This window comes from Ursus americanus, chromosome 26 (genome assembly GCF_024610735.1).
Source record: "Ursus americanus isolate L20-20 chromosome 26, mUrsAme1.1.p, whole genome shotgun sequence".
Classification (NCBI taxonomy): Eukaryota; Metazoa; Chordata; class Mammalia; order Carnivora; family Ursidae; genus Ursus; species Ursus americanus.
In genome coordinates this window covers 7,943,283-8,015,371 of record NC_142152.1, presented here as the reverse complement: position 1 = coordinate 8,015,371, position 72,089 = coordinate 7,943,283, and the positions used below count along the sequence as shown (strand labels likewise).

The following is a 72,089-nucleotide window of genomic DNA, read 5'->3' as shown; positions in this document are numbered from 1 at the left end:
TAGCCGAGACACCAAGAAGTGGTTAAAACAGTGCTGGAACATGGAGATAGTGGATTCCAAGCCAAAACTAGACAATGTAGCAAAGATAGTATCCATGGAAAATAACCCAAAAGACAAACAAACAGAAAAACACAGAAAAGCAAGCAAACAAGCAATGGAGTAATGTTTTAAAATGGCTAGAGAAAAAATATATTGAATATAGAATTCTATACCCAACCATACCATCAATCATGAAAATGAAATGAAGACATTTCTCAGATATGGCAGGGGTGTTGGAATTATCAAGCTGAGTATTTTATTTATTTTTAGGTTTTTTTTTTAATTCAATTAGCCAACATATAGGACATCATTAGTTTCAGATGTAGTTTTCAGTAATTCATCAGTTGCATGTAACACCCAGTGCTCATCACATCACATGAAGCTGAGCATTTTAAATAGCTATGATTAATATGCTAAGAACTGTAATGGGTAAAACAGACAGCATGAAAGAACAGATAGGTAGAAGAGAGATGGAAATTCTAAAAAAAAAAAAAAAGAAGAATCAAAAAGAAAGCTAGAGATCAAAAACACTGTGACAGAAATGAAGAGTTTGATGATTTCTGATGGGTTTCGAGAGGCACGCCAGTGGACTGGACATGCCTGAGGAAAGAAGCCTGAGGATATACCAATAAAAACCTCCAAAACTGACAGCAAAGAGAAAAAAGACTGAAAAAAAGAACAAGAATACCCAAGATCCGTGGGCCAACATAAGGTATAGCATAGGCCAACATAAGGTGTAGCATAGGCATAATGGGAATACCAGAAGGAGAATTATCTGAAATTAATGTAACATTCCAAACCACAGATCCAGGAAGCTCAAAGAACAATAAGCTGGATAAATGCTCCCCAAATTACACATAGGGATATCATATTCAAATTGCAGAAAATCAAAGATAAATAAAAAAATTTTTGAAAGAGGCTAGAGGGGTAAAAATACCTATAAGGAACAAAGATAAGAATTACATCTGATTCCTCTTCAGAAACCACGCAGGCAAGAGAGTGGAGTGAAATATTTAAAGTGTTATGAGACAAAAACACCAACCTAGAAATCTGTATCCTGAGAAACTATCCTTCAAAAGTAAAGGGAAACAAATACTCTCAGACAGGGGCACTTGGCTGGCTCAGTCAAAAGAGTGCGTGACTCTGAATCTTGGGCTGGTGAGTTGGGCCCCAGATTGATGTAGAGATTACCTAAATAAATATAACTAAAAAAAAAAAAATACTCTCAGACAAACAAAACTTGAGGGAATTTGCTGCCAGTAGACTTGCTTTGTAAGAAATGTTAAAAGGAGTTCTTCTGGGGCGCCTGGGTGGCTCAGTCAGTTAAGCATCTGCCTTCAGCTCAGGTCATGATTCCAGGGTCCTGGGATCGAGTCCTGAATCCGGCTCCCTGCTCAGCGGGAGTCTGCTTCTCCTGCTCCTTCCTGCTTGTGTTCTTTCTCGTTATCTCTGTCTCTCTCAAATAAATAAATCAAATATTGTTTAAAAAAGAAGTTCTTCAGAGGGAAGGAAAATGATGTAAGTCAAATGCAAATCTATGTAAAGAAAAGAAGAGCATTTGAAAAGGAATAAGTGAAGGTAAATTAAAGACTTTTTCTTAATCTTAGTTGATATAGTTTTACTAAATAGTTGATGGATGAAGAAAAAAGAGGTTTAAGTATATTATTGTAAGTTCTATAGTAATTTATAAAATGACCAAAGTTGCATAAAAGGGTAGGGAATTGAGGGGGGTGTTAAATGGTCTACACTCCATAATTCTTTTTTTTTTTTCAGATTTATTTATTTATTTGTTCATTTTTTAAAAAGACTGATTTTATTTAGTTAGTTATCTGAGAGAGAGAGACAGACATTGAGAGAAAGAGAGCATGAATGGTGGACAAGCAGTGGGAGAGGGACCAGCAGACTACACTCTGAGCCCAGAGCCCCAAGCGGGGCTCAATCCCAAGACCCTGAGATCATGACCTGAGCCGAAATCAAGAGTCAGTCACTTAACCGACCGAGACATCTAAGTGCCCCTTTATTTATTTTTAGAGAGAGTGGGAGAGAGAGAGCATGTGCGTGAGTAGGGGAGAGGCAGAGAGAGAGGGAGAGAATTCTAAGCAGGCTCCATACACAGCATGGAGCCCTATGAAGGGCTCAATCCCATGACCCTGAGACCTCGACCTGAGCTGAAACCAAGAGTTGGACACCCACCCAACTGAGCCACCCAGGTGCCTCCTCTTTTTAAAGTAGGATCCAGGGCCCATGCAGAGCCCATGTGGGCTAATGTGGGACTTGAACTCATGATCCTGAGGTCAAGACCCCAGCCAAGATAAAGAGTCAGTTGTGTAACAGACTGAGTCACCCAGGCACCCCTGCACTCCATATCTTTCATTGAAAGGAGTCAAGAGTACTCCTGACAGTTGATAAACCAAATAATAGAAACATAACATATTCTTTAGAGTTCTAGGTAGATACCTAAGAAGGATCAAACCCAGAAATGGTCCAAAGTGGTTAACTCCAAGGCACAGAACTAATGGTTGTAGGCTGGAAGGAGGAGAGCAGGAGAGACTTAAACTTGTCAATTTATACACTCCTAAATCTGGAGGTTGAGTTTTTATTTCCATGACCATGGTTTTATTTATTTATTTATTTATTTATTCATTTATTTATTTACAAGAAGTAGAATTATGTAGGAAAACCTACAGGACAAAATTTCAGAGGAAAATCCATGGCAATAATTATATCATTATTACACAAGAAAGATTGATAATAGGTGGCCAAGATTTCAAATCAAGAAGCCAGAAAAAGAACAACAAAGTAAGTCCAAAGAAAGTAGGCAGAATTAATAAAGATGAGAGTAAAAACTAATAAGGGAGAAAAAAACCAGAGTAACAATAGAAATGATAAATAAATAAAGGATAAAGCAATAGCCAATAGCTGGTTTTTCCAGACAGAGACATTTTAAGACATTAAGAGAGAGATTTGTAACTTGGATCAAAGACAAATTTTCTAGTTTCAAAAGTGAAAGAAAAGTACATTCCTCCCCCTTCTGAATACATGAGACTCCACACACCCTTAGGACTATGAGTAAAACTTTTTTTTTAAGATTTTATTTATTTATTAGACACACAGAGAGAGAGCACGCACGAGCAGGGGGAGAAGCAGGCAGAAGGAAAGCAGGCTCCCCACTGAGCAAGGAGCCCCATGTGGATCATGGGATCCCGGGATCACGACCTGAGCTGAAGGCAGATGCTTAACTGGCTGAGCCACCCAAGTGTCTCAACAAAAGCAGTCTTTAATGCTACTTCTTATTCTCCTCAGCTATGATGGAAAACAAAGAGGAGGATCCTTAGCTAGAGAGCGGTTAAAAGTCTCCTTTTCTCCCCCATTTCGTTCAGGATTTGGGTCCATCAGAAAGAAGTTGAGCACTATTCGAGCAGAAATTCCTGAGGAAGATGAGTCTGTCCTCATCCAGTTCACAGGAAATTGTTCCTTCACAGTCGAAATGCCCTGGGAACTCTGGGTCCCGTTGCTTCAAACTACCCTGGCGTGACAGTCATCAAACTATCTCTATTGGTCACCCAGACATTCAGGTCCAGTCTACACAGGCCTAAGAAATCACAATAGATGAATGGATGGGTAGTAGATGATAGATAAAAAGTCAACAGCACTGCTCTATTTAAGCCTAAGTCTTTTTTTTTAAAGATCTTATTTTTTTTCCGAGAGAGAGAGAGAGAGAGAGAGAGAGCATGAGAGGTGGGGGACGGGCAGAGAGAGAAGCAGACTAATTTAGGAGACAGTGAGATTACTTTTTAAAAATCTCAGTATAGGAGCGCCTGGGTAGCACCATGGGATAAAGCACCCAGCTCTTGGTTCTGGCTCTGGGTCATGATCTCAGTGTCATGAAACGGAACCCGAGCAGAGCCCCGCCTTGGGTTCTGTGGTCAGCACGACGTCTGCTTGAGTTTCTTTCTCCCTTTCCCTCTGACCCTCTGTCCCCCTCTAAAATAAATAAATAAATAATTTAAAATAATTAATTAATTAAAAGTCTCATTACAAAGTGCATTGATTTAAAAAAAAAAACTAAGTGCACTGATTTAAAGACCCATATGCCAAAGGGAATTGTATAGATTTAATAACCCATATAGATACAAGAAATTAAAGTTAATATCCTAGGTAAAATAGACATTTTCTAGGAAAACAAATGACTAAAAAAGTGACTAAAATGATTTAAAAAGGAAGAGCCTGCACAGCGTAATAACAATTTAAAAAATGAAAGATTGTCAAAGGCCCGGAGGACTTTAGACACAAATTCTTTCAGATCTTCCAGGAAATGAGAGGAAAGGGGCGCCTGGGTGGCTCAGTCGGTTAAGCGTCTGCCTTGGGCTCAGGTCATGATCTGGAGTCCTGCGATCAGCCCCGACTCAGGCTTTGTGCTCAGCAGGGAGTCTGCATCTCCTTCCTTTCCCTCTGTGCTTTCTCTCCCTCTCTCCCTCTCTCTCAAGTAAACAAATAAAATCTTTAAAAAATAAAAAGAAAATTTAAAAGGAGTAAATGAAAGGAAAGAAAGGCAAAGGAGAAAAAGAAACAAATAAAGAAACGAGAGCTTCCGATTTCATCACAATTCTTATACCAGAACCTGGCAAAGCAGGCGTTGAAAAAGAAAATCAGACCATAGTTCCCAACCTGGAGTCTCTAGACACTGGAATATTCATGATGGAACTTCAAGAAGGTCCGTAAATCCCTGAAATGAATGTAACACAAATGCACACACATGCACACACGTATATACAGTTCTGAAGAAAGGCTACAAGGTTTTCATCAGATTTTCAAACATGTCCATGACCTACACAAAGAATCATGACAAGAGAGCAATTTCACCAATGAGAATAAATACATTGTAAATAAACTACTAATGAAATGAATCCAGTAACGTATTAAAAACCATTACATCATGACCTAGGAAGTTTTACACAGGAATTTGAGATAGTCAGCACAAAGAAATCTACTTAGGTTAACACTGGTGATCTCTGGGTAGTAGGAATATAACATTTTATTTTCTTATAATTGCCTTTGTTAATTTTCTAATATTACTGCATGAATATGCACTGCTTCTGTAATAATAAAAGGTTTTAAAGTAAATCTGGAGGCACATTTTTAAAACTATTATAAAGAAAGTTTTAGGGGCGCCTGGGTGGCTCAGTCGTTAAGCGTCTGCCTTCGGCTCAGGGCGTGGTCCCCGTGTTCTGGGATCAAGCCCCACATCAGGCTCCACCGCTGGGAGCTCCTCTCCCACTCCCTCTGCTTGTGTTCCCCCTCTCTCTGGCTGTCTCTCTCTATCAAATAAATAAATAAAAATCTTAAAAAAAAAAAAAGAGAGAGGAAGAAGCAGGCTCCCAGTGGAGGAACCTGATGCGGGGCTCAATCCCAGAACATGGGGATCACACCCTGAGCTGAAGGCAGATGCTTAACAACTGAGCCACCCAGGCGCCCGTAAAAATCTTTAATTAAAAAAAAAAAGTTTTAAAAAAGTCCCCTACAAGGACACCTGGGTAGCTCAGTCGATTGAGTCCATTTGGCTCAGGTCATGATCCCAGGGTCCTGGTATTGAATCCTGTATCAGGCTCCTTGCTCAGGGGGAGACTGTTACTCCTTCTCCCTCTGCTGCTCTCCCTGCTTGTGCCCTCTCATTCTCTTTCTGTCAAATAAATAAATAAATAAATAAATAAATAAATAAATAAATAATCTTTTTTAAAAAGCCACATATGGCTTGTTGCCCCTCTCCTTTTTTTTTCTTTTCCGCATTCCCATATGTTCATCTGTGTTTTTTTTTTCTTAAATTCCACATATGAGTGAGATCATATGGTATTTTTCTTTCTCTGACTGACTTATTTCACTTAACATAATACATTCTAGCTTCCTCCATGCTGTTGCAAATGACAAGATTACATTCTTTTCTGATGGCTGAATAATATTCCATTGTGTATGTATACCACATCTTCTTCATCCATTCATCAGTGGATGGACATTTGGGCTTTCTCCATAGTTTGGCTGTTGTTGATAATGCTTCTATAAACTTTGGGGGGCATGGACCCCTTTGAATCTGTATTTTTGTATCCTTTGGGTAAATACCTAGTAGTGTAACTGCTGGACCATAGGGTAGTTCAATTTTTAACTTTTTGAGGAACCTCTAAACTGTTCTCCAGAGTGATGCATCAGTTTGCATTCCCACCAACAAGAAGCACGTGATTCTTAATGTCAGGGTTGTGAGTTCAAGCCGCAAGTTGGGTGTAGAGATTACTTAATTTAAAAAGTTGGTTATTTTTTTTTTAAGATTTTATTTCTTTGACAGAGAGAGACACAGCGAGAGAGGGAACACAAGCAGGGGGAGCGGGAGAGGGAGAAGCAGGCTTCCCGCTGAGCAGGGAGCCCGATGCGGGGATTAATCCCAGGACTCTGGGATCATGACCTGAGCTGAAGGCAGACGCTTAAAGACTGAGCCACCCAGGCGCCCCTCAATAAAGTTTTTTTTAATGGCCCCTGGGTGGCTCAGTCAGTTAAGCGTCTACCTCTGGCTCAGGTCATGATCTCAGGGTCCTGGGATCGAGTCTCGAGTCAGGCTTCCTGCTCAGTGGGGAGTCTGTTTCTCCCTCTCCCTCTGTGCACTTGTGCTCTCTCTCTCTCTCTCTCTTTCTCTCAAATAAATAAATAAAATCTTAAAAACATATTTATATTAAAAAACATATAAATATTTCAAAACATAAAATTTAAAAATTTTATAAGTAACATAAAATAAGAAATGTTTAATATAAATATATATAGAATCCAATAGCCTAGGAATGGATGTATGAAGAATTTTACAATCTTTACCTTAATAAACTCTAAAACCTTCTTGAAGAGCTTCGTATTCATTTCCTGGGCTGCTGTGAGAGATCACCACAAACTGGACGGCTTACAACAACAGAAATGCATTCTCTCACAGTTCAGAAGGCTAGGAGTCCTAAGTGATGGTGTCAACAGTGTTGGTTCCTCTTGGAGGCTCTGAGGGAGATACTGTCCCATCCCTTCTTCCTAGCTTCTAGTGGTTGCGTGGCAATTTTTATCATCCTTTGGTTTGAAAATGTATCATTACAATCTCTACCTCCATCTTGACATAGTTTTCTTTGTATCTGTGCAGTCCTTTTCTGTCTCTTATGAGGACTCTCATTGGATTTAGGGAACATCCTAATCCAATGTGATCTCATCTTAATCTTTACCTTAATTACATCTGCAAAGACCCTATTTCCAAATAAGGTGACATTTTGCGGTTTTGAGTAAAGAGGAATTTTAAGGGGACATTATTCAACTTGTTACAAGCTTAACAACCTAAATAAATGTATATATTATGTTCTTACATAGGATAATTTGATACTTTAAATTTATCATTTGGTGAAACATTAAAAAAATTAAATAAGGGGTGCCTGGGTGGCTCAGTTGGTTAAGTGTCAGACTCCTGATTTTAGCTCAGGTCATGATCCCGGGGTCATGTGATCCAACCTCGCATCATGCTCCACACTCAGCAGGGAGTCTACCTGAGATTCTCTCTCTCCCTCTGCCCCTCCCACCCTGCTCATGCACATGTGCTCTCTCGCTCTCTCTCTCAAAAAAAATAAATTAAAAAAATATATACCATTTGGTATATATACTAAAAAAGAGGATACTAAATAAAAATTAAATGGAGATAAAATAAAATAGAAACTGGGGCACCTGGGTGGCTCAGTTGGTTAAGCGTCTGCCTTTGGCTCAGGTCATGATCCAAGAGTCCCAGGACTTAGTCCAAAGTCAGGCTCCCTGCTCAGCAGAGAGTCTGCTTCTCCCTCTCCCTCGTCCTTCCCCCTGCTCCTTCCCTCTCCCTCTCTCTCTCTCTTTTGCTCACTCTCTCTCTCAAATAAATGAATAAAACCTTAAAAAAAAAGAGACTTACTACAAAAGGAAACAGGAAGGAAGAATAAAGACAATAAAACCACTGGAAAGCAAATAGAAGATGGTAGATTTCAACCCCATTATATCAGTAACTTCATTAAAAGTAAGGGGATGTCAGTTTTCAGAAAAAAAATAAATTATATGCTGTTCATTAGAAACACATTTAAACATAAAGACACTGATAACTTGAAAATGTAAGGATGGAAAAAAGACATAGCAGGACAATACTAATCAAAAGAAAGCTGGTATGACTGTATTTATGAGACAAAATGTACTTTCAGGCAAGAAGTGTTACTAGAGATAAGAAAGAACATTTCATAAAAACCCACAATCCTGTTTGTGTGCACGTAAAAACATAGCTCTAACATCTATGAAGCAAACATTGGGGCACTGGGCTGGCTCAGTCAGTGGGGAATGCAACTCTTGACCTTGGAGTTGTGCTGGGTGTAGAGATTACCTAAAAATAACATCTTTTTAAAAAATCAGTAAAAGAGAGAGAAAACACAAATGACCAAATGAGTTTCAAAATCTGATGTAGCACACATTCTACAGCTATTAAGAGAACACAATGAACAACTTTATGTCAATAAACTTGACAATGTAGACAAATTTTTTTAAAAATACAATTTACCAAAACAGATATAAAAAGAAGTAAATGATGGGACGCCTGAGTGGCTTAGTCCATTAAGCATCTGCCCTCGGCTCAGGTCATGATCCCAAGGTCCTGGGACTGAGTCCTGCATCAGGCTCCCTGCTCAGTTGGGAGCCTGCTTCTCCCTCTCTCTGCCTGCTGCTCCCCCTGCTTGTGCTCTCTCTTGCTCTAAATAATAACAAATAGTAATAATTAATAAATAATCTAAATAAAATCTTTTTAAATTTTTAAAAAAATAAAATTTCATAAAGATAATTCAGGCCCAGGTGCCTTTCAAGATAAATTGTGCCAGATATTTAAATGGAAATAATGATAATCTCTCTCAAACCCTTTCAGAGTTTAGACAAAAAGGAAAACCCATTTACTTGTTTTATGAGGCTAACATAAATCTGATGTCAAAACCAAAATCCCTTCTGCATATGGATGCAAAAATTCTAAATAAAAATATCAGCAAATTGAAGACAGAGATTTAAAAAATGCAATAACCTAATATGTTCATCCTAGGAACGCAAGGTTGGTTTAACATTATAAAATAATTAATGTAATTCACCACTTAACAGAAGAAAAGAGAAAAGCCATATAATTATCTCAATGGATACAGATAAACACACTGATAAAATAAACATGCCCTCAGGGGAAAAATTCTCAGCAAATTAAGAATGGAAGTGAACTTTATTAATCTGACAAAAGCTATCTACAAAAAATCCAAAGAACCACATCTTACATATGTAATGGTAAAACACTGAATATTTTCCCTCTAAGGTGTTAATGTAATTCTGCTGAGGAAAATTGTTTGCTTGTTTGTTTTAACATGTGATGCTGGAACTGTTACATATCCATATGAGGATTAAAAAAACCTCACAGACTTAACTCTTTCCTTAGACCATAAACAAAAATTAAAGATGGCTCATAAGTATAAAAATGTCAAAATTAAAAGTCCCAAAGTGTCAGATTAAAATATTCAAACTTTTACAAGAAAACACAGGAGAATATCCTTCTGACCTTGGGGTAGCCAAAGATTTTTTTAAAAGATTTTATGTATTTATTTATTTATTTATTTATTTGAGAGACAGAGTGAGAGAGATTGAGAGTATGAGCAGGGGGAAGGGCAGAGGGACAGGGAGAAGGAGAAGCAGGCTCCCCACTTAGCAGGGACCCCGACGTGGGGCTTGATCCCAGGACTTCATGATCATGACCGGAGCTGAAGGCAGATGCTTAACCAACTGAGCCACCCAGGGGTCCCCAAGATTTTTTTTTTTTTAAGTAAACTCTACCCTCCACATGGGGCTCGAACTCATGACCCTGAGATCAAGAATTGTAGACTCTCACAACTGAGCCAGCCAGGCACCCCAAAGATTTCTTATATAAGATACAAAAGATAATAACCATAAAAGAATAAAAACATAATTGGACTTAATTGAAATTAAGAACTTTTGTTTGTTAGAATTATTAGTGTGAAAGTAAAGGGGCAAGTCACAAACTAAAATAATAATTTATCTAGCTAGCTAGCTAGCTATCCATCTGTCTGACAAAAGGGTTATTTCCAGAATGTATAAAGAACTCATACAAATAAAAAAAGAAGGAAAACAAAAACACCCACAAACAGTTAAAAGAATGGGCAAAGATTTGAACAGATGCCACACAAAAGAGAATATCCAATTAGTGAATAAGCATATGAAAATATGGCCAACATCATTATTCACCAAAAGAATGCAAATTAAAAACACAAGTTACTATTATACATCCATCATGAAGTCTAAGATATAAAAGCATAAAAACACTGAGAACTGAGAAGGATATGGAGAAGGTAGAACTCTCATACAACTGCTGGTGGGAGTGGAACTTTAGAACTATTAAGCAGTTATCTATTAAAGCTACACTCTATGACTCAGCAATTCTACATCAGGTATATGACCAAGAGAAATGAGTATACATATATCTAATGAAGATCATATTCAAGAATGTTCATAGCAGCTTTATTTATTGCAGTAAAAAACTAGAAACAACTCATACATCCATCAGCAGGAGAATGGATTACTAATCTATAGTATATTCATATAATGAAATACAAAACAATAACAAAAGGAGTGGCTGGGTGGCTCAGTCGGTTGATTGTCTGACTCTTGGTTCCAGCTCAGGTCATGATCTCAGGGTGGTGAGATAGAGCCCTAAGTTGGTCTCAGAGCTCAGCAGGGAGTCTGCATGTCCCTCTCCCTCCCCCTTTATCCCCCCTCAACTGTGTGCACGTGCACACGTCCACTCTCTCTCTCTCCCAAATAAATACTTTAATTAAACAATAAAACAATAACAAAAAAGAATGAACTACTGATATATACAACAAGGATAAGTCTCACAGATATATTGAGCAAAGGAAGACATCATGAAACTGTTTGGTTTAATTTATATTCAATTCAAGAACAGGCAGAGAAAATGAATTGATGTTGATGGAAGTCAGAAGAGTCATTATCCCTGGGATGGGTAGGTGAAGTGGTGAGAAAGAACTTTCTGAGGTAATGGAAATGTTTTATATCTTGATCTGGATAGTGGTTGCTCAAATGTATACCTATGTAAAAAGTTATTGAGCTATACGCTTCAGATTTGTACACTTTCCTATCTAATTATATGTATATTAGACATAATTTAAAATATCCTATACTTCAATAACAAGAAGATGAAAATTTAAAAATTAGTCACATTTTCTCAATCAGATTGGCAAAGATTAAATAGTATTGATAGGCATCTGAGGGAAAATAGTCTATTGTATCCTGTCAAAGGGAGTGCAAAATGGTATACATTTTGAAGGACAATTTTGAAATATACATCTAAATTTTAAAATTCATACCCTTGGGATGCCTGGGTGGCTCAGTCAGTTAAGTTTCTGCCTTCAGCTCAGGTCGTGATCCTGGGGTTCCGGGATAGAGTTCTACATCGGGCTCCTTGCTTGGCGGGGAGCCTGCTTCTCCCTCTGCCTGCTGTTCCCCCTGCTTGTGCTCTCTCTGTCTCTCTCTGACAAAGAAATAAATAAAACCTTTAAAAAAATAATAAATTAAATAAAATCTGTACCCTTTAACTCAGCAATTTCACTTTTAGCCATTTACCCTAATGAAATATTCACACAAAAACTCAAAGGTATATGTGTGAAGATAGTCAGTCATTATTTATGAAAGAAAAAGGTTGAAGAAAAAAAAACGACATGTCCAGTCATAAAAGAAAACTTAAAGAACTTTTTTAAGTTCATGAAATGTCTTATATCCATTAAAAAGTTTGGGGAATATCTACATATTTTGACCTGTTAGAAATGAGACTACAAAGTGGGTAAATAAAACGGGAAAACTCAGGTATCTACCCTCTATTCTAGCACATACCCAGTCACTTTTACACTCATTATCTGAGTTTCTTTATTTGTAAAATGGAGTTAACAATATCACTCTTCCTTGTCCATCTCACAAGTGAAGATCAGTTGTCAGAAGCTCTTTGAAAAACAGAAAGCATTATAAATGTGTGAGGTATTTTTCCTGAAAAACATTTTTTTTATTAACCCAAACTTTGTGCTTATCTTAAATCACCACTCAGTCCACGTTTCTTTTCTCTACCATACTCTTAAACCAGTGTTTCTCAAAATGTGAGCAACAGACAAATCTCCATCAAAGTGGATATGGAGAAGTTATCAAAAAAAAAATGAGCTCAGACCCAAATCTACCAAAATTTTGGAACTACGGAGTTAGATGGAAACAGGCATTAAGTCGACCTTTCCCTGTTCCTTAAGAAGAGTCTGGGCTCAATCTCATTAATAGTAGCAGGCCATCAGGTTTAGCTTTGATCTGTCTTGGCTTATGGTTTGCTCTCACTGCAGGCATCAAATGGGCTGGCAAACCAGTACAAATGGTGCCCCCATTTATTCAATTCCAACAGGAGCCGAAGAACATTCAATGACAAGAACAATGTGATTGCCACTTTGTAGACAAACATGAACCCAGTTTAGCTTGAAGGACTGTTGGAAAACACCAGCTCCTGGGCAGCTGCTTTGGCTACTGTCCCCAATTAACTTAGCAGAGTCTCAAAAATAGAAGGCAGCTTCTGTTCTGTTATATAATAAACAGTTCTTTATTTGAAATGACAATATTTACTTTTCCTATAGTGAACTCCGGCAGACTACTAGGCAGTGGGCAAACAGCAGAAACGCCTAAAATGGAAACTGGAGAAAGCAGTTTAGCTGGTACAGTTTACTCTTTCTACTTGGCCAACAAGTAATTAGAAGATCCCCTTCATATTTCTCTCACATTTTATCTACTTTGCACAGGACCATGGATTCCAAGTGACTTTGTTACCACCATTCATATCTTTCTTGTTTTGGCGACTCTTGAAACACCCAAAACAGATGTGAGGTTGTGAGTTCTCCATTACTGAAGTGTTTAAGCTGAGTTGGGGTTGTCCCCTCAAAAATGTTTTTTGGAGGGATTCTGCTTCATGTGTCAGGTTCAACTAACAACCTCTTGGCCTCTTTCAATGGCATAGAGTCTGGTGTCTATGTTTCCATGATCTCATTTTCAAATGATCTTTAAAGGAGAAAAATAATAAATTATGATTGTTAACCTTTTCCGATATTTAGTCTCCCTCTTACTAGCAAGAAGCTGTGATTTATGTAGTTGTGTTATTTATTATAAAACTCTTCCATACCTTCATAAGCAACAAAAAACCACTACTTCCAGTGTAGACAACCACTTTTCATTTCCTCCCAAATTATATTTTCCATTCCTAAGATCATGTTGTGCCAACTCCTCAGAGCATCTTCATTTCTCGTAGATCTTAAGGGATTAGAGCCCATTTGGGTTACACTATCCTAAAGGGGTCATGCACACTGAGAGATGTTTAAAAAAGCCTTTTGGTTTTTCAGGTGGTGCTCGGGAGGCAATAGTGGCTCCTTGTTTTCTGTCACATTCCTAGGCACTGTTCTTTGGCCAATGAGGTTTGCTTTATTTTTGTGACTGGAGCTTATTTTCCTCAAAGATTTTTCCTTCCTGTCTCATTCTCCTGGTCTGGTGTCACTTCTCTGCTAGCACGTTTAGCAGAAGCAATCTCTTAAAAAGGACAATTTCTATCTAATTACTAGGTAGATTTTATTTTTTAATTTTTTCATTTCCAAACATTCTTTTTTTAAAAAAGATTTTACTTATTTATTTGGCAGAGACAGATAGAGGGAGCACAAGCAGGGGGAGTGGCAGGCAGAGGGAGAGGGAGAAGCAGGCTCCCCACTGAGCAGGGAGTCCCATATGGGGCTGAATCCCAAGACCCTGAGATCATGACCTGAGCCAAAGGAGGACGCTTAACTGACTGAGCCACCCAGGCACCCCAAACATTTTAGTGGTGACAAAATTCTTCAGAAACCCAAAGATCCTCCCCACCAGCAGAAACCTAATGTAAAGGTCCTCTTTTGAAATTATACAGAGAAGAGTAAATTCTGGTTAGATCAAAATTAGGAGTTTAAACTTTATTTCTGTTGATAAAACCTTCCTTTTTTTAAGACTCCTACCTCAGGCCAAGGGAATGTTTATCCTCAAAGAATAGCCCATTAATCAGTTGCATTAAAATCACTCAGGGTGCTTGTTAAAATGCAGATTCCAGGGTTTCACTTTATTTATTTATTTATTTTTTTTTTTTTAAAGATTTTATTTATTTATTTGACACAGAGAGAGAGACAGCCAGCGAGAGAGGGAACACAAGCAGGGGGAGTGGGAGAGGAAGAAGCAGGCTCCCAGCAGAGGAGCCTGATGTGGGGCTCGATCCAAAAACAATGGGAACCAGCCCTGAGCTCAAGGCAGATGCTTAACGACTGAGCCACCCAGGCACCCCAGGGCTTCATTTTAACCTAAGGAATCAGAAACTCTAGGGGTAGGGTCTAGTAAGCTGCGTTTTTACAAGTGCATCAGGTAATTTGCCCACTAACTTTGTGAAGCACTGCCCTTAAGACTAACTAAATCCTTAATTTTCTGGAATTTCTAATATTCTCCTAAATAAGCCAAAGAAAAAAATTATAAGCATTGAAAGTATAGGCCAATCTTGTCATAGAATATGTATTCTATTGTAACCCTGTTTATGAACACTTAATAGTTTCTCTGTGGGACAGTTAAGCTGTAGTAATTACCTCATGGTTCTGTAATCTGTATGCCTCCTCCCACATGACATTTGTACTAACCAAGACTTGCTTATTTCCAGACAGGATGGAAGAACTACCAGGCCTATGTGGACTGATGCCACTTCATGCTGCATTTTCTTTTTATTGATAACTTAAAACACATTTGTGAAATTTCTCTCAAGTCTGGAACCTGAATTTTAGAGTCTAACTTAAGGAGAATAATATTTTACAGGGACTCACTAAATCTAAATCACTTCAATCATTGAGCTCTTTTTGGAAAATTGCTTTTTAAATAAACTGGGAAAGAACTGAGATTCATAGCTCTTATCCTCACACTGCCTCTGAATTATAATTCCATGGGCAAATTATACAACCTGTCTGCCATATTTTTGTAGTAGAGATAATTGCTCTTGGCAATAAGGATAATATCTCCCAAAGTTCTGAGAACATGAGTGAGATCAGGCTTGTAAAACGTTAACATTTCTTGAGTGAGGGATCCCATAAAAAGTGTAAATTATTAGTATTCCTTTTATAGGCCGTTAATTTGTTATCGACCTGTCAATGATGAAACTGCCTCTTGAAATATTTCATTTCTTGTTTTTCACACTTATTGGGTGACGTAATGAGCTCTTACATTTTCCTGGAGTACTTTTAGAAGCTTTAAAATTTAGTCAGAAAAACCCCAAACAAACAGAAAAGCAACATTACCTCCCTCCCAAACACATATGCATTCCCTAAGACTATAGTGTTTACATCTGTATCTTGACTTTCTATCGACTAGATTGATTGAACTTAATAAACCATTTGGGCCATCAAAGTCTCAAGTGCTTTCGGTTAGCTGAAGTACTACAAAGTCCACTAGCTTATTAGCAGTAAACCCTAATGTAGGAAAGTGATTAGAAATAAATTATTTACTTGATGTCATTCTTGGTTGTGAAATCATTCTACACATCTATAGTTTCAGTTGCTAGTTTGCGGATTGTTCTTTTAAATTTTTGCTCATCCAAAATTAAGGATTTTTGAGAATCTAACTAGAAACAAAGCAAAACTAACGCTTACCTGCATATCACAGTCATTAAATTCTTTAGCAATGAGGAATCCTTATTTGGATCAAGAGGACGTTTGAAAATTGTTCTGATGTTTTCGATTTGCAGAGTGGGAGAAGAAATTTCTAACAATTGCATCTATTATTTGATCCTGATTATCACACATCGTTGTCTTATATTTTAAAGTTTATTTTATAAGGACAAGGGGTGCCGGGAAGGCTGGCTCAGTCAAGAGCACACAACTCTTGATCCCAAGGGTCCTGAGTTTGAGCCCCACCTTGGTTGTAGAGCTTACTTTTTTTAAAAAAAAGATTTTATTTATTTATTTGATAGAGATAGAGACAGCCAGCGAGAGAGGGAACACAAGAAGGGGGAGTGGGAGAGGAAGAAGCAGGCTCATAGCGGAGGAGCCTGATGTGGGGCTTGATCCCATAACGCCGGGATCATGCCCTGAGCCGAAGGCAGACGCTTAACGACTGAGCCACCCAGGTGCCCCAGAGCTTACTTTTTAAAAAAAAAAAAGTTCATTTTAAAAGGATAAAATATATAAGTTTTATGCAAAGGGAGAAAAAAAACTGAAAAACAACCCAAATCTGGGATCTATGATAAACAGACTAAACGGATTGACAGAAATAAAGAAAATTAAGCGAGGAATGCATGTGATGGTATGGTAAGGCTGCCCCTCTGGGACAGTGGGCCCCTATGGAGTAAAAATTTCTGGAACTGAGTCACTATTGAGAAGTTCCTTGCGGAGTTACATGGAAGAAAGATATTTATATCCATCTTGACAGTGGCACAAAGAGATCTCGGTATAGTTCAGTGGCTTGGGTTTGGTTGACTTCACTTCTTGAACAAATTTGAGGATTAAAGATTCACAAATGTTCCTAATATTTTCTGAACAAGGAAGTGAGATATTAGCACTCTTTTGTCAGTGCTGTATCTACCATTATAGCATCTGTCAGTTAGCCTTAACTTTAAGCCTTATGGAAGAATCGATACATTCTGATTTGAGAGTTTCCCCCACATGGTAAAAATAAAATGTGAAATTTCAGTAACTGGCATGAAAAATATTGGTAGTACCTAGGAAGTTTTCAGAAACTAGAGCTTTTACATAATATGGAAGTTTTAATGTTTTGAAGGTTCAGTAAATTATGTAGTGTATAAGAGTGAAGTCTAAATTACCCACTCGGAAGGGTAACCCTATAGCACACATGTCTGGATCCATGTATGCAGATGGACAGACACACTTCATTTCTCCTGGGAAGTTGAGTTCTAAAAGCTATCACTCAGAACAGATGGTTTTATGGTTACATAAAAAGAAAAGGAAAGATGACAGAGTTGCTATAAAAATGAAAGTCCTTTTGGAGTATTAACAGCTGAAAACATGACTTAAATGAAGATATGAAACAAAAATCAGCTTAAAACTACAAATTAAAAAAAAAAAAAAGAAAACTTGTGCAGAAGGTTTGAAGCATATGGACACCCACCCAGTTTGTGAGGAGGGCGATGGGAGCCCCAGACTTTAGCTTATTAAAGATGACCTTTCCCCTCTCTAAAATTTCAAAGCTGACGTTTCAAGTGCAGAGCAGACTGTGTGCCATATGTAACATGACCTCAGCTCCACTCTGCCCGAGCACTGATGCCATCACTAATGAGAGGTGAAAGGTCCTTTTCTTGCAGCTTTTTCAGAAACCCACCAACTCTTGCCTGTGAAGTAAGACTCCTCCCTCTCTCCCTCACCATCCCCTTGATTTCAAGGGAGCTGCATTTAATACACAGCCTCAAAACACTTTTATTACCGGTCGATTTGCTTATAGCCACAGCCAAATGGCAGGATGTACAATCATATGCAGAAGAAAATATTTATTTTGACTCAGAAGGCAAAGGGATTAAGAGAACATTGTATTAACCTTGCCTTTCATCTATGTTTTAAAGGGAAATTCTCCAGAGGCGTCTACTGAAGCTTTATTTTTTTTTATAAAGACTATCAAAGACTTTTAGGAGGCCAGGTGTGTGTTTATCTGAGGGGAGGAGAGAAAGGGAAGAGAAACTATATTGAGGAAAAAGGCAGCTTCACAAAGCTGTTTCAGACTGCAAAGATGTGTGTGCAGAAATCTGTTACAGGCATTCCTAACCAGCCAGCTCCTCCCCCCAGCCCCCTTTTTCCCTGCTGCTTGGAAACAAAATAGCTTTTTTTCCCCAAGCAGGTTGTTATCATATTCATGGCATGGTCAATTTCCGTTTGCCAAGAAAATATTTAAGCTGATCAAAGAAATTAGAAAATCGGATGAATAGAAACAGACGTTCCCACAAGAGGAGCGTTTCTCAATGTGAAGAGGCAGGCGGACTGCAGCCAGCCCACCCAGTTACTCCTAGGAAATTGCTCTCTTGCCAAAGGCGGAACTACAGGGCCACCTAAATTTTGCAGGAAAGGCTATAGAAGAGTAGCTACTCCCCAAGAAATTCACAGGGAGACTGGAGCTTGAGACTCTGGTGGCGGATGTGTAAGGAGAGGTTCTGTTCTGGTCATCTATGTAAAAACCAGGACGGCCTTCTAACTACTACATCTGTTAATACAGAGGGACCTCTCAAGACAGAAGATGAGGGAATTTGGGATTCTTTTGGTTTGCTTTGCCTTCTTTTACTACGAGCACGGAAAGACAAGAACACATTATCCTTTGTAGATGACAGAGGAGAAGTATGTACTTTGGGAATGGAGGGATAGCAGTTTCTCCTGATTTCATATACATTCAGTTTTTAGATTTGTGGGTTTGGGTGGGGAAGGGTTGATAGCAGTTGTCTTCGGAACCCTCTGGTCTGAGTGTGCGCCGCGGCTAATTGGTGACAGTAAATAAGAGGGTCTTCTCTTCGTTGTTCTTGGGCAAGGCGCGGCCAAACCAGGTGAGGCCACTCGCTGCGGCGCTTCCTTACGAAGATTGGTTGGCGTCCGGGCTTCCTTCTGCAGAACTCACGAAACCAAAGAGCCGGCCCCGATCCGGGCAGGGATCTCACGAAACCGAACAGCAGGCCCCGCTCCGGGCAAGGGGATCCGGATACGCTCTGCTCCCTGCTCGCCTCAGGGAAACCTCAATCGTCAAAGAAGCGTGACCGACCCTACCCAACACCTCCAGTTCTCCGAGGAAAAAAGCGAGGGAAGGATGGCCCTGAAGTAAGGCAACTGTGGGGAAAGCTAAAGGAACCCAAGAAAGATCCCTTTCCTGCGAGTCCGGCTCGGGGCTACTCGGCGCTGGCAAGGCCACTTCAGGCCGGGCGGTTCCCGGGCGGTGGGCCGAGAATTCGCCCTGCCAACCTAGCCTCTCCCCGCCGCGCGCCCCTCACCCCGGGGACTCAGCCCGCAGATTTTCTTTTCTTTTTTGTTTCAGTTCCTGCCGGCCAGCCCGGGGATCCTTTGCCAGGAAGACAGCGCCCTCTCTCTCCTGCGGCCGCGCCCGCCGCCCGCCCGCACCTCCTCCCCGCTCCTCTGACCTCCCCGCGCCTGCATTTTGCCCCTGCCCTCCTCAGCTCGGTCCCCTCCTTCACGCCCCTGCGCCTCTCTGTCCCAATAATCGCCTCGGGGAACAACCCAAGACAGCGGCGCGGTCCGAGGCCTGTGCTTGGCGGGGCAGGAACGCCAGACCTCTGGCTGCAGGACTGGGCGGAGCTGTCCCCGGCGCAGACGCGGCGTCCGAGAGCTCTCGCGTGGCCCTGGCCGGGGTGGAGGGGGCGGGGGGTTCTGGCGCAGGCTGCGGGACCTGAGGGAGGCCTGGCTACCCAGCCTAGGCACTGCCCGCTGGCGGGCGGGGCTGCGAGCTCTCCTCCGCGCGCGCGAGCGGCGACTTGGGCGCGCGCGCGCACCTGGCAGAGCGGCTTGTCTGGGTCCGCAAGATGGGCCAGCCAAAGGTGGACCAGGGCCTGCAAGCCGGGTGACGGGAAGGCGGCGAGTGAACTTGAGTGGAGGCAAGCAAAGTTCTTACAGCCTTGTTCCAAAGCCCTAAACACGTCCCTCGCTGTCTGCCGGCTCTGGAAGCCTCACTCTGCGGGCTTGCAGAAGGGCACAGCCCCAGTGTTAGAAAAGTTGTTGGAAAATCCAAACCCAGGCAGGTGGGCGAGACGCGCGGAGGGGCATGAGTGAGTAAGCACCTTTCCAGCACCCTCCACCCAGTATTTCCACACGGCTCAGAGGACTAATGCTTCATATAAATGCCGCTCGGCCCATTCGGGAGCAGAGGCAGTCAAGCTTCTGTCCGTAAAAATCTGGATCCTTCAGAACCCAAACAACGTACTCGCGTGGGACTGCAAAAACATTTCCTATGGCGTGGATTTGCACCGACACACGTACAGGCCTGAAGTACTTTCACCGCCCCAAATTCTCCCTGCGCCCGGGAGCCACAGGGGTAGTTCCCCTCGAGCTGACCCGCCTCCAGAGCGCAAGCAGCTCTCAGAAATGCACTAATTGAGTCGCAAACCACCGGCCGCCCTAACAAAGCGATCCATCTCGGCAGCTCAGCGCCCAATTTGTCCACAGCACTTTCTTCCGCAATTCAGAAGCATTATCTTGTTTTTAGAAGTATCGCGGCAGAAACGTGGCAATTATCCTGGGCTCGGGTTACGCTAAATGGCTTTAGGCTGAGAAATGGAAGAATACAAATGCCGCGAACGTGCTGATCTCCTCGCTGCGGGACCTGTACCAGGGTAGGGGAAGCTAGCTCGATTCCGTAGGGGGAGATGAAGGTCCGGCGCAAGTTCCAACTCTTGGTTGTCTCTCCCAATGGCATCAGCCACAAAGAAGTGTCGGGCCTTTGTCCCTAGAGGTTAAAGATTCTGAGCGATGGACCCTCAGAGGTTGAGAGAGAAGAGGGTCATATCCTGGCATGACCGGGCCTCGGCTGTGGGTCAGCAACCAGTTGAGAGTTTCAGGCACTGCTGGAGCAAGGAAGGGAAGAGACGTCGAGGGTCAGCGAGAAAGATGGGTAAGACTCCTGTTCCTCTCAGAGACAAGTACACTAAAATTGGGGAGGAGGGAATTGCCCTGGGAGAAAATTACTACGAGAAAAGAGAGTCGGCTCTGAAGAAAGGGGAGAGGCTTTCACTCCTGAGCGAGGGTCAGGCCTGGGCTGGGAGCCCAGACAGACGCTGCATTTTGGGAACCCCGCGGGAACTGTAGAGGCCCAGAGACCACGAAGCATCGTCATATCAGGAGAAGGGGGAAAAAAGAAAAAAAAATTTTTTTAAGAATCTTCGTCTTTGTCTGCCAGGGTGAGTTTGGGCCTGGAAAATGGGGAGAAAAGAAAAAAGAAAGTAGCAAAACGCGTTCGGGTGCCGGCGCCGGGTGTGCAGACGCCCTTGCTCGCCCCAGCCGCCCAGCCCACAGTGGTAGCCACGCTGTGCGCGTGTCTCTTTCTCGTTCTGCTCAAACCAGCCCCCACATCTTGAAGTAATCAGCAGCCGAGAAGGGACTCGTCCCCCTGGCATCTCAGGTTAAAGGAGGAGGTCCAGGAAAATGTGGTAGAGCCATTACAAGAAACCCGAGCCGCAGTCATCAGGGACTCCAATTGCCATCGCATTAGGATTGATTAGAGACCAGCAGTACCGTAATGACCCGGAAAGAGGGGCAGCCGGGGATTATTAATATCAGAATGTGCCGGGGGAGGTGGGAGGAGGACTGAGGGGAGGGAGGGGAGAGTAAAGTGGGGAGGGAGAAGTTTTAAGTTACTAGGATTTATATATAAGTGCAGGCTTACCTGAAGAAACCAGATAGTCAGTGAATCACATAAACAATAAATCTAATTGCATCTTAAATTTCACCAAGCCTGATTTTTTTGGGGGAGGGGGAGGAGTAAAACCATCGTGAAAACCAGGCCAACATCTTAGTTTTTATAAACATGTGGTTATATAAAATTGTGAGAATCTAAGTGAAGAGATGGGGGGGTGCTGGATGTCCACTTTCCTTACCAGCGGGTCTAAGAAAGAAAGAAAGGATTTGGGGAGTGCAATTTTGGGTCACTTTGGGTCTTCTCTCCAGGGCTAGGGGCTAGTGGAGTGGACATTTTCTGCAGTCTTCTCTGCAGAGTTTCTGCAAATTTTAACTGAAATAGTGATACCTAAGTAGTGGCTTTTGTTTTTTGTTTTGTTTGAGACACCAGCGATCAGGACCCCTAAGAGATGTAGAGAAGAGAGTGGTTTGTCTCCTTCCTCGGACTATGAGCCAAAACAAATCAGCCCCTGATGGTCTGGGCTGAAACGCAGCTCACTGGATAATTAACTCCATCTTTCCAGTCCACCCTAACTGTTTATTTAGTGTCACCCTGCATTACCGTCACTAGCACTTTCCTCTGAACAGGAGGAGCTGCAGGCTTTCACCCCCCGAAAGGAAATTCTTCTTAGCTTAGACAGATGGGGTATTCAGGATGTACATCAGTTTAGAAAAAAGTTGATTGGAAATTCAATGGAAGGTAAGGACTCTTGAGTATTTCTTGTAAACTTGCCTAAGACGATATTAATAGAGAGGTGACAAGAGTGTCTTAAATTCTTAAGAATGGATTCTTAGAACACTCCCCTTTATTTTCTAGAAAGGTGCTTGGCATCTGATGTTGAGTGGCATCTTCTGGCTCAAATATGGTCATTGGCGAGTCCCTGAGCCACACAGCCTTCTCAGAACGCAGCTAAAGGCGGCCCTTTTCCTCCAGGTGGCCAGCCCACCTTCTTCCGCCCTACCCACGGGCTCCCCCACGTTTTGACGACGCCACCGCTCAGCCTAGCTCGTCTCCAGGCTGAGCCCGACGGTCCTGCCGGGACTTCAGAGTTTACTTGCCCCGCGCCAGCACCCTCTGTCTGTGAAACCTCAGGTCGGCCGCAGAAAGAAGCAGGCGCAGGCGCCCAGAGCCTTGCTGAAGGGAGGGGACCGGGAAAGAGAGAAATACAGAGATCCGGAGGGGGGTGTGTGTGCATGAGAGAGAGAGAGAGAGAGAGAGAGAGAGAGAGAGAGAGAGACCGAACAATGAGATTGAGACAGTGAGGGAAATGTGGAGAGAGGGTGAGAGAGATAAGGGAGTATGAACGAGAAATGAGAAATGAGGTTCGCACACAAAATAAACGAGTTTCCTCTTTCAGAATGAAAAGAAAGAAGTTAGAGGGACACATAAAGACCAGACGTGGGAGGGCACACACACGGGAGGATACGCTCTCCACACACACACCCCAGCCCTGCCCTCCAATCTGAGTTCCCTCGGAAGCGTCGTCTCTCAGGACGGCTCTTCCTCTCCCTTCCCCGTCCCTGGGATAATGTGGAGCCCGTATTTTCAGGAGCCGCGCGGGGCGGCAGGGTTTTTAGCAGCAAGCAGGGCTAGTAGCCCGCTGTTTGTCCAGGTGTGGGCGGGGGGCGGCGTCTCCTGGCGTCTTGGGCTGGCGCTGGATTTTCTCACCAAGGAAGCGGGAGGCAATACTCGCAGCTTCCCGCTTCCAGGAGAAAACGCCCTCCTTCCATACATATATAAATATATTAGGGGAACAGACAAATCGTCATTGTTCAGAAATAAGCCGAGAAGGCCGGCCGGCTCCCCTTGGCCCTGCCGAACGAGGCTGGAAAGGAGGGAGGGAGAGAGGCGGGGGCCGCGCGGATCCGGTGTCACGTTGCAGATTCCCACTAAAGATAACGAAACGTGATCTATTTTTCAGAACAGCAAGTGGATGGGAAAGAACCTTGACAACACAAAACTCATTTACTAATGGACTGGTTTTAAGTTTCTCTTCTCGGGGTCCGCAAATCTCCCTGCCTGAGTCCTCGGCCTTTTCAAACCTCGCGGGGAGCACTGTCCCCCAGGAGGCAGGTGGGCGGCTGCTCCGGCGCCGCGCTGGCCGTCGGAGCCCGGGATCCCAAGGGTCGAGGGCACCCGGAGTTTCCAACCAAGCAGAGGAAAAAGGTGAATGTTGTCACTGCAGCCAAGACTTGGGGAGTCTCCGCACTGCCCTAGAGCGACGACGCTAATTTATTGAAGAATCACCTTCCGATGCTCTTCCTTTCCAAATATCTGTAGGTAGAGTAGGATCTCCGCTGTAGTTCTTGATGGCGAAGGAATGCCAAGAAAGCGGGCCGGGAGCCCCAAAGCATCTCTCTCCAAGCCAGAAGGGAAGCAAGTGGGTTCCACACAGAGGTTTTTAAACTAAGGCCTTATATCGACCCAGCCGAGAAACCCCACCAGCAACTAGTTCATTGGTCTTTTCCATGAACAGTTGTGCGCACCCGGAGGTTACCTGCGCAGAGGAGGCACCGAAGAGCCGAAACCTGGCGTCGGGCGCCAGTCGCCCGCCGCGTTACCCTCGGGAACCGCCGAGAAGCAGCAAGCACAGCAGCTTTAGTTGCTCGTTCCCTTTAAATCTCCGACGCATCTCTGTTTTTCGTGTGATTTGCATTGACAGCAAAGGTTTTAAGTTACTAGAACAACTCAAACCTTTCTGTGTGCGATTTAAAATGGATCATTTGGTTTATGTGGTTTGTAAATTCATGTCATTTTACCTCTTTTAGTGGTTTTCACTGAAAGGCTCCATTTTGGGAAACCTTATATATCCGAGCCAACAATTAACATTTATAACAATTGGTTTCCCTAACCAAGGGATCGAAATAGTAGGTAGGCTCATTGGTACAAAGCGAATAGCACTTCTACTTTCTAGTTCCGTGATCTACTGGATTAAACGCAAGGAGAAAGGCCGGCGGGCCCCGGCACGGCCTCTGAGGACTAGGACCACATCTCATCAACGCAATGCCCGCAGTCCCGGCACCCACGCAGTCATCTCCCCAGTTGTCGCCAACGTCTCTCAGGTCCTTGTTCCTTTTGAAGAAAGATGAAAAGAAGTGGGCAGAGAGGTCCAGAGGAAGCAGAAAAAAGGTGGTCATATTGGTGTCTAATTGCCATCTTTCTGCTCCTTGTCATCTCCTGTAAATTTATACCTGCCCTTATTTGTCCAAGCTACGCCTCATTTCCTCATACAAAATTGTTAATTATAAAGTACACCCCATACTCAACTTACCGTTTGTCTTTTAAGAGACGTGGCTATACTTACAGACCCTCTACCCCTACACACACATTTTAATTCTGCTCACTTGCTCCAGACTTGAGGGTATTAACTGATTTTTAGAGCGGAGTGTAAGCCTCCGTTCCGGTCTTCACACAGCTGCCATGTCAATAAGGACTATTCCAAGCAGAGACGTTCCTTCTGGCAGGACACTGCAGCTCCTTAAGACTTCATCTGAAACATCATGAGCACTAAAATAAGACGGCGAGGGAAAATTACCGGACACATGGGCTTCAGCTCAGCGGTGCCAGGCTTCCAGTTTAGAAAGTAAGTCATTGGGCACACCATATGGTAGGGGCTCTTTTGAAATAATGTGCACACACAAAAAAAGAAAGAGAAAGAAAGAAAGAAAGAAAGAAAGAAAGAAAGAAAGAAAGAAAGAAAGAAAGAAAGAAAAGAAAAAGAGAAGAAAAAGAAGAAAGAAAAGAAATTCTATGCACCCATTAAATGCATTTTAAAAATAACTCTAAAGGTAATGAAATATCAGCATTTATCTCCAAGGTCTAATTGCATGGGATACTGCAGAATTTTAAGGATGCAAAAATGCATTGTGTGGGAGTTCAGGGGAGAAGCAGCACTCTCTACTTGGAATCTCTGGAGAGACAGCCAGGGGGGTGAAACTCTTCATGAGTTTAAAATGTACATTGCAGTGTGCACTGAACTAGGCACATTATTTTGAAACCATATAAATAATACAAGAGGAAATTTACCCAGTGCTCCTCCACTTATGTATTAATATATAAATGGTTCTGTGGAGCTGGGCTCTGGCTCATGTAATCAAAACATATTTGAAGAAGACAAGCAAGTTTAAAGAGCCAAGAGTTTGTTCTTCGCATTCACTAAGAGGGTGCATTTAAATCAAAAGCATTTTTGAAGTGTACTTAAAATTCTGTTTTGAACTTATCTAATCAGAGATAAGTATAGTTATAAAGTCACTCTCCTTCTACCATTCTGCTCCCCTTATCTTCCCGCATTGTTCTTATCTGCTGCCAGTCTCAGCTACTGACAATAGATTATCTTTGTTTAGAGATGCTAATTGTTTTCAAAATCTTTTTAATAATTGCTTTGGAACAAGGTGTGCAAATGAGGCTTAAGATAATTACAGCTACATTTGTTTGTACAGTTTTACTAAACATTCTCCACATATACACAAAATAACAGATGATGGGACTGAAATCTCAGGACATCTCTCATTCCCTGGCAGTAAAATAGGCCAGCATTGCAACCTACACACACACACACACACACACACACACACACACCCACACACACACACCCCTCTTAATTTAATCTTCTTGGAGCCGCTGTCGTCCTGGCTTTGAGCGCAGTGTCCCTCTCAGAGCAGGGCAAGGATTAGGTTACAATCAGATGGCTATTGGAGCCGGACACAGTTTTATTTAATTTACACCCCATCCAGCGCCTTTCGTACGAGGTTCCCGAAGCATTTTTGCTAATAGCAAGTAAAGCTTCTCGGCATTCCTCAGTAGCAGAGGTGGCCTTGGAAAACGCAAACGCGCAGATGGGGAAACTGAGTCCAAAAGGCTGCCCGCTTTTGGGCAGAACGTTAAGATACCAAATCACAAATGAACCCTCAGAATCTTTATTTGCTCAGCAACAATGCTCTAAACAGCTCTTCGCTGGGTCCCAAATAGTCGTGGCCTCTTGAAAATGAGAGAAGCCCTATCCAGCTGGGAATACTTGTGCCCTTTGGAGGGCGGTGGGGGCGAAGGGAGAAAGGCAGAGGAAATTAGGCTCCTGAAGCTGAAGTCAGCCTGGGAGAAGCCACTCTTCCAGAGGCTGCAGCCCGGAGCCCAGCTCTGATCTTGTATTATTTATCGCGTTCCCTAAGCTATTCATCAATCCATTATTTATTCATTCCAACATTAAGGTAATTAAATATGAGCTCACCGGGAAAGGGCAAGTCTGCAAGGGACAGGGACAGGGGTACGGAGGGAGAAGAGAGGAATTATAAGGTCTGGAGTCATTGATTTGTGCAGAGATGTGCACGGCTGCCCTTAGATGACACTGGAGAGGGGGCTCACGTTGCAGGGTCCTGACGCGCTCACCCACTCACACCCCCCGCCTCTGGGCAGCGCGTCTCCCTCCTCCTCCCTCTTACCCCGCTTCCCACCTCTCAGGGTCCTTCTCCTCCCACCACTCCCTATCCCGGGCTCCACTGCCGCGCCCTCCCCGCTCTGGGCGGCGCGGCCTGGCTGCCTGGCCCGGCGGCGCGCGGGCTGGCCAGCCCCGGATAGGCGCCGCCCGCAGCCAATCAGCGCGCCGGGGACGCTGCGCGCTTTAAGGCCGCTGCGGGGAGAACAGAAACCAAGTTCCCCGGCAACGAGCAGCATCAACCCGGCGGGAGGCCGGAGCCAGAGAGGCCCAAAAGGCTGCGGAGTGAGCCGACTGCTTGGTGTCCAGCGCGCCCCCTCCTCCTCCTTCCTCAGCCGCCCAGCCCTAAATTTCGACCAGCTTTTTCGTCTACGGAAATCCTAGGGAGGGGGTTAGGAGCAGCTGCGCCCCCCCCCCCCCCCGCGGCTGCCGCCCCTGCTTTTTCCGCGCTGCTCCCTGCCGCGTGCGCCCGGGCAGTGCACCTCGGCAGGCCCCAGCCATGTCGATGCTGCCGTCGTTCGGCTTCACGCAGGAGCAAGTGGCATGCGTGTGCGAAGTTCTGCAGCAAGGCGGGAACCTGGAGCGTCTGGGCAGGTTCCTGTGGTCGCTCCCCGCCTGCGACCACCTGCACAAGAACGAAAGCGTGCTCAAGGCCAAGGCCGTGGTTGCCTTCCACCGCGGGAACTTCCGCGAGCTCTACAAGATCCTGGAGAGCCACCAGTTCTCGCCTCACAACCATCCCAAGCTCCAGCAACTGTGGCTGAAGGCGCACTACGTGGAGGCCGAGAAGCTGCGCGGCCGGCCCCTGGGCGCGGTGGGCAAATATCGGGTGCGCCGAAAATTCCCGCTGCCGCGCACCATCTGGGACGGCGAGGAGACCAGCTACTGCTTCAAGGAGAAGTCGCGGGGCGTGCTGCGGGAGTGGTACGCGCACAACCCGTACCCCTCGCCTCGTGAGAAGCGGGAGCTGGCCGAGGCCACTGGGCTCACCACCACCCAGGTCAGCAACTGGTTTAAGAACCGGAGGCAAAGAGACCGGGCCGCCGAGGCCAAGGAAAGGTACGCGGCGTGCTTCCCGCAGCTCGGGCGACCCCGGGAAGCCTCCCTTTCCCCTCCGCCCCTTCTCGCCCCCGCTGGCACCCGCCACCGCGTCCTCCCGGCCGGCTGGAGCCCGTCCGCGGGGCGGCGCCCAGGCCTTCGCGGTACTGCAGCGAAAGTTCATGAACTCCGAGATCGCTTGCTAGGGATGGGGAGTCATTTCATTTGAGCGCCCGCGCGTGGGTTTCTTGGGGTGTGTCAGGAAATATTGGCGCTCGGTTTGTTTTTCATGCCTCCCTGGTTGGCTGGGGCGACGAGTGGGGGTGGGGGGTGCAGAGTGAGTTTTGGGATCCAGTACAAGGGAAGTGTTGATTGGTGTCTCGAGGAAAGGGGTTCGGTGGGGGCTGAGGGTAGCGAACCTCTCTCCTCTTGCTCCCCAGAGGGGTGGAGCTGGCCTGAGACATCTGCTCTGCCCCACTCCCGCCGCGTTCCTTGCTCGCTCTCTCCTGGTAGGCTTTTGGGCGAGAGGTCGCCGCTTCATTCCGCATTAACTGTATAAAGGGAGGAGTCTTGAAAAGAATTCCACAGAAAAGAGGGCTTTGGAAGAGTTGGCGCTGCATTATCTGGCGCCGCAAGCCCAGAAAGGGTTGCTCCTCTCGGGGCTGCCTCGCGCGTGTCCCGGTGCCTCGGCGGGTGCATCTGGCGGTCGGCGCCGCCGCCCCGCGTGAGGAAGGGGTCTCCAGTCGCAGACTTCTCTCTGGAGCTCAGAAGGCAATCTTATTTTAACCTGTCTCTGCCTCCGCCCTCCTCGCGCGAACACCCCCTGTCCACCTGGCCCGGCTCCATCCGTTTGCTGTGGAGTTTCCGAGGGAGATTCGGAAGAGCGCGGGGAGGCGGCGGCGGCGGCGAGGGCGCTCCGGGAAGCCGAGGAGTTTGGGGGAAACCTGAGCGCCCGGGAGGTCTGGGTTTCCTTTGTTCGCTTCCGAGCCTGGGGGCAGCAGAGGTCGCCTCCGTGTTCCCCTCTGGAGCCTGGATCCTCTCGGCTGCAGTGGGCGCGAGCCTGTGAGGGCAGGGGAGAGAGAGGGGGAGACCAGCAGGCGCTGGGGCCGCGGTGGATGGGCCGGCATGAAGGCGGAAGCGGCCAGGGCTTCGAAATGCTGCCGTTTACCGGCACCGAGCATCCGGACCGACGCCCGGGCACGCCGCGCCGGCTCGCGGGCTGTGCGGAGGCTCGAGGTCGCCTCTGCTGGGAAACAGTGCGCTGTTGTGGATGTCCGACAGGGGCTTGAGAGGGGGCTGTGAGCGACTCAGGACTGAGCGACTAACACGGGGACGGGGACAATAGGGTTCCAGTTAGACTTCAGTTACAAAACGGCCGTCCTATAAGGCAGGCCTGAGGGCCCACTCCCTGATGAAATCGGAGAGACTGGCTGCGCTCCCTGTGTTTACTCAGGTCACTGGGCCGCTCCGGACACCACTTCCCATGACCTGTCCTGTGCCTCTGAAACCACAACCTCCGGGCAGGGGCAGGGAAACTCGACGTTTAATTGTTTCCTCAGATGGGAACAGGACAATTGACTTGATTCACCCTAGACATCTGCGCGTGGGGCTCTGTTTGTCCTCTGATCATTTTCTTTATCACTCACAACCATTTGTTGGAAGACTTTCAAATTCAATTACTTCTAAATGTGGTGCTAGTTGAGAGGTATTTTAAAATAACTGCTTGAACAAAATTTCGAAAATAATTTTTGTTTCAAGTAAGTCCTACTGATCTGGCTTTCTAAAATCTGGAAGAGGAAAAGACCTGGCTCCCCACAAGCTCTGTCTGTAGTTTCCCATTTCTCCAGACTCCTCTGCCTCCTTACTTCCCCCAGGACCCTTGGGGATGGGTGGGAGGGCACAGCTCCTCCATTTGGGTATATGACTGATTGCACAATGGCCCTTTCCTCCTTCCAGCTCCCCTCCCTCCACTCACACTTTTTTTAACCTACTTTTTTTTTTTTTTTTAACCATATGGTGTTGTCCTCTATTTCTTAGGGAGAACACCGAAAACAATAACTCCTCCTCCAACAAGCAGAATCAACTCTCTCCTCTGGAAGGGGGCAAGCCGCTCATGTCCAGCTCAGAAGAAGAATTCTCACCTCCCCAAAGTCCAGACCAGAACTCGGTACTTCTGCTGCAGGGCAATATGGGCCACGCCAGGAGCTCAAACTATTCTCTCCCTGGCTTAACCACCTCGCAGCCCAGCCACGGCCTGCAAGCCCACCAGCATCAGCTCCAGGACTCCCTGCTGGGCCCCCTCACCTCCAGTCTGGTGGACTTGGGGTCTTAAGTGGGGAGGGACTGGGCCTTGAAGCAGTGACTAGGGACACCTGTAAATAGAAATCAGGAACATTTTTGCAGCTTGTTTCTGGGGTTCTCTGCGCATAAAGGAATGGTGGACTTTCACAAATATCTTTTTAAAACTCAAAACCAACAGCAGTCTCAAGCTTAGTCACCTTCTTCTCTCCGACTCTTGCATTTCCCATCCCAGTGCAGAGATCAGGGAAAAAAAAAAACCCAAACAAACAAAAGCACCCAGTCACCCAGTCTTGATTCTGGGCAATCCATGTGCCAGCTTCAGTAGTCTTTCTTTCTTTCTTTCTTTCTTTCTTTCTTTCTTTCTTTCTTTCTTTCTTTCTTTCTTTCTTTCTTTCTTTCTTCCTTTCTTTCTTTCTCTTTCTTTCTTTCTTTCTTTCTTTCTTTCTTTCTTTCTTTCTTTCTTCTTTTTCTTCAGTGAATGGGAATTACAAATCAACCGGATTTTAAATCTTTCCTTTTAATTTATTTATGGAAAAGTCTTTTTGGGAAGAGGAAAAGGAATTGGAGAAAGAGAGAGAGAAGTCTAAATAGTGAAAATAAGAGCCTCCAGCCAGGAGGAACTGGTTGCATTCTTAAGGTGAATAGAAAAAAAATATGATCTTATAATTTTTGATGGGGAAAATTAAGTTTACATTTTTCATTATTTAGTGTTAAACACTTTTATGTAGATTAAAATGAAAGAACAGTATTAGGGGAAAAAAAAAACAAGTGCCTAAATGTCTTAATGCTCTCTGTATAAGGCAGTTAGAAATATCAGTGACCATTAGTAATACAACTATTTTTGTCAAATTTAGTGGGGTTTTGGTTGTTGTTTGTTTTCTTGGGTTTTTTTAATGGCAAACTTTAAAAATGTACCAATGTGAAAAAAACACTTTCCTGAATGCCATTACTTCTCGTGCCCTTGAAGCTTTCATATCTGTAGCGTACTCCTGTTAAGGGTTTCTCTTGTTCCTAGTTTCTAGCCTGCAAAAATATACAACAAATCTGACAACCTGGTATTTGTTACTAAAACAGCATGTGTTTTCAGGTTTCTTTTCTATTGTACCTAAACCAGTCTAAATTAAAACTTAGTAGAACACCAGGAGTACGGTTCTGTTTCTGAAAGGTGAGTTGTGTATTGCTGTCATTGGGCCCTTTTTATTTTATTTTATTTTTTTGAAGTTTTCTTGCTTTCTTAATGGTGGTTGTGAATTGCAGGGTACTTTGAAGGCCACTACCTGAACCAAGAGTGGTGACTGAGTTGATTCTGTGACAGAAAAAGAGTGAAGTTAGCTTTGGGGTATTTATTTATTTTTTTATTAGATATGCAGTTTTGTTTACCACTAGCTCTTCTCCACAGCGTTCATATGTTAACTCAGCTCTTTTGTATTAATGAGTTTATGACAAGACTGTGAAAGTAAAATAATTTATCTGCTTGGAAAGAAAAGGGGGGCACTCGAACAAGGATAACAACATTGTGAATTAATCTGTATAAATAGAATGCAGACCAGTAGGACAGGAGCTTTTTGCACTGCTGCCGGATAGTGTCCAGGAAAATCCCAGTAATCATGTAGGCTCCATATTATTTTTGCCTGGGGCAAAAATGATGTATCTTTGTATTTAGCTTTTAAAATTAGTGAAACAAATGGCATTATTTATTAAAATTCTACTCAGGATAACAGGATTGGCTTGCTTGTGCTTTGTAAAAATATTGGTCCCCAGAGAGAGTCTATTTATTTTCTGACATGACAGTTTCATAATTTTGATTTTTCCCCCCATCTGTATCACTATTAATATATTCATTTCTTTATTACTCTTTCCTATCTTTCCTGTCCTGATCCAGGAGAGTGAGGTGTGTGTATGGGGTGGGGAGTGGAATTTTGGCCTTCTTATTATGAGGGTTTTTTTTTTTTAATGTCAAATAGCTTTGACTGAGTTCAAAGGAGAAAGGATCACTGTACTTAACTGTAGTCACTTTTACTTATGAAGTCATTTTTCCCCCCTCAGTGATGGACAGATGTGCACACAGCCGCTGGGAGACCATCATTTGAATTGGGAGCTCAGGGTCCCAATCTCCCTTGTTAGTGTTTTGGATCATTAAGTTGGTGTTTATTTAAGTCACTAGGGTGTTTATTCTCCATGTCTTGGGCCACGGAGAAATGCCACCCTCTGCAGGAGGGGCTCTCACAGGGGATCTCTGCACATTCTTCACATTCACTCCCCAAAACAAACACCCTGCACAAAGATAGCTTTCAATGACCCTGACAGGCTTCAAAGGATACCGCGGAAATCTCCCTGGAAAATAAGGAAGGGCCAATTACTTTAATTTCTTACATGCCCTCTCTTCCTACTCCGATGACTACCCCCCACTCTTCCAGCTCTGCTTGGTATAATTTTAGACTCGTGGAAGATCTGTCTCCCTGGGCGCCCCGGCCCACTTCCTGCTCCCTTGGTTGGTGAATCTTGGAAAGAAATGTCTGCAGATCGGTCAAGGAGCAGAGCGGGCCAGTCCCGTAAAAACCCCTGTGATTACTGCTTGTAAACTCGTTAAAAGGACAATTTTCTGTCACAGTCATAAACTCTTTGTAAAATCCCTGGCACTCGATTCAGAGTGTGCATATTCCAGATGTGTTTAATAAGAAATTGCACAATATGCCGTCCTCCGCCATCGCTGGCTCAGTCTGGCTAAACTAGGGACAAGCAGGAGGAGGTGAGAAAGCTGGATATTGCTGTGAGTTTTCTTGGCAATCATTTTAGAGCGATCATTGGGGGAACTAACCACATTTTTTTTCCTTGAGGAAATCTTCGAGGACCAGCTGTTAAGGAACCTCCAATTTATCTTCTCGGCGTCTCAGTTTAACTGAATCAAAAGCCACTTTTCGTTTCTCCTCTGCAGGTTTCTTAATGATAGCCAAAAGTAATGAACAACGGCTTATAAGTAGTGTTTTTAGGACGAAACCTTACAGCCTTTTGCCAAGTAAAATTTAAAAAATATGGCAATTTTTCCCCCTGACGTTTTAAATCTGAACGCACAATTGTTCGGATCCCAGCTGCCAGCTCGCCTTGACCCCTTGGCTGAGAACGAAGCTTCCTAAATATTCGGAGGCAAAGGGACTTGGCCGGCGGTTAGCCCTCAAAGCCCCACGAGCTGCAGGCAAGGAGACTGGCGCCGCCGCGGCCGGGCGCTGCGGGTCTTGAACCAATTCGCCAGGCAAGGACAGCTTGGTCTTGACCCCGAGCTGAAGTGGAAACTTCCAGGAAGAGGCATTGGCATTGGCGTTTATGGGCGAAGTCTGTTTGCTGAGCGGTAACCCTCGTTAACGCCTCTCTCCCCCGCACCTTGAGGGCCAGCACCTGGCACTGAACCGACGCAGAGCCGCCCTTCCTCTGCTTCGCCGCCGCCGCGACTCCCGCAGCGGCTGCGGCCGAAGGGGGCTTCACTCCTACCGCCTTCCCCGCCTGGAGGCCTTTGGTAAAGTCTGCAGGCAGAACTCCAGGTCCTGGCAATCCCGAGACATCCATGCCGCGCGACTCGGGCTACAGAAAACCGGGGGAGCCCCTCCCGCCACCCGCAGACTCCAGACGCAGTCCTTGCCGCTCTGCGGTCCCGAAGCGCGGCGAGTCCGGGTGCCGCTGCTCTCTCCTTCCAGCCTTGGCGGGGCCTCTTCTCCACCAGTTCACAGAGAATCGCGCGCGGGTCCCGCATCCCAGCTCAGCTCCAGGCTGGTCGGGCCCGCGGACACCTTGAGAACAGAGGCCTCGAAGGGCAAGACAAAGAGGCGGGAGCCTGAGCTTCGCTGGGCAAGGAGCAGCCCTCGTCTTGTGTACCCCGGAGCCACCTCCCCGGCCCAAGTCCGGGTCTCCCGCTTGGAGTCGTGGAGCAGAGCTAAATTCTGGGCGAGGCACGTAGGTGGCCCCGGACGCACGACTGAGGGCTTGGAGCAGGCCGGGCGGCGGCGGGATGAAGGCGCCCTGGCCCCTTGCTGAACCGGGCCGAGCCGCAGGTGTGAACGTTCTCTGGTGCTCCGACACCGCGCTTTGGGTCCAGGGCCTGCCTCTGGCCTCAGAGCCTAGTCGGGAGGCGGCCTAGGCCCCGCCGCCTGTTCCTTACTGCCTTTCCTGCTTCAGATAGGTCCCGTCTCCTTCGCTTCCTGAGGCCTCGGCCTCGGCTTTGGGATCTTTTCACCCGCGCGGTTGGCGGAGGAGTGCCAGCCAGGTGTCTCCGGCCTGTCGCTGGAACGGCGACTGGCGAGGAGAGCGCACCTGGTTTCTAGAAACTCGGGCCGGCCGGGCCGGCAGCTCCTCCTGTTCGGCGGGACCTGGTCGGACGTTTTTCCCTTGGCGGGTGATCCTGGGCCGGGCAGCAGCCTCTTCCCCACGCACGGCCCGGGGCCCCAGTAGGGAAGGCACCAGCTGAGGCCTGCGGTGCGCTTCGGGCCGGGCTGCCGCCACGAGCGTTCTGCCCTGCTCTGGTAGGGTAGGTGGCGCTGACAGGGACGCGGGGTGAGGGGAGGGCAGGGTTAAGGTGAGGAGAGTCGCTGGTGGCCCACGTGCTCTCTCTGAGCTATTTCTCCTTTTTCTGAGCTTTTCCCAGGGCGGGAACGCTAAAAACTCTCCCAAACTACCTCCTCCAGCTGCCGGAAGCCAGCGGAACCAATGCCTGTGCCCATTTCGCCCCAAAGGGCAATTCGCACTGAAGCTGCCCCAGGGCTCAGTCCCTTAGCCAGCAGGTATGCTCTGCGACCTTAGGTGGGGACTTCTGAGCCCCTCAAGATCATAGTGACCCCCCCCCCCCCCCAGTCTGATTGACTCCAGTAGCTCCACCTGAAGATTCTCGAAAGAGATGGATGAGCCAGCCAGGAACAAAAAGAGTCAAAATTTTGGGCGAATTGTTGGCTTACCGTCCACCCAGAAAAAGCGCTGCCCTGGGAAGGCCGCGTTTTTTCTAGTGTTTTAAGCCGAGTATATACACACACAATTTCGTTCCAGCTGATGAAATTGGAAACCTGTTCTCCCACTGAGGATGACAATCAGTGTTTTAGACGCTGTGGTCCTTTCAGACAGCGAAAAACAACACTACAGTAGCGTTTAAAAACAAAGAGAAAGAGACTGCTTGAGGCGCGTGGACGCCGGGCTCTCCAGTAAGAGTTTCAGCTTCTCTCCTTTTAATTTGTTAATGGACATCTGAGACCCGGTTCTCAGCAGGTAGAGCACAACCAACCAGAAGTTGCTCCCCTCTTTTTCTTTGCTACATGGAAGTCTTTTTTTCTCCCTCTCCTTTTGGGAAAGTCCTCATTTATTGTTTTCCTTTGCCATAACGTTAAAATACTCTTAAAATCCCATTTCTCCCCCTGGGTCCAACAGGAAAATGTAGAAAGAAAAACAAAGCCAAAAAACTGAAAACCAAACCTCAAACAATCTTATCTTTCTGAGAAAAAAAGGTTAACTTCAGATTTAACACATGCTTAAGTTTACCTGAAGTGGCTACCCAATCGTAATTGAAATACTACTAGGTGATATTGGCTGCTCTCCTTTCTTCACTGCCATTAGTGGTTGTCATTAAAAGGACAGGTAAATAGAAAGATTCTGGCCCTTTACTCTAGCAAGGAGGCATGGAAATGCATACTAGCTCCCTCCATCTGGTCCCCTGTTCTTCCTACTCTAACTTACAGATAAATCTTTTATAGGCTGACATAGGTGGACCCAAATAGAAGCACTCAGGAGTTAACACAAGACAATTTATTTTAATTTGCTATATAATTTATTTTAATTTAGGATTTAAAATTGATTATGGCTTTTAAAATATCATGGTTTGTTTATAATAGATACATGCGTTTATGGGGGAGTGGTGGTTCAGGACATGAGCTGATATGCATGTGGGATCTTAAAGGAAAGAACAGCCCTAGACTACATATTTTTACTAAACATAGGGCATTAAACTGTTTTAGGATTCTTAAAGAACATTGAAACCTTCTTTAACATTTCACAGAGCTGGTCAGTCAGCATCCCTGATACAAAATCTGCAGGTTCTTGTCAGCAAGCCTGCAAAACCAACTTTCTCGATGTTCTTTTTACTTTATGTTAAATGTTTTTTGTTTCGTTTTGTTTTTTTACAAACCCAACTACTCTCTCTTTTGCTCCCCTACCCCAGGCATGACTTGAGCTACTTTGCGACACTTCAATTCTAATTTGAGTTGCCACTTATCCAAATAATCTAAATACCAGGAAAAGGCAATGGGACTGTGAAAAAAAAAATAACAAAACAAACCATACCCACATAGCTGTGACATCTTTAGTTAGCCCTCACACAGATATTATATTTAAACTGGAAGTATCAGTATGCAGTAATGCTCCCTTAACTTTTGCAGCTTGTGTGTGTTGTGGGGGTGGGGGGTAGTGGTGGGGACAGATGTGGTTGGTGGAGGGGAGCAAAAACTTACAGTGCTTGTACAGAAAATGCCCGTTTTTGAGGGGGAGGTGACATAGTCTGCCATACCTTGCTAAAGGCAACTTTACCTCTAAGTCAAGGGGGTAGTTACATGGAAGAAGCGCTAGCTCTGTATTTATCTAGAATGCCATGAATGTGAAAGTAGGTAACAAGCTAAAAAATTAAGCCAGATAGAAAGTCAATGTGCCTTAGTATCTATGAAATGAAAAGAATATTTAAACAATTGAAGCCTTGTCTGTCTGCAGATATGTGGTGAATATTTTCTATGCATTGCTGATGCTATATAAACATAACATGCTTCCTCCTAAAGTCAAGTTCTTGATTTTAATTGAAGAATAATATTGCTCAGGGCTCTACCTCTGAGTACAAATAGCTAATCTAAGAAAATCAGTTCTGGGAATCTGGAACCAATGGTTGATTTCAAAATAAACATACAGAATCTTCATAAAGAAAGCCAGAAGGATTATTTTTACATACAATATATCTCCTGATTTCTCACACAAAAAAATCTTTTATGGAAAAACTAAAAGGCTGAATGACAATGCAGTCCCCTTACCATACTTCTGTTTTAAAAAATCAGTCTGTTTTAAGGCTCCAAAGCTGTCCTTGTTAACTTTTCCAACATTAATGTATCTTAGAAGCAAATCTGTATGTATTTCCTCTTTCCTTCTAGTTAAATTTTTTTTCCAGGGAGGGAAAGAGATATAGGGCAAAGAAAAGTAGAACAAAATAGAAAATAAAGGTATAATTTAAAATTTGTATTTGAATATTTAATAAGTAGCAGTTAAACAGTACCCACACAATGAAGAACACTAGCATCCTAACTTTCTGTTTTTGAGCAACTAAGGCAAGAAGTAATTTTTAAAAAATTACTTCTGAATTAAGTTAGGAATAAAATAAATGGGGGAAATTTTGAAATAATTTGGATTTTCTGGGGTGCCTGGGTGGCTCAGTTGGTTAAGCAGCTGCCTTCGGCTTGTGTAGTGATCCCAGGGTCCTGGGATCAAGCCCCACAAGAGGCTCCCTGCTCAGTGGGGAGTCTCCTTTCCCTTTCCTCCCTCCCCCTGCTTGTGCTCTCTCTCTCAAATAAATAAAAAAATCTTAAAAAAAAAAGGAAAAAAGAACTAATTTGGATTTTCTAATACAGAGCCCAACATGGATGCTCAACAAGGTTGACTGACGGAAGAGTCTGGGGGAGGGAAAACACCCATCTACAGACATTTCTTAGTAACTTGTGATAGGTAAAGGTTTTCTTGTAAATAGGATTAAGCCCAACTGCACTGACACCAGGAAGGAAGGAGATGAATCTGCCTAAGTTCAGAGACCACACCTGGGGCTCCTTTCAGTAGGTAGAACCAGGAGACAGGAATATGCCCCATTCTCTCCTGGTTCCTTCATGTTCCAAGTCCCACTAAGATGGGAACCCCGCAAACTAAGAAATTGCCAAGTTAAGCAGAGGTAAAGATGTTCCCTCCAATTCTCATTTGGGTCATTTGATGTGAATGTGTGTTGGGTTTTCTGAAAATTTATTTTTAGTTCCCCTGGGGGACAAGAAAGAGTTAATTTGTTTTCTGACAGGTTTCACACTGTGGGCAGGTCTGCCAAAAAGGAGAGGAAACAGAGAACAGCCCTATGATTAATTCTACCTGTTTTTCCCATGAGCGATCACCTGCTCCAGGGGTCATGAATAGCAGGTAGCACTCCCTCTCCAGGGCTCTGAGAGCTTCGTTTGTTTGGTGACAGCTGAGTGACAAGGCCTGAAACCCGAGCCCATCGCCCGGCCTGATGGGGGGATAAAAACCCTGGATGTTCCCTCAAACATTTCAGGAAATGAAAGTTGTAACGCGATCCCTCCTGCGCCCACATCTCCCCCAGCAAACACAAAAGCTCAAAGGAGCCTTCTCGGATTGAATTCGGCCTAGAGTTGATGGAGGGAAAGCGGAGCCCGGCGCGAGGTTGGGGGAGGAGAGAGGAGAGAGGAGAGGGTTGGGGCGGCGGCTGGCAGACTTTCTGAGCTGGGGAAGGAGAGCAGAGTCGGGAGAGACCTGGGCGCAAGGGGCCCGGGCGCCTCTCGGGGACGACTTCCACGCCGCGTCCCAAGCGCCCTGTGCCTCCAGATCGCGTGGGCCGCCGCTGCCGCCGCGGTCACATCTGTCTTTAGGGTCAACTCTGAGTGAGAAGAGAAACTCGCGGCCTCAGGCGCAGCACAGACCCCTGCCTTGTAGCGCGGCCTCTGCATCGGGGCCTAGAGCCTCCCGCTGGCGGCAGCGCAGGCCCTGCCCAACCTTTGGGCCCAGGCTTGCCTGGGCGAACACTCTGGCACCCCGCGTCAGCTCTTGGGCAGAGGTGTCCCTTCTGACCGCACCCGGGGCCCGGACAGGGTGAGCTGCCGGGATCCTGAGGCCGGGCAGCGACAGGGCGCGGGCTTCACTCAGCGCCCTCGCGCTCGGCCGCCCCCATCAGTCAGCAGCATCCATCTGCCTCCCGGCCTCACCCGCACTGGCAGTGGAAGCTTCCCGGCCTCGGCTGGGAGATGGTGTAGGGTGGGGGTAATGAGAGAAAAGGGAGCGGAGAAGTTGACGCTCAGATTCCCACGCGGCCAGCCATCCTTGGGTCGTACTCTCCTACCAACCACAGCGCCCCGTGCCCGCGCAACCTCACGGTTGGTAGAAGGTAGTAAAACCAAGGCCCCTAAAGAGGCATTTTTCTCCTTAACCTAGACAGCTGCGTATGCTTATTCTCTTACAGAATTTTCTTTTCTCTATGAGTTCAGACAGCATTATCAGTCCCCATCTCTCTCCCCAACCTTCATGGAGTCTAGGCAGGTGGTTTTGTTTTTGTTTTTTAAAGCAGAAAAACATTACAGAGAGAATTGAAGTGGGAATCAGAATGATGCATTGTCACTGATCCATCCCTGAGACACACTTGCAAACTGTGTGACTGCACCAGTTACCTAACTTCTCTGATCCTCAACAGGGAAAATAAGAACTATGATCCTTACCCTGCAGGGGTGCTGTGAAGCTTAAATGAGCAGAAGTATTAAATGTGAAGTGCTTGGCACAATAGACATTTAATGAATAGTAGCTATAATTATAACATGCTTGTAGCCTCCTTAGACTTGCACAAAGCCGCCTGGGAAAATTCCCATGATGCTAGCCTTTCTGGTGAGGGAAGATTATGGCCATTTCCTCCTTTTGCCTGAAACACTGAAAGAGGCACAAGTTACTGTAATAGAGACCTAAGGTCTGATTAGCTTTTGGGGGTAGTCAAAATTGAAACCTATTTCTTGAAGCTCTGAGTCTAGAATCTTCCATTTTAACTCCAGTAATTTAATTCTGGAATGGTATTTATATCTACAATGCTTGGATTTTGTCATGTCTATTCTTCATGATTTGAACACTTATGTAAATGCCATCATATATGGAAGAATTCCATTGATGAAAAATAAAACCCACTTAAATGTGCCTGAAAATGACAAATTACTTAGAAGGGAACTAAAGCATTCAGCTGAGTAGAGAATTTAAGGCCCCACCTAAATGTGTCAACATAAGTGTAGAGTAAGAAACTACTTTGAAGATTTAATGCTTTGCTGATGTTAACACAGTGCTGGATATAATAGCACCTGATAAATATTTTTTGAGTAAATGAATGGGCTGCTGAAATGACAGAGAGTCTTTAGATAGAACACAATTCCCAGAGTTGGAATTGTGCAGGACCCTCTTGGGTACATTTCTTCTCTTGTGACACTCTCTAATAATCACCAGGGATAAATAGCTCATTTTGACATATTGCACATCCTTCTCTGATTTCAAGGACTTTCTCATTCAGGTATTATTGAAAGCAAAGTGCATAGCTAAAATTTGCATGAGTAAAAGAGAGAGAGAGAGAGAGAAATTTCTTCTGGGATTATGTTGAGATTTACTTTTGCTGATAGACGGAACAAGTCCAGCAAAAATAAAAATAAAGCCCAGAGATTAGGTGAAGCATACACGTGGTAGATGTCTTTAAGGATGGATCCTCACATACCGAAATCCCTTCACAATGATTTCATTGTCGTTATTGGAAAAAGCATTTTGTATTCAATTTTTTAACACTACTTTTTCCTCCAGCATTTTCATTTTTTTCAAGTATCCTGGCCAACTAAAAACTGTACATATTTAAGTTTTTAGTTTAGGGAAGTTGATCTATTTATAGTCAATTACTATACCCACTCAGGAAGAGTTCAACAATTTTGTTTGTTTGTTTAGTAAACCCTATATTACACTCATAATCCCACGAGGTAGACGTGGAGGGAGTAGATGACTGTTTGGTAATTTACCAAAATGTCTGTTATATACATGTCTTCTACCTTATGCCTGCAGAATTGCACTTGTCCACAAAAATGCTTATTTTTGGCAAATACATGTTCTAACATAACTTTTATTTGCAAAGTAAAGATTTGGATGTAAGCAGTACACAGACAGAAATGAATAGAAAAAGTGAGAGTTCAGGCCCATGATTTTAAAGAATGTGTCCCATAATCAGAAAACATTTGGTAGGGGGCGCCTGGGTGGCGCAGTCGTTAAGCGTCTGCCTTCGGCTCAGGGCGTGATCCCAGCGTTCTGGGATCGAGCCCCACATCAGGCTTCTCCACTAGGAGCCTGCTTCTTCCTCTCCCACTCGCCCTGCTTGTGTTCCCTCTCTCGCTGGCTGTCTCTCTCTGTCAAATTAATAAATAAAATCTTTAAAAAAAAAAAAAAAAAGAAAACATTTGGTAGGAACTATAACTATATTGGTGCTAGATCATTTGCTTATTATGAAATGATTTGCATAGGGCCAGGGCCAGGAGTTCTCAGAATTACGCTTTCTGTCACTACTTTTAACATGATTGAAAGAAAGAAATATGTAGGGTTTTTTCTTTCTAAATTGTTTCAGCATCTACATGTTTAGAAACAAAAATATGTCCATGTGCTCACTCAAAAAATAAAGAGAAATAAGTAAGAGCATTTTATGCTGAGGAATAAGTTAATTTAAATTAGATTAAACTTCGCAGAGGGTGCTTCAAGGAGGTTTGGGTAGATTCCAAGCTTTAGCATATCGTTCAAGAAATGAAAGGCCTCAGGGCATTCCAAAAGGCATGTCGGCTCTCAATCAGCTTTAGTTCATTTCAAATAAAGAAATATATGACTGAACTTGAAGGCTGGATAAAGAGGGGAGTCTTATTTCTGCTTTACAGATGTGTCATAGTGGAATAAAGTAAGTGTGGAAATCCAGGCCCCTAGATTTTAGAATTTCTCTAAAGGATTGATATATATATATGTGCTGAGGCAGTACTTCCTGTTCAACCACTTAACCTCCACGAAGCTGGAAGACTTATTTGTCAATATGCTCAGAAGTATAGTTAACTTTCTTTCCACTGGAAATTAGTTCTAGCTAAAATGAATTAGCCTGCATGGCGTACTCAGAAGATAACATGCTGGATGTTTTCAACTATATTTCATGGTGCATGCCATTTTATTTATTTTTATTTTTTATTTTTTTAAAAATTTATTTATTTATTTATTTGACAGAGACAGAGACAGCCAGCGAGAGAGGGAACACAAGCAGGGGGAGTGGGAGAGGAAGAAGCAGGCTCATAGCGGAGGAGCCTGATGTGGGGCTCAATCCCATAACGCCGGGATCACGCCCTGAGCTGAAGGCAGACGCTTAACCACTGTGCCACCCAGGCGCCCCGATGCATGCCATTTTATGATTTTAATTATAGGTCAATTTAAAATACCTGACTGGTCCTTTAACTGTTGAAAGCATTATTTTTCCTTTTGATTAAGGTCAAAAACAATGGAAAAATAAGTAAATCTCTTGTAAAATTTGAAGATTTCAGCATTAGTTAGCTGAGCTAAACAAGGAATGAAATGAAATACAAATACTTTATTTTTCAAAGTTTAAGTTTTTAGCATTATATGATGGTAAATTTACTGTAAAAACATGCATATGACAAATGTTATAATTTGTGATCATCTTCCCTTTTTAAAAACCAAATCATGCATGACTTTGGACTTATAAAGTCTTGAATTTGAACGATTACCTAAAATAGATGGATAAAGTATAGTAAAACAAAACTACCAAAATTTTGTGAGGATACGAACAATCTCACCAACAAGACTCAAGGTTGATTCTAATCTCCCATTACACTTCTTATGAACAGCACAAATGATTTTTTAAAAGAAGATTTTATTTATTTATTTGACAGAGATAGAGACAGCCAGCGAGAGAGGGAACACAAGCAGGGGGAGTGGGAGAGGAAGAAGCAGTCTCATAGCGGAGGAGCCTGATGTGGGGCTCGATCCCATAACGCCGGGATCATGCCCTGAGCCAAAGGCAGACGCTTAACCGACCCAGCACAAATGATTAAGAAAGACTTATTTTCTTTGCCGGTACTCTCAGCCATACTTCCCTTGAGAAGTATACCAACGGAAGTATGGTAATGAGGATTAGGAGAGTCAAATACTTGTAGCCATTGAGGGTACCGTGGATTGTATTACCTGTAGGAGTGGAGGCAAAATACCCATAAAATAGCCATTCAGATTCAGTTTGTCTCAAGGTTTGTTGTGAAATTCAGTGTTTTTTGGTACAGTTGTATACCCATTGGCTCTCAAGAATTAAACAAAGTTGGAGTGGGCCAACCCTGTGCAAAAGGACAGGTGGTACCAGAGGATTTGGGGTTTGTGGCTTCCCATGGGAAATTCTTCTAAATAGTGGGTAAAGAGGTAGAAGATCCAGAGCCTAATCTATAGCTCCTTGTCAGTTCACAGGCCAGTCTATATCGCGAAGACTAATTTGATGCAGATTATTATTTGTAATTCCAGCATTGGCCTTCTTTGACTAAACATACCAACTGGTTAAAAGTTGAAATTCTATCTTTCATCCATTAAGAGAAGGGAGTTCTAACATGCCATATTTCTTAGCTGAGAAAGAAAACCTCAAGTCCTGACCACATAATTCGCCTTAATATTCTTTAGTTCTCTTGGAAATGGTATCAACAATCCTGGTATCCTGGCTGAAATTCAAGTTTAAGACCTCCCCATGCTCGTTTATGTTCCAGCCATAACTGGAAGTGGTATTTATTCTTTACTTCCTGTTCTAGACTTCAGTGTGGGTTTTTTTTTTTTGTTTTTTTGGGTTTTTTTTTTTTGTTTTTTTTTTTGTTTTTTTGTGGATGGCTGTTAAGCTGATGGCTGAGGAAGCTTTGAAGACATTCTATTTAGGCATATTTTAATTGATTTAACCTCTTAAGACTGAACAAATAATTAAAATAACTACAAATTCTTTTTATGGGAGAAAAATACAAAAACTTCCAAATGTTTGGTAAATTATTGAGACTATGATATTAATGGCTACATGCACATATGTATATCTATATGTGCTACCAGGCTAGTAAATTTTTTTGGTAAGGAAAATATCAGTCATCGGATTTTATAGAAATCAATGGATCATTAGGATGAATGAAGTACCATCTCAGATAAAGTACATCCATGTCTCAACTCAGTGTCAAAAAAGGTCTTACGTTTAATCAGCTATTTAGAGAAAATAAACAACACCAGCTGTGAATTTCTAGTGGTAACGCATGGGAAGTGAGAGATCACAGCAACTTTTTTATTTTCTCAGCAATTCGACTTATGTAGTTATCTCTTAAAACTTGTATCCTTTTCATTATCTCTTCCTTTTGCACACATCTTCGTAAACATTCCAGCCAGGTAGATTTGATGCACTTGCCTTTACAAATGGAAATAAGCACTATCTTTATTGAATGATTGATTCGTTCATCAACAGTGGGTAGTTAATTAAGGCTGGTGGGAGAGGACATTGCAATTCATAATGAAGGTGGATTAAAAAGGATAAGAGGAAATATTTTCTCTTCTTTCATGATAAGGTTGTGCCTCTAATTAGCCAAAGATTTTAAAACGGAAAAAGGTAATGCTAGAAGGGATTAGATGATTGAGTGAACTTTTCTGGGCTTGTGCGGCTTGGTTGAGCCAATCGCTTTGCATATAGGAAGCAGACATGTCAGCACAGTGATCTCTGCTAAACGTCTGGCCCCTTTGCTTTCACCAGAAATGAATCCAAATATTTAGATATGCTCTCAGTGTTACAATTAAATTAGAAAATTTGCCTAGAATGAAATCTTAGAAAAAGTGAAATTTGTAGCCATGTATATACAAGAAATGATAATAAAAGTAAGGTTTAAAACAATAAACTTCTCACGAAATTTCTTAACTCAGTACTGTCTTTGTTTATGATGGATGCTTGGTAAAGGGGTGAAGGGATGTCGCTTTAGCTCTTATAGGAAAGATTTTCTACCTTGAGAATTTGAGCAGTAGTTAGAACACCACCATTGAGAAAGGTCTCTCTCCTGCTAGTAGTATGATTTAAAGTGGCTGTCTCAGAAAGAATCTGCCTACGGCCACTAGCTAATTCATAGAATTGAGGTCACATTTACTTAAAAGAGTTGACCAGTTAAATACAAAGAAAGCTTTTCTTTCTAACAATGAATGCAGAATTACGGTTAAAAATTGTTACTCATGAGCAATCCACAAAATGATTCTTGAGTCAAATGTGCGACTAACGGTGGGATTTGGCCTTGGACTCCAGATGCAACTGTATATAGGATAGCCTTATCTCCCTGCCCAATCTCTCCCGATGAGATTGTGGTGGTAGAAACCGAAAACTGTTCAGGTAGCTGAATGACTGCCCTTGAGAGAGCTTGTCCCTGAGAAATGGGAAGCATAATCACATAGAAAACATCATGGTAGTGTCACATATTTTATAACAAAAGTATAGACTGGTTTCACTGAGTTGCATATAACCTACATTAGCCCTCATGTTTGGAGGATAAACATTTTTATTCCAAAAAATTTAAAGAGAGGATCTTTGTCTTTAGATGTGACTCTAGATTTTTTCTAGGAATGGTTTTCATTAAAAAAACCCCAAACAGGGGCATATGGGTGGCACAGCGGTTAAGCGTCTGCCTTCGGCTCAGGGTGTGATCCCGGCGTTATGGGATCGAGCCCCACATCAGGCTCCTCCGCTATGAGCCTGCTTCTCCCTCTCACACTCCCCCTGCTTGTGTTCCCTCCCTCTCTCGATGGCTGTCTCTGTCTCTGTCGAATAAATAAATAAAATCTTAAAAAAAAAAACCCCAAACAAAAGTGCTCCCAGAGAACCCCAGGAAGGTGTTAACCATAGTAAATATTCATAAAGTAACGAGAGAAAGATTTTTATCAAACTAGATTTGGTGAATTTATTGGTGTTTGTGTATTAAACCAGGAAAATAAATCTAATGTAAACAGAGTAGCTCTAGGGAACAATTGTAGTTGTATGGGTTAACAAGTATAAGCATGCGTATGAGCTACAGTTACACTTTTAAAACCAGATTCTTCCAAGTGCCTAAGATTATGTCTACATAAAATTAGCATCACAATTCTGTAACAAAACAAAACAAAAAACAAACAAAAAAACCCTTACAATAACTACCCCCAACCCAGTGAAACTGGCCATTTGGCAGGCTTGAAAGCAAAATACTTATTAAACTGAATGCTCCAATTTTATAAATAGTTTGTAATTTGAATTAGGCAGGCAGTTTCCTCGCCCTCTTTCCCCCACCCCTCAGTAAGCCATAGTCTGTTAAAGTACAATAAAGCTTGTACGCTACCAGAGTTCCATTTCTCTATTTTTATACTTTTATTTTTTTAAGAGATTTTATTTATTTGACACAGAGAGAGAGAGAGAGAGAGAGAGCACAAGCAGGGGAAACAGGAGAGGGAGAAGCAGTCTCTCTGCTGAGCAGGCAGCCCGATGAGGGCCTCCATCCCAGGACCCTGGGATCATGACCTGAGCTAAAGGCAAAGGCTTAACCAACTGAGCCACCCAGGGGCCCCTTATTTTTATCTTAAAAAACTTTTTTTTTTTTAAATAAACTCTAACCCCAAGTGGCGCTCTAACTCTGGACTGAGCCAGCCAGGTGCCCCTATATTTTTATACTTTTAAATTGCTTTCTATATTTTAAAGAGATATGCCAGCCCCCCAAAAGCCTTACTGTGCCCAGCATATTGGCAAAGTCAATTTATTGAGAGTGTAACTTGTATACAATACATAATTTCCTTTATTGCAATTGTCTAACCTATTGTTTGTCACCTTGTTAAGAGTTCAGAGTGGCCAGGAAAAAAATATAAGGTTCTAGATAACTCATGAGAACAGGCTGTTACTTACTGAATGATTGCTGCTTTTAACCTCTAGGTGTTTAAAGTTTTATGTCACCTTTGATGCCTACTCCAAACAACTCAATATTTATCCTTTAGAAAAGAATTCCTGGTATTATTTCTAGAAGCAGTAATTATGCTCTCAATAAACCCCTTTTAGTCTTATTCAGAAGAGGGTTAGAGAGCCTAGTATATTAGACATCAAAGGGTCTAGGACTGGGGCTAAAAATCCGGGTATATCTCATGGATTCTCAAATTGTCCTCCTTTCAGATGGGATCAGCATGCAGTGATTTGAGGACTTTGTCTTGGACAACTTCAGAAGATGGCATGAGAATTCCTTTTTGTTTCTTCCTCCCCTTGACAAGAAAATCTTGACCCTAGTGATTAGAAAACAATCTAGACACATTGTTTTCTCTTCTGAGCATTCAGTCCATGTCTCTAGAGTGCTCTCAGGTTGTCAGATGCTGTCCTGATATTAGAGGCTGCCTGTTCTTTGTTTAAGGTTCAGGTAAGATATTCATAATAAGACCTGGTCCACATGCAGGATCTGAGGACAGTCTCATCAGTCTGTGTTTTTCCAAAGTCTTGTTCTTGACTATTCCCCTGCCCCTACTTTCTACTGAATCTAATTTCCCTTTGTGTTCTTTCTTTCCTCCTTCATAATGCTAAGTTTTATAGCATGAATGGCATCCAAGGGAAGACAGGGAAAATGATGAACATCTCTCATATGAGAGGGTGTGTTTTATTTATTTTGGTATGACCAGTGCCCAGGTCAGTGCCAAGCACCTAGATGATGCTTAATAGATGCTTTTCAAGTGGATGAAAGAATAATGTTCAGGAATGTAAGGGACAATGAATGATAGGAATATTTCTATGTATAGCACAAGAGAGAACAGATAGGCTCTGCTGGGCAAGACTGAGGTGAGACTACAGGAAAAAACATGTGACTTCAAGGAGTATGAGACTTAAGAACATTTTATTTGGGAAAGCTGTAAGCGCCTATGTTGGGATCATTTAAAGAATGGAAGATGGTTATTTTTGGAAAGTGGTCTTATCCAGAGAGTCAAAGGTCCTAACCAATGTTTCTGTATTGGTGTTTCACAGGTGTGGACTGTAGACCACTTGCATCAAAATCCACTGGTGTGCTTCCTTGCATTTTAAACAAATACAGGAGTGATTCTTTCACAAACTTTGAGATTAATGGTTCCAATTAATCTCAAGAGCCCAGGCCATCATCATCTCTTAACTGGATTCCTACAATAGCCCTACATCTCCCCACAGCTATACTCCCTCTCCAGTATATTCTTCAAACAGGAGCAGCCAGAATGAGCTCGAATCATGTTACTTCTCTGCTTTAAGTCCTTCAATGACTCCATTACACTAAAATTAAGTCTAGGGGCGCCTGGGTGGCTCAGTTGGCTAAGCATCTGCCTTCGGCCCACGTCATGATCTCAGGGTCCTGGGATCAAGCCCTGAGCCCCGAGCCCGATGTCAGGCTCCCTGCTCAGTGGGGAGTCTGTTTCTTCCTCTACCCCTCTCCACCATTTATGCTCTCTCTCTTGTTCTGTCTCACTCTCTCAAGTAAATAAATAAATAAAATCTTTAAAAAAATTAAGTCTGAATTTCTCACTGTGGCCTCGGAAGCCCTGCATGATCTTTTTTGTTAATCTCAGCTCATTTCACACTCCCCTTCAGTCACCATACTTCAGTCCTATGAACTTTTAGTGTCTCAAACAAGCCAAAGTCATTCACTCTTCAAAGACTTTGCAGACATTCTTTCCTCTAACCATTAGGATCGCCCCTCTTCTGCTTAATCCTTCCTGCCACTTGAGTGTTACCTTCTCTGAGAGTTCTTTTCTCTAAGTATGGCAGCAGAATTAAGGTACATATGGCTGCAAATGTCAGAAAACCACAACCCACACTGGCTAAAACAGTAGGGCAGGCTCCAGGCGGAACCCTCCAGGCAGTCTGCTCACAGCAGTCCTCCTGGGTAGACCATCTTCTCTGGGTCAGTGTCATCCATCCCGAGATTGGTTGCAAGATGGTTCCAGCATTTCTAGCCATCTCATCTAGGCACAGAGGCAAGCAGAGGGGCTAGGGCAACTTCCTGCTCTTTGAGCCCTTGGGAAGGAGGAAGCCTCTCCCTAACAGATTTTTCTTTGTCTCATTGGCCAAAATTGGGTTATATGCTAATTTATAAACCAATCACTGGTGGGGGGAAGTGGGATTATTGTGATTAACTTTGAGCAGAAGTTCTTTTTCTTTCTTTTTTTTTTTTAAAGATTTTATTTAGTTATTTGTCAGAGAGAGAAAGAGGGAGAAAGCACAAACAGGGGGAGCAGCAGGCAGAGGGAGAGGGAGAAGCAGGCTCCCCACTGAGCAAGGAGCCCAATGGGGGACTCCATCAAGACCTGAGCGGAAGGCAGACGCTTAACCAACGGAGCCATCCAAGCACCCCTTGACCGGGGGTTCTTATTCCATTCTGTACCAAGTAAACCTGGGTCAGTTTTGTGACACCCACAGACCCCTTCAAGTGTCTAGTATAAGTGATGTTTTGAGATATCTGTGATTTCTTTTTTTTAAAGATTTATTTATTTTGAAATATCTGCAAGAGCTGTTGAGTGGGGGGAGGGGCAGGGGGAATGAACTCCTGGCCTAATCACTTGAAGATTAAATGACATAGTAATTTATTTAAAGTGCTAAGCATAATACCTAGTACATGATAGATGTTGAAGAAATGATAGCTTAAAACACAGACATACACAGAAATCTTGGGAATACAAAACCCAAAATAATATAATTTAAATCGCTTCATTTTATCCTTATAAACTAGGGATGTGGTTTCAGTGCAATATATTAAAATATACTACTCCCAAACAATTTCACATATACGTTCAAGGCAGTTAGAAGAATGGCAAATGAGGGACGTCTGGGTGGCTCAGTCTGTTAAGCATCTGCCTTCAGCCCAGGTTATGATCCCAGATTCCTGGGATGGAGACCTGCATCAGGCTCCTTGCTCAGCTGGGAGCCTGCTTCTCCCTCTGCCTGCCCACTCTACCTGCTTGTGCTCTCTCTCTCTGACAAATAAATAAATAAAAACTTAAAAAAAAAGAAGAATGGCAAATGAGTGAAATTAATTTGGTGGATGGACTAGAACCATATCAAGAAATATTCAAAATCACACCAAGCTTATATCTTTTAAAAGATTTATTTATTTTGGGGCGCCCGGGTGGCTCAGCCATTAGGCGTCTGCCTTCAGCTTAGGTCATGATCCCAGGCTCCTGGGATCAAGCCCCGCATTGGGCTCCCTGCTCGGTGGCAGGAAGCCTGCTTCTCCCTCTCACACTCCCCTTGCTTGTGTTCCCTCTCTCTCTGTGTCTCTTCAAATGAATAAATAAAATCTTAAGAAAAAAAAGAGAGATTTATTTAATTTGAGAGAAAGAGAGCATGAACAGGGGGAAGGGCAGAGGGAGCATGAGGGAATCTCAAGCAGACTGCCCGCTGAGCATGGAGCTGGTGGTGGGGCTCAACCTTGGGACCTTGAAATCATGACCTCAGCCGAAATCAAGAATTGGAGGCTTAACTGACTTAGCCACCCAGGTGCCCCCACGCCAAGCTTATTAATGTTACTAACCAGAGAACTCATCTCTTAATGCCATGGTTTGGCACCACCATCTGCTATGATTGATATGCCTGGATTATAGCTCACTCTGCCATGTTGCTGATACTGGATAAGCCAGGAACAAGACTTGGCTCTGCTTTCTGTGGTGTGGTCACCTTGGCTCAATGCTGGGTAGTTCTGGCTTACACCAGTTATGGTTCTTCATTAAATTTTAGTTCCTTACCATCCTCCCTTAATAGGAGGATGTAATTTTTTATGACCATTAAGATATCATATTTCGGCCAGAAAGATAAAAGCTCATCTTGACCTACAGGATGAGTTGGGGGAGGCAAGGCATTTGCTTATTCATGTGTGTGTTTGGGTCTGAAAGGAGAAACTTGAAGAGATGGCTGTTTTCTGGTGATGGTTTTTATATATTCTCTCCATAAAAGGGAGTAATTTCCATAGTTCCAGAAGTGTTATTTCATTTTCAGAATTACCCTGGTTTAGTCATTCAAAAGCATTGCCTCCTACATACTAAGTACCCAAATTCTGGAGTCAAAAAAAGACCTGAGTTCAAATTCTGATCCTGTCTGTGTGACTGTCTGTGTGACTGAACAAATAACTTCTATAATAATAATAATAATAATAATAATAATAATAATAATAATTATATAATACAGAACATAAATGTAATTAATACTATATATAATTATATAATATGTATAACAAAATAATATAACATCATATCATATTATAACATAATAGTAGCAGCAGTAGCAATCACAGCAGCACAGTAGAAGAGCAGCAGTGTTAGTAACCACATATTTAGGATTTATTCTTAAGAGGCTAAGTGCTTTGTATGGATTCTTTTATTTGATTCCCACAACCCTAAGAAACAGCTTATACTCTTTCTCAATTTACAGATGAGGAGATGAGGCAAGATGGGTTATGAAATTTGCTTATAAACTTTTTCTTTCCTACAAAGTGGAGATAATCGTACTACCTGCCTCATAAAGTTGCTATAGAGATTAAATTGCTTTATGCTGCAGGTTTTCATTGTACATATAATAAGTGCTCAGCGAGTGGCATTGTTAGGTTGTATTAGTCTACCCAATCTTATACAGCCAATAAGACTTTTTTTTTTAAAGATTTTATTTATTTATTTATTTGACAGAGAGCGAGAGCACAAGCAGGGGGAGCAGCAGAAGGAGAGGGAGAAGCAGGCTCTCCACTGAGCAGGGAGCCCAATGTGGGGCTCAATCGCAGGACCCAGGGATCATGACCTGAGCTGAAGGCAGATGCTTAACGACTGAACCACCCAGGGGACCCAAGGCTTTTTTAAAAAAGATTGTATTTATTTATTTATTTATTTATTTAGCTGTCAGAGAGAGAGAGAGCACAAGCAGAGAGAGAAGCAAGCTCCCCGCTGAGCAAGGAGCCCGATATAGACTCAATCCCAGGACCCTGGAATCATGACCCCAGCCGAAGGCAGCTGGTCAACTGGCTGAGCCATCCAGGTGCCCCTCAGCTTGATTCATCCTTATTCAAAATGGTTTTGGCTTGCTTTTTTTAATATTCAAAGTGGTATGTGGTTCCTTAATCCTATTCCAAATATTGGCAAATCTGGAAAGGGTCAACAGAAATAATTTAGGCCAAATTATCATAGACTGGGTGGCTTAAACAACAAGAATTATTTCTCACAGTTCTGGAGGTTGGAAGGCTATGATCAGGATGCCAACATGAGGGGCACCTGGGCGGCTCAGTTGGTTAAGTGTCTGCCTTAGGCTCAGGTCATGATCTCAGGGTCCCGGGATTGAGCCCCATGTTGGGCTCTCTGCTCAGTGGGGACCCTGCTTCTCTTTTTCCCTCTGCCTGCTGCTCCCCCTGCGCTCTCTCTCTCTCTCTCTGTGTCAAATAAATAAATAAATAAATAAATAAATAAGTAAAATCTTAAAAAAAAAAAAAAAGGATGCCAACATGGTCAGGTTCTTGGTGAGTGCCCTATTCCAGTTCTACAGAGGGCTGTCTTCTTGCTGTGTTCTCACTTGGCAGAAAGAGCAGAAAGCTAGCTCTCTAGCCTCTTCTTATAAGGGAACTAATCCCATTCAGGAGCGCTCTACTTTTTTTTTTTTTTTTTTTAGATTTTATTTTTAAGTAATCTTGACATCCAAGGTGGGGCTCCAACCCACAACCCCATGATCAAGAATTTCATGCTCCACTGACTGAGCCAGCCAGGTACCCCAAGAGCTCTATTCTTGTAATCCAAGTATCTCCCAAAGACCCCACCACTAAATATCATCGTATTGGGGCATTAGAGTTTAACATATGAATATTGGGGCGGTGCATAAACAGTCAGTCCATAATGTCTACATTCAGTATGGAATTTCTCCAGTCTTGGATCGGTTTACACATACACAAAAACACATAAATTGGTTGCTTACAACCAATGTCAAAACTTCATTTAAGAAGACACTAGGAGTGAAAATCATGGTCTTCTATTAAGAAGCCGTCTTTCTACTGTTTACTGAGTAGTAATGTACCCATCTTTTTTTTTTTTATTAATAATGATTTTTTATTATATTATGTTAGTCACCATACGGTACATCCCCGGTTTTCGATGCAAGGCTCGATGATTCATTAGTTGTGTATAACACCCAGTGCACCATGCAATATGTGCCCTCCTTACTACCCATCACCGGTCTATCCCATTCCCCCACCCCCCTCCCCTCTGTAGCCCTCAGTTTGTAATCAGAAGGGGGAATGAAACATGAGAGACTATGGACTATGAGTGTACCCATCTTTTGTGAACAAAGATTTACCAGCCGGTGGGTTAACTCCCTGTAGCCTTGGATGTGAGCGCCACCTGCTGGATGCTGTACACAAAAACTTTTCAGTACCTCAACCCAAGAACGGCCCAATCGTTTCAATTCTTAATAGGAAAATGCCCTGGTAACCCCCCTTTTGATTTCAGGTTACAAGGACAACTGTAATGCCTAATAAGTAATGTAATCTTTGAGTAAACGTGCAGATTTTATAAGAAAAACACACTCAGGAAACAAATCCAATGCAAAAATATTCCACTGAGCCATTGTTTATAAGCTTGCCAGGGCCAAGAATATAGTAACTAGTTCTCTGTTTATATTATGAGCTCACTGAGTTTTATATATTGGTGACATAGGCAGTTGGTGGGTAGCTTTGTACCTTAAAGAGCCTGGACCTATATCCTGCAGAAGGGTAAGAAATTAGGGACCCCTTGACTATGACCATGTGTTGGCTTCAATACTAAATACATAATCTCATCAATTTTAGTTTTGGTGCCATACTCACTGCTTGGGGCTTAGGGGAAAGGTATTTCTTTGTTTCACTTTAATGAGCTCTGTGACAATAACTTCATCTGTGAATTATGGACTCAGTAAATGGGGGCTCATAGTAGCATTGGGACAACTTGTGATTTCCATTGAGGGAAAGCAGGTAGAAATGACTCTTAAAGGGAAATAAATACATGTCTTGGTCTATAAAGGGCTTCACGAAGTTTCTGCCAGATTGATCCTTGGGAAGGCCATGAAAATTCCAAAACATTGATTGTGTGGTAGCTACCTAGGAGAGGTAGGGGGAAAGGGACAGTCATTTGGCCTTCTTCTCCTTGGGTCATTTTTTATCACTTTTGCAGAAATTTTAAAATTTGGATCGCTTTTGCAGAAAGTTTTAAAGTTGGGCCTTTCCTTAGCTGCCGCTAAGGTGCTCTGTGCTTCTGAGGAAGCTAAGGCCGCACTGGGGTGAGGCCCTCACTTCATCCACCGACTAACACTGTGCCCCACAGCACCCACTCTGTACCCGCCAGCCCACGGCCTCTGTCTAGGAGCTAGCCTGCATGATGATGAGGTGACAGTCACAGGGGATAAGATCGATGCCCTCATTAAAGCAGCAGGTGTAAATGTTGAACCTTTCTGGCCAGGCTTGTTTGCAAAGGCCCTGGCCAGTATCAACATCGGGAGCCTCATGTGCTATGTAGGGGCTGGTGGATCAGGCCAGTTGCTGGTTCTGCACCAGCAGAAGGTTCTGCTCCTTCCACCACTGCTGCCCCAGCTGAGGTGAAGAAAGCGGAAGCAAAGAAGAAGAATCAGAGGAGTCTGAGGATGACATGGGCTTTGGTCTTTTTTTTTTTTTTAAGATTTTATTTATTTATTTGAGAGAGAGAGAGCACGCACAAGCAGGGGGAGCAGCAGGCAGAGGGAGGAGCAGACTCCCCGCTGAGCAGGGAGCTAGATTCAGGGCTTGATCCCAGGACCCTGAGATCATGACCTGAACCGAAGGCAGAGGCTTAACCAACCAACTGAGCCACCCAGGTGCCCCAGGCTTTGGTCTTTTTGGCCACACCTGTTCTGTAAGAATAGCTGAGGTCTTGGGGGGAAAAAAAGTTGTCCGTAGGTTATCACTAACCCAAAGATTGTCTTTAGTATATTCTTGAAATGAGGAGACCAGTTATCTTCTTTCAGGATTTTACAAAAGCTGGTGGCATATATTTCTCCTGCCCTGTTCCCTTTCCCTAGCACTGAAAAACATCATGCATAATTCATAAAAGAGTCTTCTGGGCTAAAGCAAAAATTCTCTTTCTTTGTCCCTAAGTTGGTTAATGGATTTTTGTGGCTAAAATTTCTAAAACTACAAAATAGGATTCAGATTTGGAAGGGGCTCAAGGCAGATAGAGCTTTCTGTTTTTATTTCTGGTTATGTGCAGCTCAGGACCATGATAACACGATGATGTTGGAGTTCAGTATTTTATGGAAAATAATGGATCCTTGACAAGAATCTGTGTTGTGAATGTTAATGAGACTTATTTTTGCAACACATACAATTACAGAATCATTATGTTGAACACTTGAAACTAATATATTATATGTCGAGTATATCTCAGTAAAAAAGAATCTATATTATATGAGATTACATGACATTTAGCACTCTTGTCTGTACCTACATTAATGGCAAGCCAGAACACAGAATGGAGATGTTATTTCTTAGACCTACAATGGTACGATCAGCTCATGAGATTGAGGTATTTTTGTCCTTGCTAATGATTGCATGTCCAGATTTTTGGCTTCTCAGGACCTCTCAGGATGCTATACCAGTTCTGTTTCTTGCACTCCTAGCCTGGGACAATGTTTATCAGTGCTTGGGTTTCTGTCATCCAGCAATTCTACCCCACGATCTGCAACCCCTGGAAGTTTTTCAAATGTGACTTTCCAATTGAGTTGTTGTTATGGTTGGTCTAATAGGGCTATCATGTAGATTTGCATCATATCTTAGAATCTTCTTGATTTTACACTAAATGGATTTTAGGATTCTCTGCTTTTTCATCACTGAGTTCTCCAAAAATGTTGCTGGGCAGAAATCTGGTTCTGAGCCTCTATGGAACAGAAGAGAAATGAGAGATTTACGTAGTCATATGCTATAGAAGCCATCAGATTCTGCAAAAAGAGTTTGAAACAGGACAGGAATGGAAGTGCAAATCTCAGTGGGTCTTAGTGTTTCATCACAAAGTTTTGTGGTAAAACCAAGATGAAACCACAAGTTTCACTGTTAGCCAGACCAGCACTGGAAGAATGATTGATTTCAAGGTTAGCTAAGGTCAGGCGGAAACTTGGCTTGTTTTATTCATATGTTCAAACCCCAGACCTACTGAATTTTGTATGATTTGGGGTTTCCAAAACAGAAAGCATTTTGGAGCCCAGTCCAAAGCTGAGGCCTAGGGACTAAGGGTAAGGGAAAGTTGTTCTGTCTTGGTTTGCACTTCAGCGAGGCCAAGGTGAGGGATTTTATCTCCAGTTACTAGCTGAGCCTTATTTACTTAAATTGTTCTTTGGAAGTTTATGAAACCAAAGTATGTCTTTTCTCCTTGTCTTCCTGCCTAATAAGAAGACCAGAATTCTTCTCCCAGAGCCTCCAGATGTTTTTACAGGCCACAGGAAGATTTATTTCTTGAAAAATTTCATGCCTGCACTTACCAGCACTCATAGACTGTATTCAATTTCTTCGGCTCAGTATTTGGGTATTTCTCTAGGGGTAAAAGTAGCAAGGTCACCTACTCTGAAAGAATTGGGCCCAGTCCAATAATCTGAAAAAAATCACATTGTACTTACAGAATAAGAATTCGAAGAAAACAAAAGAAACAAGCTCAGAGCCTAAGACCTGTCCCCTGGTGGAGTGTGAGAAATGTGACACATGAAAGACTTTTTCATTTGGCAACTTGTGGGCAGCCCAAGTTCTGATTAGGGCATTATCAGTGAGTAGTATGAGGCTGGGAGTGACTTTCGTTATGCCAGGACCAAATATACTAGAAGGTGGCAAATCCATCAAGACAGTTGGATATGTTTTCAGCTGCAAATTATGGAAAACCCTTCTATAAGTTTTCAGTCTTATACGGTGTTATTTGTTTTTCTCAATAGGAATTTTGAGACTGGCATGGTGGCCCACCGATGCCATCAGGAACGTACACTTTTTTCTTTTTTCCATTCCACATTCTTATTATGGTCACCTTAGGATCTTAAGATGGCTGCTGTGGTTCCAGATATCACGTTTGTGTTCCATACAGGAAGAAGGAAAAAAGGAGCTGAAGGGTAAAAGGCAAAGGCTTAAGGGCAAAATGGTGAAATGGCCCATTTCATGCAGAAAACAAGAGCTTATCCAGAGGACTACCCCAGCAGATTTTCACATGTGTTGACTGGGTCATCCAGTCAACAATATCTACCTTAACTAGCTCAAGACAGGTGGTCAACAATAAGAGGATACCCTGTAATGCACAAAATAAGCAGGTGTGAAGTACTCATGCTGAGTACATGCTGAGTCACGTCTTACCTACAAATCAGACCCACGGAATAATGGCCAGTAGAGAGCCTTACAGCTAAACTTGAGAGGACTCTCAAAGAGAAAGTTCATGGAGAAGTCCAGGGGAGATGGTATCAGGTGATCACAAAGTGATTGTGTAATCTACAATAATTGGGCATGAGATGGTTAAAATGTTATGAGCCATTGTTGACCATTAAAGTTTTCAGAATGAGCAAACCAGCTAAACCCACATCTTTCAGGGTCTTAAGGAAGACTTCCTTCTTTCCTTCCTTCCTTCCTTCCTTCCTTCCTTCCTTCCTTCCTTCCTTCCTTCCCCCACTCTGCTTCTTTCTTTCCATTTTTCTTCTTTCCTTCTATTCACATGTTTAAGTTTTTAATCATGAAAAATCTCAGCATACAGAAAAAGAGAAAGAATTAATATCCCACATACTTCCCATGAAGTTTCAATAAATTATTTACATATTTTACCTTATCTTTCATTCTATATACAATAGCATTACACACACATTTATGCATATACACATATATGTACATGTATATCCATGTGTACATCTACATATATACATATACACATACACACACAAATATATGTGTGTCTATCTACTGACCTATCTATCTACCTCTGCGCTACTTAAGTAGGTTATAGACTCTTCACCCTTAAATACTTGAGCATATATCTCCTACAGAGATATTTCTATGTGGATGTGCAATTGCAGCATAGAGCTATGGTAAAAAGACCGAAAAAAAGAAACTGGGGCAAAAGGAAATCCATGAAGCAAGTATGCACAGAACGGGGAGTGTCCATTCAGCTTCATCCTTTTTTTTTTTTTTTAAGATTTTTATTTATTTATTTGACAGAGAGACAGACAGAGAGAGCACAAGCAGGGAGAGCAGCAGGGGGAGAGGAAGAAGCAGGTTCCCCGCTGAGCAAGGAGGCCTACACAGGGCTCAACCCCAGGGCCCTGGGATCGTGACCTGAGCCAAAGGCAGCCACTTAACTGACTGAGCCACCCAGGTGCCCCCATACAGCTTCATTCTTAAAGATGATGTTACCCTAGAAATACCTGCCAAACACCTTGTACTCTCTGTAGACAGAGCTCACATTAGAGAGAGGCTTGGCTCAGGAACATAAACTTAGTTTTCCAAATAGTAATTTTTCTAACTGTATCCTAACTTTAAGGAAGAGAAAAAAGTCAGAATATGAAACATTTTCAACTTCTTCTACTACCCTTTTCTTTCCTTTTAAATTAGGAAAACATTAAAAGTTAGAGAAAAGTTGTTAAAATAAATATTCATGTATGTGCCACCTAGAATTTAAAGTGGAAATTTAGGGGTAACTTTGCCTTTTGAAAAGAGAACAACAAATCTTTATCTTCAAGTGCAAATGTACTGTAGGGAAAGAAATGAAGTACGTGTAAGTAAAATATTCCAGAGAAGGGTTGTTTTGTGAATTAAAAGAAGGTAGACAATGGAGAAAGAGAGGGGTTAGTTTGATTTGTGGAGACTTTAAAATCCTCAGGATGAAGTTACATGAAAATAAATAAATTGGTCTCGGCACTCTTTCGTGCCTACTTTATGAAAAAGAGCTGCCATTTCTTTCTGCCGTTGGTGTCAGAGTTCCTGAAGTATTACTCCGCAGAAAAGCCCAAATCTCACTGGTGGCCAGTGCTGCCAGCCAGTTGCAGACAGCGCAGGAGACAATGGGTGCGCTCTACCTCTAACCCCTCTTCCTGGGGCAGAGCTGTTCCTTCCTTCTTCACAAAATAAACCATCAGCCCCTCAAGACCTATGAGGGAACCAATCTACTGCCTGTAGTGCCGGGGCTCATCAGATTCCAGCTAAAGCAAGCTCCTTTCAGGTGATTGGTCGGGGTAAAAGAAAAAAACGACCCACCCTGGAGTAGATTGACAATCAAGGGTGAAAAGTGAGCTGAGTGGCTCAAGCTCAGTCCACCTAAGGTAAGAATGGATTACATTATCAGTGCCCAGATGCCAATGGCTTTTTTCTACCCCTCTTCACGTTGTTGGACCACTCGATCCGAGAAGTTAGCTTGATAGCTAAGGCAGAGAGAGCCACCACTGTGACTATGGACGTACATCCCTTTCTAAACCACCTTGTTTGAAAGATTAGGTTTTTAAGCTGCCTGAAGGACAAGCAAATTTGTTTTCTTTCTTTGTGAATTTTCCTTTGTCACAGTTCTTTTTCTCTGGTCACCCCACTTCTCTCTGCTTTTGCTACCGTTGGCTTCATCAAAGCTCCACTCTCACAAGTAGTGTGTGTATAGGCTGCGAGGCTGAAAGTGGTGAAAAAGATTTCCTTGCTGGCACTGACTCCCTCTGGTCTCTCTTAATTATTCTATTTCTCCTGACTCTTGAAATCGCCTTTCTTTTTAATCAGGTGAGACTAACCTCAGGCCTCCACGGATGCGAGAGAGCTCTCAAAAGCAATACTCAGAGGTAGTTCTTGCCAGCGAGCACCCACCTCTTGTACGAGGCTGAGTGTTCTCTAGGGGATAGGAGTCTATTAACAGACTTTGTCGCCCGAGGGTTTTTTATTCTTTCCTCTTTCAGACTTAGAAGGATGTCTAAAGTGTTTATTATTAGCTAAACTGAGAGCCAGTGAGTGTCCTTATCATTCAAAAACAAATACACCTGTCTGGCAACAGGAACTCTGCCTGGCTTTATGAACCAGGAAAATCAACACTGTATTCAGAGCTCAGCAGTAAATCTGAGGGGCCTGTAAAGTCATGTTGGAGAAGGGGTTCTTTGTGGAAGGATCTCAACTTCCACAGGCTCAAGAATTCCCACTGGAAGACCAGACTTGCTAGTCATTTGTCTGCACTAACTCTGTATCCTACTTATGTGTCCTGTACTACTGAAGGTGAAATACAAGAACTCCGATGGGGGTAGGGGAGGACACACTGAAAAACTGGGAAGGAAGAAATCGAAGGGATAAAAGGAACTCAATATCCTGTGACTGCTGTCAGGTTAGCACTTCTTCCTGATATCTCCTAAGCGCCCCAGACCTTCACTACTTTCCTTTTTGCTAAAAAAGGAGCTAGTTTAGTTCCAAAACTTAGTCATGGCATTGTTCTGACTTCTTCTTCCAGAATTAAACATGAAATTTAAGAGTAACTTTACATTTCAAAAGGAACAGTCTTGATACTGTCCAAATGCACAAGGCTGTAACACCCAATATTTGTTTAGTTATTTGACTCATCTCTGAGTACCCGTGAATTTTAAGGACAAAATAAAGGTGCAGTATGTGACCTTGCCCTCTAGAAGGTTATGATCTAATGGGGATATAAGATACTTGGCATTCAGGTCCCCAACACCCACACCAGATCCACATATCTATGGCTCCTACTCTTTAATTATCAGCTTCAAGGACATTTTCATATGGGAGACAGTTTCAGTCACCCGTTGCCCCTGACTCTTTCGCTCTGTAATTTTAAGCCTTCTCAGGGTGGACTTAAAGGAATTTTTTTTTTTAAACAGCTTTTAGAGTGATCTAAACAGGTGTGGGTAGTGTTATCTCCTTTTACCTTAGCTGTTAGGATGTAGTTTGTTGGTTTATCAATGGGGGGAGAGATTTCTCTCCCTTTCTTTCTTTCTTTCTTTCTTTCTTTCTTTCTTTCTTTTTTTTTTTTTTAAGATTTTATTTATTTATTTGACAGAGAGAGAGACAGCCAGCGAGAGAGGGAACACAAGCAGGGGGAGTGGGAGAGGAAGAAGCAGGCTCACAGTGGAGGAGCCCGATGTGGGGCTCGATCCCATAACGCCAGGATCACGCCCTGAGCCGAAGGCAGACGCTTAACCGCTGTGCCACCCAGGCGCCCCTCTTTCTTTCTTTCTTTCTTTCTTTCTTTCTTTCTTTCTTTCTTTCTTTCTTTCTTTCTTTTCTTTCTTTCTTTTTAAGATTTTATTTATTTATTTGACAGAGGGAGAGAGAGAGAGAGAAGGAGCACAAGCAGGGGGAGCAGCAGAGGGAGAGGGAGAAGCAGGCTCTGCTGAGCAGGGAGCCTGATGCGGGGCTCCATCCCAGGACCCTGGGATCATGACCTGAGCCAAAGGCAGATGCTTAACCAACTGAGCCACCCAGATGCCCATTTCTTTGTTTTTTTTAAAGGATTTTTTAAAAGTTTTTTTTTTTTTTTTTTGAGAGAGAGAGAAAGAGAGAGAGAGCCCAGGTGGGAGGAGGGGCAGAGAGAGAAGCAGACTCCCCACTGAGCAGGGAGCTCCATGTGAGACTGGGTCCCAGGACCCTGGGGTCATGACCTGAGCTGAAGGCAGACGCTTAACTGACTGTGCCACCTAGTGCCTTGGAGGAGAGATTTCTACATCAAATGTAGGAGTTTGGGTGAGCGTGAAGGATAATGTCTTTGATGGAATAAAAGTGCTCAGGATTTCTTTCAAGAAATGATCCCAAATTAGGGAATAATTGAACATTTGGTTATTACTACTAATGAATGCAGTCAACCAAATTTAGAAGTCATATTTGTCATATTTTCAAACCTAAGATAGCCCGTGAGAGAGTGTACGGTTTAAAATTAGCAGAATGCCTTCAAATTCTGCTCCACCATTTTCGATCTGTAAAGCTTTAGACAAGTAACTCGTTAAGCGTCTAAGCCTCTATTTTTTACCTCTGCAAAATGGATATTACCAACATTTACTTTTCAAAATGGTGTGAAGATTAAGTGAGACCATGTGTGTAAAAGTTTTTAATTCTGTGGCACCCGCCCCCCATGCTAATTCTGTCCTTGTCTTTTCCTCCACTTTTCTTTAGAGGATTATGTCTGTATTTTATTTTAGTCCATCCTTTTCTTCCCCCCCTGTTCTTGGCTTTTCTCACTGTTTTTGTTCTTATTTTTTCTGGCTGATCTTGTCTCTTTGGTTTCCCTCTCTCTCCTCTCTGTGGATGTTTGCTTTGCCTGTGTTTATTTTTCCATTGTGAACTTTCCTTGAGTTCCTTTCTCATTTGCCTTTTTGCAGGCGTCTTTTGTTTTACCTGGGGCTCTAGCCCTTTGCACATTGATGTCAACACTGACTGCTGATTTTGGACTTTGCTGGGGAAAGGAGGGTGGAAGGTGTGGGAAAACCGCTCTTACGGGGGCCTAGAGAAAGGCCATTGGGAGGTTGAAGCAGTTCATTGCTTGGCTATACATATTTTGCAGACATACACTTCAGTTCCTGGCCAGAAGTCTGACGCTTTTTCCCGCAGGTCCTCAGAATTTTTGAATCTGCCCCGGTTTCACTCTCTTTCTCCTCCCTGCCTGTCTCTCTATCTGGTTGCAGTAGAGCTCCGCTTTCCCCTCTCCAACTTCCTGCTGTCTTGCTTTCTCTGAAACATGTTTTACCTATTACTGCTCCTCTCCAACATTTCACTTATGTGGAACACCCACTTGGAAGGGGAGTTGTTTTTGAAGAGGGGGAGGTCATTATTGATAACAGCAATAAGAATAAGGGCTGCATACGAAGCACCAATGTTCGTTCACATAAGGCCAAAAACAAGACAGCAGGAACTCATGACCCTGTTCCACTGGGCATAGATTCTTAATAGAATCCAGAGTCCAAAGGATAGAAACAAACTAAGGGAGTGGTGGGTGGTGACAGGAAGGAGAAGCCAGGGAATATTTCTTGCATCTTAATTTCCACAAACATTTATTCATCACCTATGTTGGGCCAACCAGTGTGCTAGGCTTTGGGTGTCATTTGATGACCAATATACAGAAAAGTGTTGTTTTTAGCAGCCTTTGATAGTTACATTTGTGTTCTAAAGAGTTAGAATTTCCCTGCAATTCCTATCTAGTATTTTAAATTTGGACCTAGTTTTCTATCAAGAGACACCACGGAAGGGAGCCTGTGGCTCGAGTGGCAACAATAGATCTTGCGGTGTTTGTGGGCAATGGTTGGTGGCACGCCACGAGTACCCATTACATGTCTTTAAATATTTTCATTGTGGAAAATTTTTTTAAGACTTTATTTATTTGACAGAGAGAGACAGCCAGCGAGAGAGGGAACACAAGCAGATGGAGTGGGAGAGGGAGAAGCAGGCTCCCAGCGGTGGAGCCTGATGTGGGGCTCGATCCCATAACGCCGGGATCACGCCCTGAGCCGAAGGCAGACGCTTAACCGCTGTGCCACCCAGGCGCCCCTCATTGTGGAAATTTTAAGCAAATGTAGGGAGAATAGCATAATGAATGTTTATGACTCATCACTCGACTTTAATAGTTATCATTTTATCGATCTTGTTATATATCTCCTCCCTCCTCCACTATTTTCCTGAAATATTTTCATGCGAATTCCAGACATCCTGTCATTTCAACTTTATTTCAGTCCACACCTCAAGTAGGCAAAGACTTTTTTTTTTTTTACATAACCAGCATGCCATTATCACATGCAACAGAATCAGTAACAATTATATAATTTCCTTTAATATTCCTTCCACATGCAAATTTTCCCCCAGTTATCTCAAAGATGCTTTTTTATGGTTGGTTTGTGTGGCTGGAGCTCAAAGCAAAGCCCACACATTACTTTTTGGTCATTCTGCCTTTTAAATCTCTTACTCAGTCATAGGCCCCCTCCACGTCCCCCCCACTACTGCTTCTTGTAGAAATTTGATGAAGTGGATGCTGTGGTCTGCTGCCCAGATTTCTTCATGACCAAAATACTCATTCCAGTAGCTGCCAGACCCACATCATGCATCTAACGACTGATTGCTTAGAGAGTAAAAAGGCCTGGTTTTCTTGCTTCAATTTAGGACAGCTCTGAGGGACTATCTCAGCTCTGGAGCTTCCTGTAGGACTAAGACATCAGTTGTGATTATATCACAGCTCAGTTTCTTCCTTTGCTCAAACTTGTTCCCCAAACTCCCTTCAGGTATGTTCCTGTGGCTACTCCCCAGTAAAACGCCTCACACAAATCGCCACGTCAGTGTCTATTTCCTGGGAAACCTGACCTACACAGTTGATACTATGAGCCCTCCAAGCAAGCAGAATGTAAAACGGGATTTTAGAGCTAAATCGTCTGCCTATCAGCTGGCAATACAAACACCATTACTGGTGGTAGATGAATACTGATAACATTCGTGTGCTGTAGAGTCGCAAGTTCAATTTTTATTTAAAAATTTTTTTAGAGATTTATTTATTTTAGAGAGAGAGAGTGCACACACGAGTGGGGGGAGGGACAGAGGGAGAGGATCTCAAGCATACTCCCTACTGAGCATGGAGCCAGACTGGGCTCAATCTCCTGACCTGGAGATCATGACTGGAGCTGAAACCAAGAGTCAGATGTTCAATCTACTGAGCCACCCAGGCGTCCCCAGAGTTGCAATTAAAAAAAAAAAAGATTTTATTTATTTATTTGACAGAGAGAAAGTAAGAGAGCACAAGCAGGGGAGCAGCAGAGGGAGAGGGAGAAGCAGGCTCCCCACTGGGCAGGGAGCCTGGTGTGGGGCTCGATCCCAGGACCCTGGGATCATGACCTGATCCAAAGGCAGATGCTTAACCGGCTGAGCCACCCAGCCACCCCTAGAGCTGCAATTTTTAAACAAGAATTTCATACTCTACTCTTTAATCATAAATATCCCTTCCCCATCCTGCCCTCTAACTTCTCAAGGCATAATTACTGGCATGACATCACTCTCTCTTTTTATTGAAACACATTTTTTTCTTTTAGTAAGCTTTATATTTTGAGATAATTTTAGATTTACACACAATTATAAGAAATAATTCTAAGAAGTCCCATATACCTTTCACCCAGTTTTCTTCAATGGTAGCATCCTGCAAAACTATAGTGCCAGGATACAATCAAGGTACAGAACATTTCCATCACCAAAAGGATTTATCATGCTTCCCTTTAAAAACCACAGTCTCTTCCCTTCAGTGCTCCCCTCCCTGGCAACGACTAATCTGTTCTTTATCTCTATAATTTTTTCATTTCAAGAATGTTATATAAATGGAACCATACAGTATGTAAACTTCTGGGATTACTTTTTTTTCCACTCAGCATAATTCTCTGGAGAGTCATCCAGGTTTTAAATAATTTGTTCTTTTTAAAATTGCTGAATAATATTCCATGCTATGGATTTGTAACCATTGTTTAACTGTTCACCCGTTGAAGGATGTCTACATTATTTCTGGGTTTTGGCTATTAGAAATAAAGCTGCTATAAGCTTTTGTGCACAGGTTTTCTGTAAGCATAAATTTTTTATTTCTCTGCAACAAATGCTCAGGAGTGAGACTGCTGGGTAGTATATATGTTCAGTTTTTAAAATAAACTGCCAAACTGTTTTCTAGAGTGGCTATACCATTTTACATTCCCACCAACAATGCATAAATGATCTAATTGTTCCACATTTTTGCCAGCACTTGAGGTTGTCACACTTTCTTTTTTCTTTTATTTTTTCCAGCTTTTTTGAGTTATAATTAACAAATTATAATTGTATATATTTAAGGTGTACAATGTGATGATTTAATATATACATACATTGTGAAATGATTATGACAATCAAGTTAATCCATACATCCATCACCTCACAGTTATTATTTTTGTGTGTGTGGTGAGAGCATTTAAGATTTACTCTCTTAGCAAATTTCAGGTATACAATACAGTATTATTAACTATAGTCACCATTCTGTACAATAGGTCTCCAGAATTTATTCATTTTATAGCTTAAATTTTGTACCCTTTGACCAACATCTCCCCATTTCCCCCACCTCAGCCCCTGGCAACCACCTTTCTACTCTCTGTTTCCATGAGATTGACTTTTTTGGATTTCCACATATAAGTGAGAACATACAATATTTGTCTTTTTGTGTCTGGCTTATTTTACTTAGTAAATTGTCCTATGCATTCATCCATATTGAGGCAAATGGCAGGATTGCCTTCTTTTTTTGTGGCTGAATAATATTCCTGTGTGTGTGTGTGTGTGTGTGTGTGTGTGTGTGTGTGTATAACATCTTCATTATCCATTCATCTGTTGATAGACCCTCAGGTTTTTCCCTATGTTTTGGCTATTGTGAATAATGCTATGATAAACATGGAAGTGCAGGTATTTCTTCGAGATACTGATTTCATTTCCTTTGGATATATAGCCAAAAGTAGAATTACAGGATCATATGGAAATTTTTAATTTTTTTGAGGAACCTCCATACTGTTTTCCACAGTGGCTGCATCAATTCACATTCCCACTAACAGTACACAAAAGTTCCCTTTTCCCCACATCCTTACCAACACTTGTTATCCTTTGGTAAGAGGTGTGAGGTAATATCTCATTGCGGCTTTGATTTGCATTTCCCTGATGATAGTGATGTTGAGCACTAATCTCATGTACCTTTTACTGGAATTTGATGTCAGTTTGCTAAGTTGATCAATTATTCAGGTATGTTAAATGAAAGAGGGAAGGTCTAGGGTCCTCTTTCTAAGGATCGGTCATCCCCTGCATGGTAATGTGTAGCTGGCATCTGAAGATAATGCTTCCACCTTTATTATTCCATAAAAAAGGATGACTGTAGGGATGGGAATTCATAGGGAGGAAGAGAAACACCTTGGCAAGCTAGGGTGGCAGCTTTTTGGTAGGCATGGCCTTGAGCGTAGTAACTATTTATCAACTCAGTGGGCTGCAGCTTACTTCATTTACACACAGGGCTGGCTGAAAGGCTCATGACCAAAGGCATTGAGAAAGTGTTCACCTGAAAAGAAGGACATTATTTGACAATGACATCTGATCTCAATGCTGTAAAGTTCTTTTTTGATTGCCAGTAACAGAAAATAACTTGGAATAGCTTAGCCAAAAAGGAAAGAAAAAAAAAAAAAAACAAACCAGAGATAGACTATGAAATTCAAGAAGAAGTTGTTGATTAAATAAGGTTTCAGGAAAGGAAATGACCAGAAGTTAGAAAGCTGTCAGAACCCAGGCCACTATTCCCATTTGCTGTGTCTCTGTTTACATTTTTAAAGTAAGATTTTATTTATTTATTTATTTATTTATTTATTTATTTATTTATTTATTTAAAAGAGAAAGAGAGAGAGAGAGTGCAAGCATGAGAGATGTAGGGGGAGAGGGAGGAGCAGAGGGAGAAGCAGACTCCCCAATGAGCAGGGAGCCCGATGCAGGGCTCAATCCCAGGACCCCAGGATTATGACCTGAGCCAAAGGCAGATGCTTAACCAATTGAGCCACCCAGGCACCTCTCTCTGTTTACATTCTTAAGAGAGAGATTGTGATTGGCTATCTCCGGTCAGGTGTCCATTCCTCTTTCAATCAGGTATGGTTAAGGGGACAGGCCATTTACTATAAATGTGAGGGGAGGGGCAGTTGTCACTGAAGGAGACTTGAGTTATGGTGTAGGAAGATATCCCAAAAGTCAGTCAGCATCTAATAAGTATGAGAAATAGATGAAGGGTGTGTGTGTGTGTGTGTGTGTATTTACACATGTACATGCAAATATACAAATACATACATTTATATGTGTGTATTTAAATGTAAATTCATATTAAACAGTGAACACCAACATTAAAAAGAATCTGTAAATCATGAAACATTGCATCAAAAACTGGGGATGTACTGTATGGTGACTAATATAACAAAATAAAAATTATTTAAAAAAAAAATCTGTAGATCAACATTTTTTTCTTTCTGTATATTTGAGTATTTTCCAGATTTTTAAAAATTAACATATAATGCATTATTTGTTTCAGGGGTACAGGGCTGTGATTCATCAGTCTTACCCAATCCACAGCACTCACCATAGCGCATACCCTCACCAAAGTCCATCACCCAGCCTCTCCATCCCTCCCACCCCTCCCCACTCCAGCAACCCTCAGTTTGTTTCCTGAGATTAAGAGTCTCTTATGGTTTGTTTCCCTCTCTGGTTTCTTCTTATTTCATTTTTTCCTCTCCTCCCCTATGATCCTCTGTCTTGTTTCTCAAATTCCACGTATCAGTGAGATCATATGATAATTGTCTTTCTTTGATTGACTTATTTTGCTTAGCATAATACCCTCTAGTTCCATCCACGTCGTTGCAAATGACAAGATTTCATTTTTTTGATGGCTGAGTAGTATTCCATTGTATATATATACCACTTCTTCTTTATCCATTCATCTGTTGTTGGACATCTAGGCTCTTTCCATAATTTGGCTATTGTGGACATTGGTGCTATAAACATTGGGGTGCATATGCCCCTTTGGATTATGTAGGTCAAACATTAAAATGATAATATGTGAAAGCTTCATGAAGGCAGGGACCTTGCTATCATGGTTACTTCTTTATGTCCAAATCTGGAAATATACCTGGCTCATACCTGATTCAATATTTGTTGAATTTATGAACCTTCATAAATAATGATAAAAATAAAATGACACTAAATATCATTAAAAATGGGACAATGAGCTCTGTGAGCATCTCGATAAGATGCAATTTGAAGTACACAGTTCTCCCTATAAAATATTCTTGCCAAAAACTTGAAACTGAGTCTAATCAAGGTTTTAGAACTAGCTTGCAGTTTACAGGAAACAGAGGGAGAGAGAAACAGGTTAAATGATACCTCAAGGAATCAGATAAATCCAGAATATGGAGCGTTATACAGGACAATTGACCTGGTTTCTGCACAAAGTCAATGACATAGGAGGAAAAAAGAGAGAGATTTGAGACATAATAACTAAATGTAATGTGTGGACCTTGTTTAGATCATGATTGAAACACACCAACAATAACAAGTGATTTTTGAGACAGTTGTGGAAATTTGATCATAGACTGGATGTTAGATGATACCAAAGAATTATTGTTAATTTTGTTAAATATAATAATGGCCTTATGGTTACATAAGAAAGTGTCCATATTTTTAGAGATGCATATTGAAACATGTGGGGGTAAAATGATATATCATCTTAAATTTTATTTAAAATACTTCAGCAAAGAAAAATAAAAACAAAACGGAATAGATGACATAATGGCAAATGTTTGCAGTTCTTGAGTGTGGGTGATATGCATATGGGAGGCTATTGTCTATTCTATTCTCATGCATTTGAAATTTTATATTAGAAAGGAAATAGAGAATAGGGCATATTTTCAGCTTTTTCTAAAAATCATGGGTCTTAAGCATGTTTAAGTTCTGTCATTGGAATATCCAAATTTATGTGGAGAAACACTTCTTATGGGACAAGAAGAAATGGTGGAAAGTGCACTGACTTAGAAGTCAGACAACTGTGGTTTGAATCTTACCTGTAGCCCGAGGTCGTGAGGAGGGAGAAACATGGCTAGAGCAAGGATGGCAAGAGCAGAGATATGGCTGCTTTATAACATCTGTGTGTGTGTGTTTGGGGGTGAGGATGGTGTTTGTATACTTGAGGCTGGCTGTGTCAAGTTTAGAACAAGGATATACTTTCTCTCTTTGCCTTTTTGTCTTGCTTTTGCCAAAATTAGGTCATCAGTCATCATGACTGTATTGTCAACAAATTATCTCAATGAAAATTGTTGGAAAGTTGTCACTTCTGGAGATTATGTCCTAGATTATGTCGTCTCTCTCTAGTGAGAGGGAGTGTGGTGTGAATTGTGGCTGGTGAGGTAAGTAGACACCAGATCATGCATGGTATTATATGTCCTAAGGAGTTTTGTCCTGATCCCAAGAGCAACAGGGAGATATCTGAGGATTTTTAAACAGGATATGTATTGTGATATGATTGGTTCTGTATTCTGAAATGACTCTGGCTAAAGTGTGAAGAATAGATTAGAAGGGCCAGAGTGGATTTACAAAAAACAGAGTGGGTGTTCAGAGGCCAATGCTGTTGTTTATATGATAAATAATGGGTAGGGGTGGTAGTGGTGGTGAAGACAGAAGGGAGTAGATGTTTTGCGAGACACCAGAGAGGTAATGGACAGGACTTGGTGATACATTGAATGTGATAGAGTAAGATGACAATGTCAAACATGGTAGGTATGTGAGTGGTAGACCTGGATGGAGGGTGGATTAGTTCACTTGGGAATCCCTGGAAGAGGACAAAGTTTTAAGGAGTGAAAGAAATAATGATTTTGGTTTTGGGCACATTGAATTTGAGTTTAAGGTACCTTTGAGACATATAAGAAGTGATGTCAAGAATGCAGTTCAATATTAAAGTCTGGAGCTTGATGAGACATGAGTACGTCTATTAGTTTGATAGAAAAAGGTAGTTCACCTTTTGGATTTTTTATATAATTGTGTTACTGCTGCAGAAAACAGTTGCAAACATTTCACAGCTGTAATACCTGTGAGAAGCAAGGACTCATATAAGCCAAAGTTTTGTTTTATTTGTTTCACAAATGAGCAGGTTCATTTTTATAGGAAAGCAGTTACCTTTCCCCTGCTTTTTATTTTTTATTGCAAATACTGAGGGATTCTGGCAGTAGCTAAGACTTTTTGAGCCAAGTATGCCTTAATTTTCTCCTATTATTACGGTTTCTCTTTTTCATGATGCATCTTTGCCAGTTACTAGTTAGATCAACTTCCCATTGAGGGAGATTGCTCTGGAATTGGAATATGGCAATTTGTAAGTAGGAACACACCTCTCCACCCCATTAGAAAAAAAAAACTATTAGAGAACTGTTAACATTATCTGAAGAGTCAGACCCCAAGTATATGTTAGGTGTAGAACAGAATGAGGTAAGCTGGTGGGGAGGGAGTGGTGGTGGTGGAGGGGATGCTATTTCTAATTCTGTTTTTAAACAACGTTGAAAAACTCTGCTTCTGTACATAATTTGGTTTTTCAAAGTGCTAAACTCCTTCAGAGACTTCGGTAAACTGAGATATATCCTAATGGCAATTGTCCAATTTGGGGATAGTTTTGCTTAACCTCCCAGAGAACATTCAGAGTAATGGAATTGTAAGCAGGCTCCATACTTAGTGTGGAGCCTGACTCAGGTCTTGATCTCACGATCCTGAGATTATGACCTGAGCTGAAATCAAGAGTTGGACACTTAACCAGCTGAGCCACCCAGGAGCCCCTCATAATGCTATATTTTTAACTGGAAAAGGAAGACAAGTTGATGGCACACCAATGGGTCCTTGGATACCACCAGGAGAGTTTATTCCCCTTCCCTTGCTGCATCTACTTATACACTTCTAGATTTTCCTAATTGTTTCTTAGTTTTGTAAGCCAGTCTATGGTTTAGTTAGATAAAAATTATCAAAACAATACCCTTGATTTATCTAATTCCTTTCTCTTGATTGATGTCCCATGTGTGATTCCATTAGAATTTACATGATATTTCTGTCAATGAGTTAGAGAAGGATAGGTGCTCTTATTCCCATTTTTTGAAAGACAATAATCCACAGAGTTAGTATCAGAACCAGGGCTGGAACACAGGTGTTTTGACTTCTATTAACAAGAGAAAAAGAAAAGAAGGAAGATAAAGGATAAAAGGAGGGGGTAGGAGAAAAGGCAGGACATAAAAAGGAAAACGAATTTGTTTATTTATTCCTTCAAGAAATTTTTTTTCCATATGGAAAAAGCCCAAATCCATTGACTGATGAATGGATAAAGATATACACACACACACACACACACACACACACACACACACACACACACAAATGGAATATTACTCAGT

The 72,089-nt window shown here is 42.7% G+C and overlaps 1 protein-coding gene and 1 pseudogene across 1 annotated transcript; one reads left to right on the top strand and one right to left on the bottom strand.

The window, feature by feature from the left end:
• Positions 1-17,485: 17,485 nt before the first annotated feature.
• Positions 17,486-20,308, bottom strand: LOC148107678 (uncharacterized; annotated as a pseudogene).
• A 6,786-nt stretch (positions 20,309-27,094) lies between these two features.
• On the top strand, positions 27,095-30,606 carry SIX1 (SIX homeobox 1). Its single transcript, XM_045810525.2, has 2 exons — positions 27,095-28,054; positions 30,071-30,606. The coding sequence occupies exons 1-2, from the start codon at positions 27,495-27,497 to the stop codon at positions 30,363-30,365; spliced, it is 855 nt and encodes a 284-aa protein (XP_045666481.1). The 5' UTR covers positions 27,095-27,494; the 3' UTR covers positions 30,366-30,606.
• Positions 30,607-72,089: the final 41,483 nt, after the last annotated feature.

Coding starts and splice junctions, on each gene's coding strand:
- SIX1 (XM_045810525.2), top strand. CDS start 27,495: ATGTCGATGCTGCCGTCGTTCGGCTTCACGCAGGAGCAAGTGGCATGC. Junction 28,055..30,070: donor GCCGCCGAGGCCAAGGAAAG/GTACGCGGCGTG, acceptor TCTATTTCTTAG/GGAGAACACCGAAAACAATA.